The sequence below is a fragment of the Colossoma macropomum genome, unplaced genomic scaffold, assembly GCF_904425465.1.
Source record: "Colossoma macropomum unplaced genomic scaffold, Colossoma_macropomum, whole genome shotgun sequence".
NCBI classification, from domain to species: Eukaryota; Metazoa; Chordata; class Actinopteri; order Characiformes; family Serrasalmidae; genus Colossoma; species Colossoma macropomum.
In genome coordinates this window covers 8032075-8096201 of record NW_023494794.1, presented here as the reverse complement: position 1 = coordinate 8096201, position 64127 = coordinate 8032075, and the positions used below count along the sequence as shown (strand labels likewise).

The 64127-nt window shown below is 39.3% G+C and overlaps 3 protein-coding genes and 1 long non-coding RNA gene across 8 annotated transcripts; 2 read left to right on the top strand and 2 right to left on the bottom strand.

Moving 5' to 3' along the window:
• Nucleotides 1–5940: 5940 nt before the first annotated feature.
• On the bottom strand, nt 5941–43723 carry tpcn1 (two pore segment channel 1). 2 transcript variants are annotated; one of them, XM_036580039.1, is made up of 26 exons: nt 43085–43723; nt 31245–31369; nt 29638–29814; nt 28525–28638; nt 26652–26782; nt 22629–22752; nt 22443–22501; nt 22149–22248; nt 16371–16487; nt 16149–16273; nt 15043–15091; nt 13856–13919; nt 13631–13675; nt 12828–12884; nt 12688–12741; nt 11547–11619; nt 11347–11454; nt 9847–9918; nt 9658–9747; nt 9449–9564; nt 9320–9366; nt 8678–8746; nt 8481–8577; nt 7213–7349; nt 6973–7053; nt 5941–6039 (listed from the first exon to the last, which is right to left on the bottom strand). In XM_036580039.1, exons 1-26 carry the CDS (start codon nt 43170–43172, stop codon nt 5941–5943), a joined length of 2418 nt encoding a protein of 805 aa, XP_036435932.1. In that variant the 5' UTR covers nt 43173–43723. The 2 variants fall into 2 exon arrangements, with proteins under 2 accessions (XP_036435932.1, XP_036435931.1); XM_036580038.1 differs by lacking the exon at nt 43085–43723 and adding an exon at nt 35180–36259.
• LOC118814435 lies at nt 17461–20081 on the top strand. Its single transcript, XR_005007721.1, has 3 exons — nt 17461–17871; nt 18031–18111; nt 19033–20081. It is a non-coding gene; the product is annotated as an uncharacterized LOC118814435 (long non-coding RNA).
• Nucleotides 43025–49757, top strand: iqcd (IQ motif containing D). The gene is made up of 5 exons (XM_036580040.1): nt 43025–43052; nt 45094–45743; nt 47130–47363; nt 47748–47819; nt 49211–49757. The coding sequence occupies exons 2-5, from the start codon at nt 45108–45110 to the stop codon at nt 49496–49498; spliced, it is 1230 nt and encodes a 409-aa protein (XP_036435933.1). The 5' UTR covers nt 43025–43052; nt 45094–45107; the 3' UTR covers nt 49499–49757.
• Nucleotides 49758–51940: 2183 nt separating this feature from the next.
• cfap73 (cilia and flagella associated protein 73) lies at nt 51941–57860 on the bottom strand. 4 transcript variants are annotated; one of them, XM_036580934.1, is made up of 7 exons: nt 57737–57860; nt 56900–57005; nt 56030–56134; nt 54924–55124; nt 54075–54296; nt 52525–52683; nt 51941–52146 (listed from the first exon to the last, which is right to left on the bottom strand). In XM_036580934.1, the coding sequence occupies exons 1-7, from the start codon at nt 57790–57792 to the stop codon at nt 52060–52062; spliced, it is 936 nt and encodes a 311-aa protein (XP_036436827.1). In that variant the 5' UTR covers nt 57793–57860; the 3' UTR covers nt 51941–52059. The 4 variants fall into 4 exon arrangements, with proteins under 4 accessions (XP_036436827.1, XP_036436828.1, XP_036436824.1 ...); XM_036580935.1 differs by having other exon boundaries at nt 56900–57002; XM_036580931.1 differs by lacking the exon at nt 51941–52146 and having other exon boundaries at nt 52271–52683.
• Nucleotides 57861–64127: the final 6267 nt, after the last annotated feature.

Sequence of the window (64127 nt, the reverse complement as noted above, 5' to 3'; positions counted from 1 at the left end):
ACTTCAACCCCGCTGAACACCTCAACCACTGAATTATGCAGAAAATCTAAAAATCTGTGGACTTTCCCTTTAATGTAATAAAATATTCTTTTAGTAACTTCTGTGCTTTTTTAATGAAATTGTTGCAAATACCTGCATTGTTCTGTTCCAGATGTTTCATCTCAGCTTATAGCTCTGCTAACGTCCACTATATGGACAAAAGTATTGGGACACACCTCTTAATCATTGAATTCAGGTGTTTCATTGAGTCTCATTGCCACAGGTGTATAAAATCAAGCAGCCAGCCATGCAGCCTGCCTTTACACACATCAGTGAAAGAATGGGTCTAAAGAGCTCACTGAATTCGAGTGCGGTGCTGTAATAGGATTCCACTGTTGCAACAAGTCAGTTCATGAAATTTTCTCCCTCCTAGATTTTCAATGATCAACTGTGAGTGGTGTTATTAAAAAGTGGAAGCGTTTAGGAACCACAGCAACTCAGACATGAAGAGTCAGACCACGTAAAGTTACAGAGCAGGTCGCCGAGCGCTGAGGAGCATAGAGCATAAAAGTGTCCAACACTCTGCTGATCATTAACTACAGAGTTCAAACCTCCTCTGGAAGCAACATCAGCACAAAAACTGCGCCGGGAAATTCATGGCAGGGTTTCCATGGCCGAACAGCTGCATGTAACGTCACCAAGCACAGTGACAAGCATCAGATGGAGTGGAGTAAAGTGCCGCCACTGGACTCTGGAGCAGTGAAATGTATTCTGTGGAGTGATGAATCAGCTTCACTATCTGTCAGTCTGATGGACGAGTCTGGGTTTGGCAAATGCCAGGAGAACGTTACCTGCCTGACTGCACTGTGCCAGCTGTGAAGTTTGGTGGAGGAGGGATGATGCTATGGGGTCGTTTTTCAGGGGTTGGCTACTGAAATCTAAGCTTAAGAGCCAAATACTCCTCTTAACATGCCCTTAGAAGCAGGTCAGAGTTCAAGGTCCTGGTTTATATAGCTGTCTGAGTTACAGTGAAGGACACTGTATTTAAATTTTACCATATCGTCACTGTCCAAAGAAAAACAAGCATCTCCAAAATAGTAACTTTACAGGAGAGAGCAAAAACATTCTTATCTTTCAATATAAGTTAATGTAAAGAGATTTTACTCCAAGTGGTTTTAGAGCATTTCTATTCTCTCTTCACACAATGTAAAGAACAGCTGATGTGCTGAAATGATATAGAAAAATAAAAAAAAATCGACAAAAATGGAGATACATGGTTTTCTTTTTTTGGACAGCGACGATATGTTTGATGTGACGAGGCTATTTAAACAAACCAGACAATGTTGGTTCAGTTACAGAAGCCCAGAGTGATGTAAGGATAAACACTGAAAAATGTACATATGATCCAAGTAGGGCTGAATTATTCACCTTTTTTAAATTGAACTTGATCAAAAATTTGAGTGCAATTTTCACAAATCACAAGAGCTGCTACCTCGTAACGTGAAACTTGTGAACAGTCTGGAACTGCACATTCGGAAAGAAATGAACACATTGGTCCTTTCAGCCAAAAATAAGGCCTGGAGCTTAATTTCTAGAAGAGAATCACTATTAAATCACAACTGCAATGTTATCAGACTACAATATTCCCCAAATCGTTCAGCTCTCACACTTAAAGGTGGTACTTCAAGGGTTCTTTAGTAAATTATGTAGATCCTTCAACACTCAAAGAACACTTGGCATGATTAAATTGTTCTTTGCATTGTGAAAGTTCTGTAGATTGATTGAGAATGTGCTGTAGATGGTGCTTTATAGAAGCTCTCTGAAAAGGGTTCCATATAGCACCAAAAAAAGGTTCTTCTATTGTTACAAGCTTGACATCATAACAATAGAAGAACCCTTTTTTGGTGCTATACAGAACTATATACAGCACATTCTCCCTCAATCTGAAGACCCCTTTCATGATGCAAATAAAATTTAACCATGCCAAGCGTTCTTTGAATGTTCACGGTTCTACGTAGAACCATTTTCTTTACTAAAGAACCCATGAAGAACTGTCATCTTTTGTAACAATAACCCCAAGAACATTCACATAACTTTAGATGTTGCTTATCTGGATTGTGAGAAGCAGAAAATGAGACTGAGACTGAACTTCACAGAGAAAGTGGGGCTCCTAACAACCACCTGGAAGAGCTGCTAGACACCAAAACTGTCCCCATCAGATAAACAGCACTTAAAGCTTTCATCTCTGAAAGAGAGGAGAAAATCAAGCTGCTTCAGATCTGAAAACATCCACAGGTGTTTCTGTCCATCCTTCCACTGTGAGAAGACGACTCAGCGCTGTGGGTCTGAAAGGATGTGTAGCTGTCAAGAAGAACCTCACTGAGAAAAGGAGACGGACACATCAAACAAAGAAGCTGAACGATGGACTGACCACCCCAGAGTCCAGACCTCAACATCGCTGAATGTGTTTGAGATCATTTGGATGGTGCAGTAAATGAGACCAACTGAAACTAAAACTGAACTTCAGAAAGTGTGGAAAAATGTCTATATAAACTAAATGAAGGGTGGTCTCCTGTGGTTCTTTTGCACGGTAACGTAATTACTCTGCTGGTAATTTGCCCCGTTATGACCAACAAACCAAACTTCAAACTCACTTTCAATAAATTGATTTTAAATCTAGGCAATTTTAACAACTGTTACTATTCGCAAGGAATAACAGGAGCCTGAACTTCATTAAAATGAATCATTTAATAGATTCAATATATTATTATACATGTACAAAAGAACAAGTATAGAAAAGTGTAATGGTTTCGTTTTGACAGACGTGTGGAAACCCTTATTCTGCTTTAATTAAACAGCGGGGTGGTTTAGTGCTGCCATTTACAAAAGCTTAGTGTTGCATGTTCAAGAGCATCAGCACTGCACGTCTCGCACCTCAGCTTAAATCCGCAGTTCAGATGCCGGAAGTGCAGCAGGGATAATAATGAACATAGCCCGGGTTAAACCTAGCGCAGGAGGCTGGACACGCCTCCCGAAGTAGCTTTTATTCTCTTAACTATTGACGCCGCGCAGGTTATACAACGCTAGTAAGCAACTCTTATTAGCAAATATGAGAATATTCATATAGGATGTACCTGTAATACTGAATAAACATCGACAATCTATAAAAAAGGAAAAGGGCGTTAAAATACTGCAGGTCAGCACTGCCAGGCTCCACATGCCCAACCGGGAGGCGATTCCGAATGCTGACGATGGACGAGTCTCTTACTTCAATCGGAAGCGAAAATCCTTAAGCTACTTAGCTTCAAAGACGTTCATCCAGCCGCCACGAACGAGGATCACCGCACACATTCTACGGCATGTTTGTGTACAGTTTGACGTATTGCTTCATCCGTTAAAATGTCCGGTCAGCAGACAGATGGACATACAGCACTGTAGCGGAAAACTCTCAGAGTAAAAGCTGCTAGAATTAAAGTTAGCGGAGCACAGTTAGCATGACATGCTAACGACGCCCACTCTCAAGGCCCTTACACACCGAGCACGATTCGTCTTGGAACACGTGCGTTGTGTGCAAAAGTTTGTGCACCCCTGGTGACGTGAAATAAAATGTAGCCACATAAAACGCGGCCTGTGCAAAAATATGGCACATTTTACATTTTATTTCTCATTTATTTCCAATATGTTGCATTAAGAAAAAAAAAAAAGAGACAGTAACTGTGCATTAACTTATGTTCGCTTAGAAAATCGACACAACATTGTAATTTGACTGGGGGTGCTCAAACTTTTGCATAGAACTGTAACTGATATCATCACACTGTGACATTATTGTTCGATTCTTGCTAACTTCTGCAGGCAACATGAACTCACTCCGCCAGTCACTGTTGTCTCTGGTGTTGACATGGCAACAACCAAGCTGACCGATCAGCTGCGTCCCAGCAAAGAGAACTTTTTGACCAACATCAAAATGATTGGTTTGTCTTCAGGTTCGTCCTGTTTGGAGGTCCATCTCCAAAATCTGTTCCATCTGGGCCACGGACGTCTGAGCGACTTGTAAAAGTGCTCAAAGTTTCAGCTCCCGAAAATTTCAGTTCCGTTTACGTGTCCAAAAGGGAAAGTAGCCTTCTCTACGTCGCTGTTTACCCGTTTGGAGAAGAAAACTAAACCTTTGTTATTTGCTGGTTTGCTTGTATTTTCTGGAAAATATTTGCGTCACATTCTGAGTTTTGGTGTGAAAAAAACTGTTTCAGAATATTTTCTATTTTCCACATTGTGGTGGCCGTGCAACGGTCTTCAGTCATTCTTAAAGGGACACTTCAGCCAGACTACGTAAAACCCTTCTAATGATGTATCCTGAAGATGGTAAGGTTTGCTGGAGGGCCATGTCAGCATGCACACGAGTGCCGCCTTTTGTGTTTATGAATTTACTTTTTTGCTATGTAAAACAAAGCCGGATAGGTAACGTTACTGCTAGGAAGCTAGAAAACACATTTCAAGCAGCCCCCCACAAGTTTTCAAAAGCTGCTCCCACCTTCAAGTTGCATCATCAGAAGAGTTTTCCTAATCTGGCTGGGGTGTCCCTTTAACACTATTATCGCGCAGGTTAATGCTAACTTTAGGTTCGTGATTAGGTGTACTTGGTATAAAAAAAAATTGGTAACATTTTATCCTGAGAGTCCACTGTAGATGCTTTGTTTTCTCTAAAGACTACATATTTTACATATTCTTTGTATTTGTATAATTATTTTTTTCCTGAAGTCTGCATCGTTTTTTTGATGCATAAAATCATTTTTCTGACCATTTTCCAACCTCGTTTTATCCCTTAGAATTAAACAGGCTGTTTTTGTTACTGTCCATTTAAGATGGATGTATGCAAATGAGCTCCATTGTGATTGCCTGCCCTGTATTGTGCCTCATTCAAAAGGAAGTCCAGGATGAAACACTCCTTATAACTTCAGGGTGAGTGGGCGGGGCTGAACTGCTGTAGGTTGAATAGGTGTATGTATGTATGTAAGTAAATGTGTTGGTTTTTGTGACATCACAAAAACAATGAAATCAAAGCAGGCTTAGTTTCCATATATGGACTTTCTGGACTACTGAGTGAAAATATTTTTGGAATTTAATCCCAAAACTGACCAGATAGTAAGTTAACAATTAAAGTGTTAGTGGATGAACTATAGAGGACTCTCAAAATAAACTGTGACCAAACAAATAAAAATAAATGAATAAAATAAAATAAAATGGACCTTAAATGTGCCACGTTGCTGGATTCTTACAATGAGAACTTCGGCATCGTCAGAGAGCTGATCTGAAAGACGCCTGAACACAATGAGAACAGTCTCTGTATCTCGCCACCATCATTAGATCTGTGTTTATATACAGTATATTAAAAAATAATAATAATTATTATCAGGTCCCAATCTTGCAACAAAAGCAGCAGTAAAAGGGGCGTCAAATTCAGTCATTTAACACAAAAAATAATCATTCAAGCTCGGTGGTCGTGTTTGATCCGAGTGCATCAGGGGTCAGCCCTCGCTTTGTCCAGTAATCTCTCAGGTCAATCCTTCATGGGTCATGGGATGTGCTTCAAAAGGTGGGGTGAAAAGGACAGTGGTTCCTGGACCCTAGTGCAATCACATGATTGGTCTTCAAGCTTCCCTGATTGGTTGCGGAACCGTAAGGTTGTGAGGGAGGGAAATAAGGCTTCCTATTGGCTAATGCTCTCAATGTTAGGTGTGACCAGGAAACAGTTGGAGAATACAGTATGGAGTTGTTGCTATAGCGACCGGCAACACACTGCATTCCCTTACAAGTCGGAGGAAGACGGCCACAAAGTCCTTCATCTGTGTGTCTGAATGTGACGGTAAGGTTTCTCTATAAATAACGGCTCATGAAGAACTATTAGAAGTGCGTGTGAAGGAGGACCATCTGATGTCAGATGAGCTAAGTCGGCGTCCGAGCATGTTAGTTGATGCTCTGCGAGGGGTCAGGGCTGTCCAGGTCTCTGTGGAGCGGACTGTCAAGTTGAGGTAGATTTGTTCTGGAATATTCTTCATACCATTCCTGTAAACAAACATGCAAAGAGGTAAAAACCTCAATTTGAAGAAGTTGATACAGTGTGTGAAATGCAAATAAAACCAGAGAGCAGTAATTAGTAAATCCTCTTTGACCTGGATAATAATGAAAAAGTATAAAACCACAATATTTGACTACCCCTTGTTTCCGAGTGTCTCCTTGCCCTTAGAATTGAGTTAGAAGAGGTAGTGGTTGAAATCTTCCTTATGTAATGAGACCCTCAAATAAAAGAGCATCACTTCATTAACAGCTACTAGCGCTGCTCTGTAGGCGACCCTGCCAGTCTGCAGTGACAGCAGAGGAGGGTAAAGTTCAGCTCCTCACTGCTGGGCTTTAGTTACATTTAGGGCATCATATGCCTTCAAAGAGGGGGGCAATTATTTATTATCACCCACCGTTAATTCTTCAGTGATATGAAGCTGAAATCAGATATTCACCAGATTCTTGTTAGAATTTTCCTGTTCCACCTTAAATGGAGCAGCAGTTCTGACGCCTGAGGTGCCAGAATGTATCTTCTGCTCAATTTAAGGTGGAACGTGAAATTTAGCGAGCTAGCTACCGAGACATCAGCAAACTACTAGTGATTTTTATTGTCGTAATTTTTTAAATGGAGAAAATACTCATATTTGTAGGTTTCTTTGGTTGCTTGCACAGCCATCTTGTTGGTTTTTCTGTTTTTTCTCAAGTGTCCCTCTAAAAAAAAAAAAATGGAGGGCCATGTAGCCCTAACACTTCATCCTATCCCTCTATCTCAACAAAAATTGGGACACCCTACCCCTAAGCGTGAACCCACAAAACAGAGGAGGAGTAGGGCTAGGTGGTAGTGATAGTTGCAATCAACTATTTTAGTCAATTGACACTATGAGTTAAAAGACAGAGATCCTTTTACACACATTACTCGCAATAACATTAAGCACTAACCTGAATCTCTTCTTCGTACATCTTCATGCTCAGATCACTTTTAGTCCGTGACCTCCGGCCCTGGAACACTAAACTAGAGTGCTGAGATCAAGAGAAAAGCAGTGTTACCCAGCATGCACCACAAACTGAACATTCCACAGAAAACTACTGATGTATTCCTTACAAAATGACGGAAAACAGCAAAGTTCATTTGTGTGTGTAATTCCCTATACATGAATGCGTGTGAAGGTGCGGTCTCACCCCGCTCCTCTCCATGGCAACACACATTTCCTGTAGAGAGCTGATGTTGGTTCCAGCGAGCGAGTGCTTGTAAAGTTCCAACGTCTGCAAAGCTTCAGCGCGAGTGACCTCCGCTTCAAACACGATACCCTTCTCATCTAAAACAGAGACAGTTTAATTGACCAATATGACCAAAAATGACCATATTTGTTTCAAATCCAGTACTGTGTAAAAGTCAGAGACAACCCATCGTTTATTTAATCTGCAGTCAAAAGCTATTAAGCACAAGTAGTTCATTCAGAGAGATTTCCAAGGAGATCAGATGTACACTACGATCATCCACTGGCAAAATGAAGCAAGTTGATTAAAAGATAAAAATTAAAAGACAAAAAGCTTAAATTAAAACCTTCAGAGAAAATGTGTCTCCTAACAACCACCTGGAAGAGCTGCTAGACACCAAAACTGCCCCCATCAGATAAACAGCACTTAAAGCTTTCATCTTTGAGACAGAGGAGAAAATCAAGCTGCTACAGATCTGAAAACATCCACAGGTGTTTCTGTCCATCCTTCCACTGTGAGAAGACGACTCAGCGCTATGGGTCTGAAAGGACGTGTAGCTGTCAAGAAGAACCTCACTGAGAAAAGGAGACGGACACATCAAACAAAGAAGCTGAACAATGGACTGACCACCCCAGAGTCCAGACCTCAACACCACTGAATGTGTTTGATTACTTCAGAAAATGATCAACCAGCTTCTAAGACTGAACTTTGGAGGTGTGTCTGCAGATTCTTTGAAAGTGAGTCTCCTGAAAAGAATGGAAGCTGGAATAAAGGGAAAGAGTGACTCCCTGAAAAAAAACTGACAGCATATTTAGTTTTTGAGGCTTCTGTGTTAATTTTTGGTTTCCTACTTTTTCTCTTGGGTACTGAAAATTAAATAACTTGTGTTTAAAGGCCATTTTGATAGAGACAGGGAGTCTCTGACTTTTGCACAGTACTGTAGCACCATTTGTATAAGCAGTGTGACATCATAACCATGAAGTGTCCCTAATCTAAACATGGAACTATTAAGGTATCGGTTTCTGTATCCGTTTTCTGCACTACCATATTGTTTGGATGGTCCTTGTTCACCCTGCTGTGGGCAGTTCCTTCAGTTGCATTTGTGTTTTTGACATAATTCTCAATTGTAGCAGAAGAAACTTGAGATTTTTTCCAAAATGAAACGACTGTTGTGAAGCGAAAATTTGACACCCCTGATAAATAAGATATATTTAAATTGTGTGCAGAACCTTCCGGGTCGTCCAGCGGTTCTCTGTTCTTCCGACTGTAGTTCATCCGGAACACAAAGGCGTCAAGGATAAAGGCCACGATAATCGTCATGACAACCTGCAACAGAACCAAATGGAAATGTGTAAATCAAACACACAAACACACACACACACACACACACACACACACACACACACAGAATTACCAGCACACTCACCATGGTGACAATGTAGAAGGTCATGAAGTACAGCCGGCTCCAATGTGTCGTCTGTGATGTCACACCTTCCTATATGAAAAAGCAAATTCTGATCAAGTTTTAGCAAAAATCATATTATTTATTAGATTCCATAGTTATCTAATTATTGATTAGGTTCAGTGTTTTATAAGCGATTACAGTTTCTAAAGGAAGGTCACACTCCACCAATTAGCATGGTGCTAACTGCTGTAGCCTGGTAGCTCCAGTGCTAAAACTAAACAAGCAAACTTCTAAAGGCAAAATGTATTGGCTGTAACATTGTAACTACAACTTTTTCTCCAGGTTTTCACTTAGTACATTCATATACACAGTTATTTTGTGAAATATTGATTAATATGTCATAATAATAATCTCAAGATTTAAGTTATTAATACAAAATCCTAAAATGTTAAAACTAATAATAAATTTTAAGAAACTCATTCTGTGAAAATAAGTAATTTCATAGTTAAAACTTAAAAAAAAAATCCATTATTTCAAGACACAGTCATTTTTTTTAGCAAAGTAGGTCAAGATTGAGAAAATAATCCATTATTTTGAGATACTAAAAGATACAAAAGTTTGACATACTGCTCTTAAAAACAATTAATGTCCAGACACACTTACCATAGTAATGTACCAGTTATTGACGACGGTCAACTCGAACAGGGTCACTGCAGAAACAAACAACAACTCAACTAATGCAAAGTTCAGAGTGTGAAAGCACTCATAACAGGTCTGCGTGTGAAAACGAACCAAAGCTACTGAGAATGTTGTTGAAGTTGTTGAGATAGTAGTACCCCTCCTCCAGGACCGTGCGGTTGCCGATGGTTATGTTGATTTGCCGATATGCATCAGCAACTGTACTTGTACTGAAAGCAGAAAAGACAATTACAGCATCAACAGCCGCCAGCATTTTAAAATTATGTACAAAAAAAAAAGAAAAACAGAGATAAGGATCTTACTTGCAGCAGTTTGGATAGATGACGTCAGCAAAAAACTCCATTCCAACGATGGCGAAAGAGTAGTAAAAGATAATGAGAGTCAAACCCAGACTGGAGAGAGGAAGAACGAAAAGAATATAAGACTAAGATCTAAAACAGAGAACAAAAAGTGAACGTAACTGAACTGTTAGTAACTGAGGTCAGACCCACCTGGCCATGCGTGGGAACAGCTCAAACATGGTGTCCAGCACATTCCGGTAACGCTGCTTGATTTTAAACAAGCTGCAAAACAAGAGAAATTATGGAAATTACAGTATGTTGACATTTTGTACTGTTAAACATGTCAGTATTCACAGGGATGGGAATCTCTAGGCAACTCACAGTTCATTAAAATTCTAAAAGGATTATTCATCCTTATTTTTGATTTCTAAAGCCTATCTTATGATTTCTTTTCATTTTTTTATATTTACAATTTTCGCAATCAGTATCAGCTCGTTTGAATCTGAATGTACTCCTACGTCTTAATGTTTCACTAACAGATTTAAACTAACAGCTACAAAAATAAACTAGATGGCGAAAGTTCAGAAACAAAGTTGCCTGCTATGACCCCCGTGGTTACTAAGGTGTTCCTATGTTATCCCAGGTGGTTGCTAAGGTCATTGCAATGAAATCCCAGATGGTTGCTAAGCTGTTGCTAGGTCATTGCTATGGTATCCAAGATGGTTGCTAAGGTGTTGCTAGGGCATTGCTATGTAATCCCAGGTGGTTGCTAAGGTGTTGCTAGGTCATTTCTACGGTATCCCAGGTGGTTGCTAAGCTGTTGCAAGGTCATTGCTATAGTATCCAAGACGGTTGCTAAAGTGTTGCTAGGCCATTGCTAAGGAATGCCAGGTAGTTGCTAAGGTGTTACTAGGCCATTGCAATGTTATCCCAGGTGGTTGCTAAGGTGTTGCTAGGCCATTGGTATGAAATCCCATGTGGTTGCTAAGGTGTTGCTAGGCCATTGCAATGTTATCCTAGATGGTTGCTAAGGTGTTGTTAAGCCATTGATATATTATCCCAGATGATTGCTAAGATGTTGCTAGGCCACTGCTATGGAATCCCAGGTGGTTGCTAAGGTGCTGCTAGGCCACTGCTATGGAATCCCAGGCGGTTGCTAAGGTGTTGCTGGGCCATTGCTATGGAATCTCAAATGGTTGCTAAGATGTTGTTAGGCCATTCCTATGTTATCTCAGGTGGTTGTTAAGGTGTTGCTAGGCCATTGCTGTGGAATCCCAGGTGGTTGCTAGGGTGTTGCTAGGCCATTGCTATGGAATCTCAAGTGGTTGCTAAGGTGTTGCTTATCCATTGCTGTTTCCTCAAGTGGTTAATATTAAGACAGTTAAGATGTTGCTTAATAAAATTAAATATTTTTTTTTAATATTTAATATTTTTTAATATTTAATATTTTTGTTCTTTACATCACACTGTATACAACAAAGTCAACAGTGCTAATTGATCATCAGAGATTTCTGACACTGTTGATCATATTTGACTGTAAACAGAAACTTTTATTCCATAGCCGATGTAAAAATCTGAATATGATGTATGACGTTTATCGATATAGACTCTGTCAAGAGAGAATCGTGAGGCATCTTAGAATCAATTGTTTTTCCCATCCTTAGTGTGAAGAGAGCTGTTTTAATAAAGAAAACGTTCACAGACACAGACCGAAGAAGCTGCAGAGGCCTCAGCACCACGATGAAGTAGAAAGGCTCCATCTGGAAGGCCAGAGCAATCAATCCCAGAAAGGCAAAGACGGTCACAGAGAAATCAAACCTTGGAGAGAAAACATGAGGACAGCACATGAATGAAAGCCCGGTTGTCCGAGAGGGACGGGTCATGGTCTGTCAGTGCGTTTGTGCTCTTACAGGTTCCAGCCGGAGCTGAAGTAAGCGACTGGGCCGAGACCAGTGATCTTTAACAGAACCTCCACGCCATAAACTACAAAACAAGACAAGAACAGAACAGAATGATTGTAGGAAATTAGAAAACAATCGCTTACATATGAAATCTGACTGAAATCATCTCATCATCATTATAGTCAACTCATATTATATTTGCCCCGTTTTTAAGATCAATGGGCCTCATTCACCAATATCTTCCTTTTTTTCTTAAATGTGTTCCTGAGAAAGATTCTAAGAAAAAGTCTACGTCAGATTCATGACGTGTTCTTAAAGCGCAGAATTTGTTCTCTTGAGTGTGTGCATATTCCATTCTTATGTAAGAACAAATATAAAAACACTGGTCAATGTTAGAACCTTCATAAAAACTGCATGAATGGATTTTAAGAAGAAATTTCTTCTTATGAACAGTTGATGAATGAGGTCCAATGATTGTTAACATCTTTTTAAGATCCCAACAAATAAAACAATAAAGTTTCCATTGCACAACAACAAACAAATTCAACCCGAATAGCTGAAAATCAATTTGAGGTTTGAGAACACAATCTTTTCAGTGTGTTTGATGCTGTAATCAATTCTGCTGTCCTGTAGCCCTTCATCATTGGTCAGTTTAATATAGTTAAACATACATAGTGGCCCTTTCCAACCCAGGCTTTAGGCACGTTCTGAGAATTTAGGAACCCCATTAGTAAAGAATAACATATTTAATAAAATGTTAAACATCTGTTTAAGACTTGCGTCTTTTTACTGGTCATTGTTTACCTGTAATCTTTTGAAATACATTAAAAATGAATAATTGCCTAGTTATTAAAATATATTATACTGTAATACAGTATTAACAATAATTGAATTGAGTAATAATGACCAAAAAATTCAAATATAGAATTACACTGTAATACAGTAATATAGAATTATACTGATACTTTACCTAAGCAATAATAATAAAATAATAATTCAAAAAGTATTATACTTTATTTTAATGCAATGAGGATAACAGATTAAATAAAAAAAGACAATTACCAGCAAATTAAAATATAGAATTATAGAACTATACTGAGTATAAGAGTAATTAAACTTTAAAGTTATAATTACAGAGAGTCAGGCTTACTTGTAAGGAAGACGATGTAGTTCCACGGTACTTGTTGAGACCAGGAAAAGTCACCTGAGCAAAAAACACAGTATTGTACACACAGTGACACACACTGTTCCTGGTGAGAAACGGAAGCTGGAAAATTCTTGAATCCTTACTGTTTAACATGTTGGTCTCCACCAGAATCCAGACTCCATTGACCGCTACAACAATATCTGCACAAGGAAGAAACATCATTTCCTTAAAGAGACTAAAGAGCTGTGCAGGAATCAATCTACAGCCAGAGAAGAGCTGTAGTTCACTGCACAGGATGTTACAGTGAAAATGACCAGCTAAATGGATGGTGAGTCCAGCAGACTACTGGAAATGCTAGAGTTAGCTTAGGTTAACTTTAGATTAGAGCATATTTAGATATGGCATTTTAATATATCGTCACTTTCCAAAGAAAAACATGCATCTTTTTTTTTTATCATTACTTTTCTACATCATTTGAGCCCGACAGCTGCTCCTTACACTGTGTGACAATTTCATGATGAGTGGATCAACAGAAGTGCTTTAAAATTGCTTGGAATAAAATCACTTTACAATAACTTACATTGAAAGTAAAGAACATTTTTGGCCTCTCCTGCAAACTTTAAACTGCAGGTTTTTTTTTGGACAGCGAAGATATACAAAGTAGTAACTTGGGAGTTTTGCTAACATACAACATTTATCAGTGCTCCTATTGGTCCATGCATTCACTCAATATGAAGGACGGCTGGTGTTTAGAAATGGTGTAAAATCAAAATGAAAAACTGAAATGTTTCGAGGTTTTGATCTGACAACCATGATAAATAAACCAATTCTTGTGACCATGAACTTCAGATAAGACGGCACTAGCAAACTGCAAATACTGATGCTTGGCATGCAGGATTGCACACAGAATTTAAGTACAAAAACCCAAAAAACCCAAAATACTTACAAATCGCGTACTGAAAAGCTTTGGACTTGACCACAAGATTGATCCCTGTGGAGAAAAAGGTAAAGCTGTCAATTCATACATACTCCTGTATTCTATTCCTTACAAACAATAAATGAAATCTGGCCAAGTGTAGCTCAAAACAGTGAAAATCCAAATACAGTTCATGTGAAAATGATAAACCATGTATAGAAAAGTCTGGTCAAATGTAATAGAATCGAATGACACCTTTGAAGATGAGGAAGGCAGTGTGAGGAAGATCATCAAACCAGTGTTCCCCACTACGCCGCGCCTAGCATACATATAAAAACAAATGCATGATTTAATCAAATCATTTAAACTGAAGGAAACTGAATTTAAATCCAAGTAATCTACAGTACTGTGTAAAAGTCAGAGAACCTTTACAGCTTTCAGTTAAAACAGCCATTAAGCAAGTATTATTAATTTTTCAGGAGATGTTTCTTGAGGTGGTTGGATTTAAGATAATGCATTTGTATAAGGAAGGAGAACGTTATGGAGTTTCCAAAACTGGAGTTCAAAAAATTGATTAAAAGCTCCAGAGAAAATGTGTCTCCTAACAACCACCTGGAAGACCTGGTAGACCCCAAAACTGCCCCAATCAGATAAACAGCGCTTAAAGCTTTCATCTCTGAGAGAGAGGAGAAAATCAAGCTGCTTCAGATCTGAAAACATCCACAGGTGTTTCTGTCCATCCTCTGAGAAGAAAAGGAAATAGACAAAAAACATTTGCACTACAGCATCAAAACCGCACACCTGAGGTTTTATAGACTTGCAAGCAGCAGAAGGCAGGATGTACGTCGCCGAAACAAACAAAACAACCATCAGTCAAGCATGAAGGAGGATTAGTGCAACTTTGAGGATGTGTAGAAGCATCTAGAACTGGTGATTTGTTTTTGATTGAAATTTTAAGTACCCACTGGAAAACGCTGGACTACAAAGAAATTAATTTTAGAGCAAAATAATGACCCCAAGCACACTGCTGAGATGACCAACACATATTTATCAAACAAAGAAGCTGATGGTGCTTTCAGAACAATGGACTGACCACCCCAGAGTCCAGACCTCAACACCACTGAATGTGTTTGATTACTTCAGAAAATGATCAACCAGCTTCTAAGACTGAACTTCGGAGGTGTGTCTGCAGATTCTTTGAGGAACTGAAAGTGAGTCTCCTGAAAAGAATGGAGGCTGGAATGAAGGTGAAGAGTGGACTGAAAAATGAATAACTTCAGTTACTTAATAGCTGTTTGGATTGTAAATTAATTAATTAAATAAATAAATAAATAAATAATGGTTGGTCTCTGACTATTGCACAGGACAGTATAGAACAAATCTGCATCTTCGGTACAGAAGTGTCTCTGAAATATTTGTGATGTGTGCCACATAAGATTTACCTTCCATTTCAGGCCCATCACTTCATAGATCTTATAAAAGTCCTGGAGGCTGAAATCCAAAAAGAGTAAATGATGCAAAATACATGACTTTCAGTTTCAGTAAATAAAGTCAAATTAAACAAATGAGAAAATATTAGACTTTGTCACTTATTTATTGAGGAAAATGATCCGATATTATAGACCTATGGTGGCAAAAGTATGTGAACCTTAGAATCAGCAGATAATTTGAAGGTGAAATTAGAGTGAGGTGTTTTCAATCAATGGGGTGGCAATCAGGGGCAAGTGACCACCCTGCTTTATTTAAAGAGCAGGGATCTATCACAGTCTGACCTTCACAACAGGTGTACAAACGGATCAAATGCAAGACTATCGTTACGCCCCACTGCATTCCAACATTAAAAACCTTATCCCATCTGTGAAACATGGTGGTGGTAGTATCATGGTTTGGGCCTGGTTTGCTGCATCTGGGCCAGGAAGGCTTGCCATCATTGATGGAACAATGAACTCTGAATTATGCCAGCAAATTCTACAGGAAAATGTCAGACATGTGTCCATGAGCTGAAACTCAGAGAATGTGGGTCATGCAGCAAGACAACGACCCTAAGCACACAAGTCATTCTACAAAAGATGGCTAAAGAAGAATAAAGTTAATGTTGGAATGGCCAAGTCAAAGTCCTGACCTTAATCCTATAGAGATGCTGTGGAAGGACCTGAAGCAGCAGTTCATGGGAGGAAATCCACCAACATAACAGAGGTGAAGCTGTTTTGCATGGAGGGGCTAAAACCCCCCCCCCGAGCCGATGTTCAGGACTAATCAACAGTTACCAGAAACGTTTAGTTGCAGTTAATGCTGCACAAGAGGGTCACACCAGATACTGAAAGCAAAGGTTCACATACTTTTGCCACTCACAGATATGAAATAATGGATAATTCTCCTCAATAAATAAATGACCAAGTCTAATATTTTTGTCTCATTTGTTTAATTTGGTTCTCTTTATCTAATATTAGGAAATCTGATGACGTTTTAGGTCGAATTTATGCAGACATTTAGAAAATTCTAAAGGGTTTACAAACTTTCAAGCACCACTGTATATGTCTGTGCACACCTGAGCATGGTGGTTCCTGACTGGTTCAGGGCTTTAAAGGTGAGGAAACGATCACGTGCGCTCATTCGCGGTCGATAAAAACGTAGCAAACCATCAAACTGTTTTAGCGAGACTCCATCAGGCCTCTAAAACACAAACACAGAACATAAAGTCAAACATATTTATGTAACTGAGGAACTTAAGACTCTGAACAGAGCAGCAGCCAGTGCTTTCTGAGCTTACCTGACGGCTAACCAGCAGCTGGAAGGCGTGTTCAATGGCAGAACGTTTGTGCAAAAGAAGGGATTTGAACTTCACCTTCTCCACTCCGTTAAAGGTGTCAAAGACCACAGCCAGAAGCTGCACAGAGGAAAAGAAACAGACCAAAAAAAAAAAAATTCAGATATCTACAAAACTGGACAAAAACCCAAAACAGACATCATTTTTAGCTAAATAACCTAAACTACAGGTAATACCTAATATAAAAATGTATTTCATTAATTCCTTTTTTATTTATTCTATATTTTATTACGCAATTTATATTTTTTTTAACTTAAATAAACATTATAAACTAGCTAATTTCCAGTCAAAACAGACATTAAGTACAAGTAACTTTTAAGTATCAAGGGGAAAAAAGAACACATTTATTTAACATAAAACTACACAGAAGCCTTAACAACTAAATATAATTAGATGTTTCAGTGTTTACTGCACGTGTGTCAGGCTCCAGTCCTCATGGACCAAAACACTGCAGACTTCAGCAGACAGCCTCATTAAACACACCTGATTCAGCTCATCAGCTAATTTGCAAGACCTTCATGAACTGAATTCAGAGCGACAGATGAGGGTAAACACTGATCTTCACAGCACTTTGGCCCGAAAGGTCCCCAGCTTGACATGCCTGGTTTAGTGTGTCACTCTTTGCCTTCATTCCAGCTTCCATTCTTTTCAGGAGACTCACTTTCAGTTCCTCAAAGAATCTGCAGACACACCTCCAAAGTTCAGTCTTAGAAGTTGGTTTAGTATTTTCTGAAGTAATCAAACACATTCAGTGATGTTGAGGACTGGACACTGGATGGTCAATCCATCGTTCAGCTTCTTTGTTTGATGTGTCCGTCTCCTTTTCTCAGTGAGGTTCTTCTTGACAGCTACACATCCTTTCAGACCCACAGCGCTGAGTCGTCTTCTCACAGTGGAAGGATGGACAGAAACACCTGTGGATGTTTTCAGATCTGAAGCAGCTTGATTTTCTCCTCTGTCTCAAAGATGAAAGCTTTAAGTGCTGTTTATCTGATGGGGGCAGTTTTGGTGTCTAGCAGCTCTTCCAGGTGGTTGTTAGGAGACACATTTTCTCTGAAGGTTTTAATTTAAGCTTTTTGTCTTTTAATTTTTATCTTTTAATCAACTTGCTTCATTTTGCCAGTGGATGATCATAGTGTACATCTGATCTCCTTGGAAATCTCTCTGAATGAACTACTTGTGCTTAATAGCTTTTGACTGCAGATTAAATAAACGATGGGTTGTCTCTGACTTTTACACAGTACTGGATTTGAAACAAATATGGTCATTTTTGGTCATATTGGTCAATTAAACTGTCTCTGTTTTAGATGAGAAGGGTATCGTGTTTGAAGCGGAGGTCACTCGCGCTGAAGCTTTGCAGACGTTGGAACTTTACAAGCACTCGCTCGCTGGAACCAACATCAGCTCTCTACAGGAAATGTGTGTTGCCATGGAGAGGAGCGGGGTGAGACCGCACCTTCACACGCATTCATGTATAGGGAATTACACACACAAATGAACTTTTCTGTTTTCCGTCATTTTGTAAGGAATACATCAGTAGTTTTCTGTGGAATGTTCAGTTTGTGGTGCATGCTGGGTAACACTGCTTTTCTCTTGATCTCAGCACTCTAGTTTAGTGTTCCAGGGCCGGAGGTCACGGACTAAAAGTGATCTGAGCATGAAGATGTACGAAGAAGAGATTCAGGTTAGTGCTTAATGTTATTGCGAGTAATGTGTGTAAAAGGATCTATGTCTTTTAACTCATAGTGTCAATTGACTAAAATAGTTGATTGCAACTATCACTACCACCTAGCCCTACTCCTCCTCTGTTTTGTGGGTTCACGCTTAGGGGTAGGGTGTCCCAATTTTTGTTGAGATAGAGGGATAGGATGAAGTGTTAGGGCTACATGGCCCTCCATAGAGGGACACTTGAGAAAAAACAGAAAAACCAACAAGATGGCTGTGCAAGCAACCAAAGAAACCTACAAATATGAGTATTTTCTCCATTTAAAAAATTACGACAATAAAAATCACTAGTAGTTTGCTGATGTCTCGGTAGCTAGCTCGCTAAATTTCACGTTCCACCTTAAATTGAGCAGAAGATACATTCTGGCACCTCAGGCGTCAGAACTGCTGCTCCATTTAAGGTGGAACAGGAAAATTCTAACAAGAATCTGGTGAATATCTGATTTCAGCTTCATATCACTGAAGAATTAACGGTGGGTGATAATAAATAATTGCCCCCCTCTTTGAAGGCATATGATGCCCTAAATGTAACTAAAGCCCAGCAGTGAGGAGCTGAACTTTACCCTCCTCTGCTGTCACTGCAGACTGGCAGGGTCGCCTACAGAGCAGCGCTAGTAGCTGTTAATGAAGTGATGCTCTTTTATTTGAGGGTCTCATTACATAAGGAAGATTTCAACCACTACCTCTTCTAACTCAATTCTAAGGGCAAGGAGACACTCGGAAACAAGGGGTAGTCAAATATTGTGGTTTTATACTTTTTCATTATTATCCAGGTCAAAGAGGATTTACTAATTACTGCTCTCTGGTTTTATTTGCATTTCACACACTGTATCAACTTCTTCAAATTGAGGTTTTTACCTCTTTGCATGTTTGTTTACAGGAATGGTATGAAGAATATTCCAGAACAAATCTACCTCAACTTGACAGTCCGCTCCACAGAGACCTGGACAGCCCTGACCCCTCGCAGAGCATCAACTAACATGCTCGGACGCCGACTTAACTCATCTGACATCAGATGGTCCTCCTTCACACGCACTTCTAATAGTTCTTCATGAGCCGTTATTTATAGAGAAACCTTACCGTCACGTTCAGACACACAGATGAAGGACTTTGTGGCCGTCTTCCTCCGACTTGTAAGGGAATGCAGTGTGTTGCCGGTTGCTATAGCAACAACTCCATACTGTATTCTCCAACTGTTTCCTGGTCACACCTAACATTGAGAGCATTAGCCAATAGGAAGCCTTATTTCCCTCCCTCACAACCTTACGGTTCCGCAACCAATCAGGGAAGCTTGAAGACCAATCATGTGATTGCACTAGGGTCCAGGAACCACTGTCCTTTTCACCCCACCTTTTGAAGCACATCCCATGACCCATGAAGGATTGACCTGAGAGATTACTGGACAAAGCGAGGGCTGACCCCTGATGCACTCGGATCAAACACGACCACCGAGCTTGAATGATTATTTTTTGTGTTAAATGACTGAATTTGACGCCCCTTTTACTGCTGCTTTTGTTGCAAGATTGGGACCTGATAATAATTATTATTATTTTTTAATATACTGTATATAAACACAGATCTAATGATGGTGGCGAGATACAGAGACTGTTCTCATTGTGTTCAGGCGTCTTTCAGATCAGCTCTCTGACGATGCCGAAGTTCTCATTGTAAGAATCCAGCAACGTGGCACATTTAAGGTCCATTTTATTTTATTTTATTCATTTATTTTTATTTGTTTGGTCACAGTTTATTTTGAGAGTCCTCTATAGTTCATCCACTAACACTTTAATTGTTAACTTACTATCTGGTCAGTTTTGGGATTAAATTCCAAAAATATTTTCACTCAGTAGTCCAGAAAGTCCATATATGGAAACTAAGCCCGCTTTGATTTCATTGTTTTTGTGATGTCACAAAAACCAACACATTTACTTACATACATACATACACCTATTCAACCTACAGCAGTTCAGCCCCGCCCACTCACCCTGAAGTTATAAGGAGTGTTTCATCCTGGACTTCCTTTTGAATGAGGCACAATACAGGGCAGGCAATCACAATGGAGCTCATTTGCATACATCCATCTTAAATGGACAGTAACAAAAACAGCCTGTTTAATTCTAAGGGATAAAACGAGGTTGGAAAATGGTCATAAAAATGATTTTATGCATCAAAAAAAACGATGCAGACTTCAGGAAAAAAATAATTATACAAATACAAAGAATATGTAAAATATGTAGTCTTTAGAGAAAACAAAGCATCTACAGTGGACTCTCAGGATAAAATGTTACCAATTTTTTTTTTATACCAAGTACACCTAATCACGAACCTAAAGTTAGCATTAACCTGCGCGATAATAGTGTTAAAGGGACACCCCAGCCAGATTAGGAAAACTCTTCTGATGATGCAACTTGAAGGTGGGAGCAGCTTTTGAAAACTTGTGGGGGGCTGCTTGAAATGTGTTTTCTAGCTTCCTAGCAGTAACGTTACCTATCCGGCTTTGTTTTACATAGCAAAAAAGTAAATTCATAAACACAAAAGGCGGCACTCGTGTGCATGCTGACATGGCCCTCCAGCAAACCTTACCATCTTCAGGATACATCATTAGAAGGGTTTTTCGTAGTCTGGCTGAAGTGTCCCTTTAAGAATGACTGAAGACCGTTGCACGGCCACCACAATGCGGAAAATAGAAAATATTCTGAAACAGTTTTTTTCACACCAAAACTCAGAATGTGACGCAAATATTTTCCAGAAAAAACAAGCAAACCAGCAAATAACAAAGGTTTAGTTTTCTTCTCCAAACGGGTAACCAGCGATGTTGAGAAGGCTACTTTCCCTTTTGGACACGTAAACGGAACTGAAATTTTCGGGAGCTGAAACTTTGAGCACTTTTACAAGTCGCTCAGACGTCCGTGGCCCAGATGGAACAGATTTTGGAGATGGACCTCCAAACAGGACGAACCTGAAGACAAACCAATCATTTTGATGTTGGTCAAAAAGTTCTCTTTGCTGGGACGCAGCTGATCGGTCAGCTTGGTTGTTGCCATGTCAACACCAGAGACAACAGTGACTGGCGGAGTGAGTTCATGTTGCCTGCAGAAGTTAGTAAGAATCGAACAATAATGTCACAAAAAAAAAAAACGTGTGATGATATCAGTTACAGTTCTATGCAAAAGTTTGAGCACCCCCAGTCAAATTACAATGTTGTGTCGATTTTCTAAGCGAACATAAGTTAATGCACAGTTACTGTCTCTTTTTTTTTTTTCTTAATGCAACATATTGGAAATAAATGAGAAATAAAATGTAAAATGTGCCATATTTTTGCACAGGCCGCGTTTTATGTGGCTACATTTTATTTCACGTCACCAGGGGTGCACAAACTTTTGCACACAACGCACGTGTTCCAAGACGAATCGTGCTCGGTGTGTAAGGGCCTTGAGAGTGGGCGTCGTTAGCATGTCATGCTAACTGTGCTCCGCTAACTTTAATTCTAGCAGCTTTTACTCTGAGAGTTTTCCGCTACAGTGCTGTATGTCCATCTGTCTGCTGACCGGACATTTTAACGGATGAAGCAATACGTCAAACTGTACACAAACATGCCGTAGAATGTGTGCGGTGATCCTCGTTCGTGGCGGCTGGATGAACGTCTTTGAAGCTAAGTAGCTTAAGGATTTTCGCTTCCGATTGAAGTAAGAGACTCGTCCATCGTCAGCATTCGGAATCGCCTCCCGGTTGGGCATGTGGAGCCTGGCAGTGCTGACCTGCAGTATTTTAACGCCCTTTTCCTTTTCTTTTACTTTGACTTTCTCCTTCCTTACGGATTCTCTTATATCTAATCTGATTAGAAATATCTATCTTGTACTTAATGGCCGTTTCTAAAGAAATTAAATACATAATAATAAAATACAGTATAACATACTCTGTAATATATTAGTAAATAAAAGGTATAAATAAAAGACAGCAATAAATAAATAAATAAATAAACAGATGAAAACAGACCAGGTTCATGATGAAGTAGAGTTCGATGGAGAGATAAACGATGAAGAACACACATGACCAGCGATTCCGCGAGTACGCCGGCATCATGACGTCAGGAAAACTGCCAGAAACACAAACAGGAAGTGATTCACAACCGGCAAATGTTAAACTCTTAAAACGTACATTTTTATTATGACGGGATGATATTTCTATATGCTGTATTTTATGGTCCTTTTAATTTCTTAAAATGCCAGAAAGTTACAAAACAAAGTTAAACAGAAACGTCTACATTTACAGATATGAATGTGCACTTACTTTGCCGTAGTCAGCAGCACAAACAAACTTACAATGCTGTTTTCAAGCGTGTTAAAATACTGTAGAGAGAAAAAGAGACAACATGACACTCAGTATGCATTTGTTTTTTTGAGAGAAAACAAAAACAAAACTCACAAGATTTTCAGAGAGAGAATATGTTTGAATGTTTGTGTGCGTCAGACTCACATGGTCAGCTGGATTGGTTGAAAACAGGCAGAAGCCGAGAATGGCGAAGATGACCATGAAGAACAGCAGAAGAAGAAGAATATCTATGAAAGGAGGGAGTGACTGGAAGATCTGGCGCAGGTTTCTGAAAACACAACTGTGTTTAACCTCTTAAACTCCTTGAGACCACTGGTGGTTCCAAAACACACTTTGTCATATTCTTCGTAACTTTCATATTTCATAAGCTACATTCTAAAGCTGGGGGTCGTATGAGAGCTGTAACTGTCTTCTGTCCAGTCAAATAGATGGGTGATGTAATTTTAAACCCTTATAATAAAAGAAGCTGAACTGTTTTTTTTTTCTACTGAAAGTCGACCAATTTTCCACAAATCTGGGCTATAAACTATAAACAGATGGTGTCTCTTCAGTGATCTGCTCTGTAAAAATTATTTTTATAAAATAATACAAAGAGCGTCTAAGATTTTTGGCTTTCAGCAGTAAATTGTAAGCAAATAGCAATATGTTTATGATCATAAAACACGTTCTGTTCATTTGAGGGGAGCTTTTACAAAAAATTAATAAATATAATAATTTACATTTATTTCATGCAGTTACTGAATAATTTGCCTTATGATTTGGTCATGTAAATTCAGATGAAAAAACCAAAATACACCCTGGAAAATAAGAGGTTAACTGTTTTTCATGTCATACAGTATCTACATTTTGTACAGTGAGACAAAGATTTTTATACGCATACAGCGCTGCACAGTGCTTGTCTCTCCAAAGCAATAACTTCTGTTTACGTTGAAATTTTCAAGCAACGTAAAGGGCAACGTTCAAATCCTATTAAAATTAAATAAATAAATAAAAATGACAGGATAAACATCTAACACTTTTGGTGAATATTCACCTTCACTGCTAGAAAATGAATAAATAAATAAATAAAAATTAATTAATTCAAAATGTATTCCTTTATGTTATACACTATGTATCCCGCAAGGCTGGCATCCTTAAAAACAATTACATTTCATAATTCACCGTAATTTAAAACGTTTTTTCATTTTTGATTTGTTTTTAATTAAAAATGTTCTGGTATAAACACATTTATACTTTCCTTTCTACAAACGGTGTCCCAAAGATGTCACGAGATGCTCTAATGTTGTGTCCAGTAAGCAGACGGACCAGTTTGACTGGATTTCTGCTTACCCAGACAGCAGCAATCATACAGTATCTTTTTAAATCTTTGGTGATGTGTTTACACAGTCAGTTTAGCTGAGTGGAGCCAAGTTCATATTCCACTGCTAACTTAGTGTCTACCCAAGGTCATGTCTTCTAGTAATCAGCCCGCTATGTCGCTCAGCATCTTCACCAAAATGTCCTGCACAGTCAAAACTACAACCATTTCTCTAGGTTTAAATGTTGCTTTCCGTTTTAATATTAATAATAATAATAAAAACTTGTCTTTCTTCAGCCTTTCAAAGAAAAAGGAGGACACAGTGGAATCGTAAGGAGAGCACGGCTGTGTTCAGCCTTCAGCCAAGACTACCTGGGGACGACAACTTATTATGGCCTAATACAGGGGTCGGCAACATGCAGCTCTTTTACAGTCCTGTTGCGGCTCCACAGCAGAATTAGATTTTTAGCTAAATATAAAATAATCTTCCTTTGCGGTAAAATAAAACTCTGCTGATCGTTCTAACACTATTTTAACGAACGCAGGAGTTAATGTAGAACTGCTAATTTACTAAAATTTAACCCTGAAGGTTGGTGCACAGACTGCTGTTCACCATAGCACGTAGACAACAATCTCGCCTAGCTAGTAGCTAACGAAAAGACAAAGAAAAAGATTTAAGATGAACATCGATAATTTGGAGACTAACGGACTTATTTACATTTATAATCACTCCAGCTGGTTTCCTGATATGTTTAATCTGCAACGAGAAACTGTCAAACACTAAAAAATCATGAAGCTGAAGTCGCTTCTCATTCACCAGCTTCTTGTTTGAATTTTCCTGTTCCACCTTAAATGATGCAGCAGTTATATTCTGGCACCTCAGGCACCATTTAAGGTGGAACGGGACAATTTAAACAAGAAGCTGGTGAATGAGAAGCGACTTCAGCCTCGTAACAAAACGTTGAAAGACCTTTTACAAGAAACTGTTCTACTTTTGTGGAAAAGTTTCCTGCTGGAGATGTGAGAAAAGTGGCTACAGCTGAGCTAAAGCTTGAAGCAGAGCAAAGTAAGTCTGTGTTTTTTGTTTCTTTATATTATTGTAATCTATACTTAAGCAATAGAACACGAGAGGAAGTGTGTTATCACGAAATAACATGACGAGTGCGGTAGGTCATCGCAGGCGTGATGTTATTCGCGATAACACACTCCCTCTTGTGTTCTACTGCTTTTATACAACAGTTAAATAAATAAAGTAAGAAATTAATAAACTGGGCCGTGAACGCAGCGTTTAATATGTTTTAATGTTTGCAATTCCTTCACCAAATTATAGTTCCTTAACAAGCAGCTTGTTGCTACATCAGAGTAACGAGCTCCGCCCACTCGCTGCACAGTCTGCTGTAAGCCTCGCATTATGAAGTGCGGACTGAGCCATAAAACTGCCGCAATATCAAGTTCAGCTCAGATTTGTCAGTTTTTTCCAGATCAGTATTAATGTTGTTTTGTTCCAGCCAGTCTGTAAAGCATCTTATAGCCCATTTAGTTTGGCGAATGGTGTTGGGTTCATTTCTGGCTGATTCCAGGTTGTTTAGCTGTTCTTCTGTCACAGCTGCCGACTGAAAAGCTGCTCAGTGGTGATGACAGTTTGGGAATTTAGTGTCGTCTCATCTTCAGAGTCTGACCAAATCGGCTGTCGGTCAAATGTGATCTTAAAAGTGTCCGTTTTCTGTTTGTGGCAAAGTAAGAAGTAAAACCTTCAAATGTCTTGAGCATCTCCTACAGCTGTCAAAGTCGTTGCTGAGCAACGGCGTCTCAGTGGAGTGACACAGTGTTTGTGAAAAAACGTGATGTTATGGCAAAATATCCACACGGTTAGAACGCTTCTCAACCAATCAGCTTGCATGGCCGGAACCAATTGTTGTAATAGGACATTACCACACACTGAGACATATTGACAGCCAAGATGGTGAAATGTTACTTCAGTAAAATGGACAAAGACGTTGTGGCTTTCAAGGTGGTTTGATTTGTGTTGAAAGGGTCTTCTTAACATCTGGGTTGCTGACCTCTGGGCCTAACACCATGTTCATCGTTAGGTTATTGCGATCTAATGTGATTGCCGTTTTATGAAAAATGCTTTGTTTAAATCTGAAAAAATGTCAGGAATCCACTAGAGGTAAGTGAACACCCGTATTCGAGCGTGCGCTAAGCAAACTAACCACAGTCTGGCAAAAAACATGGGTCTCAGTTCGCAGCTGGTCGGAAGGCATTCTTGTGATGGTCTACAGTAAACGAGGGAAGTCAGCATCAGAGCATGTTTTCCTGCTTCTTCTAGCACCATGTCAGCACTGGCCTGTCTACATAATCTGCCTGATTTAACATTTGATCCTTGATAGATGCGCATATAGTTAATAATGACAGAGCAATAAAATCTCAGTGCAGCAATGCATTAAACTGGTTACATTTAACTCAAAGATGCAGATTCAAGTTATGTTTAATATTATTGATTGGACTGTGATAGACATTAAGCATCTCTATTTCATGCAAAGTTAGTTTTTTGGTTCAAATTTGAACAACAGAGTGCTTGTATCCCTGCAAACTTTCTAAACAATAAACAAGCACTTTATATCTGTGGTGTGAAACCAACCAAAACAAATGAAAAAGATCCAATATCACAAAACACCAGACTCTGACGCGGAGTTCAGCCAGTGAACTAGGCATGAAAACAGCCCTAGATTACTGTTTGGGTCTACAGCATTAACAACAGACCAAGCTTCTGAACACCAAATAAGGAAGTGTATTCTAACATAATTAACAAAGTACTGAAATTACTATGCCCAGCCCAGGAATCTACGGCTTTAACACAACAAGGGTACCTGCGTACAGCTCCACAGTAGCGACAGTCTACGAGGAAAATTGGTCTTAAAGCCCGAGTCACACGCAGGTGAGACGTCTGCCGCACCAGGACCACGATCGCTTCGATGAACTGGATGAACAACACACACGTCTGACACACACACACACACACACAATGTCAGTATGGATGGGATTTGCCTGTATGTACACTATTTGACTCAGCATTATAATTAAGAAAACACAGTGAGCTGTTAAGATTCATGATTCAATTCTCTAATAAACCAAATATAGAAATCAGAACATGTTAACGTGAGGAATTAACATAAGAGATTTTCAACCACTCCTTATTTTAGCTGTATAAAAATGCATTCACCATTGTATCTGAAACTAAAGTTGTGCTTAGTCCCAATTTAACCCTTTATCCACAAGCTAATATGTTAACCACAAGCTAACAGGCTAAACACAAGCTAACATACCGGTCACAATAGAAAAACGCACTGTGATACAATTCAATTGAATATGACAGAATGCAATATGTTGAATTGTTAAATCCCAGTTTCAGGCAGTAGTGGGTGGTATGGCCAATTATTTATATCAATTATCAGCTGAACAGCTGCCCATCCTGTGGGTCTGATGCTGTTGCACATCTCCTGGACCAGTTTGACCACCATGGAGCTTCCTGCTGTATGGGAAGACCCTCCTGATGATGCTGCTGCACAGACTCGAACTATTTAATCAGAGTCTCTACTTCACCTGCTTCTCCCTTTTCTGTATTTTAATAATTTATATTTATATTAAAACCTTATTCTCTGCTCATTTTGCTCTTTTGTAATTATTTTGCTGTCTAGTGTCCACCAGAGGAGGATGGGTTCCCCTTTTAGGTCTTGGTTCCTCTCAGTGTTTCATCCACTTGCTCTTAGGGAGTTTTTCTTGCAACTGTCGCCATTGGCGACGCTATCAGGGACTCAAACCTGTATTTTTCTGTAAAGCTGCTTTGTGACAACACCTGTTGTAAAAAGTGCTGTATAAATAAACTTTGACTTGACTTAATAGCACAGTATAATTCATAATATATACATATATTTTTTAAAATATAACCATTGAAAATCATTAAGTAAACCCATTTCTAAAGCTATGATTCTGGGATTTTTTCTAAAACACATTTGAAATATATTTATCGGGCAAAATAATTTAATATTTTAATAATTTAATAAATTAGAACTGAATAATAAATAGATAAAACTATGAACTATGGCCCTGTGGGCTCGACAAAAACAGCGTTTCCCTTCAAGGCCAAAGTTGGATTATTATTTGGCAGTTCTGGTTAGAATTTTCAATTCCACCTTAAATAGAGAAGTGTTTACATTCCGTCACCTGTACAAACATCTGAATGAAACTACTTCACCATTAAAGGTGGAATAGGGAATTCGAGTAAGAGGCCAATTTCAGCTTCCTTAAATCAACGGTCTGATATGTGAAGACATCTCTGATTTAGACACTCAGCTAAACGGGCTAACGGAAGCGTGGTTTGCACTATTTATTTGTCACATTATCTGCGCTTGTATAGGCGATACTGTTATGATGGTTGTGCCAAAACTCACACTCACAATTTGTACAAAACGTCTTTTTCTAAAACATACATCTTAGTTAAGCCAGGGGTGCCCAATCCTGGTCCTGGAGATCTACCACCCTGCAGAGTTTAGCTCCAACCTTAATCTAACTCACCTGATTCAGGTAACCAAGGCCTTCGGAGGCACCTGACTATGTGAGCCTGGTGTTGGATCTGAACTCTCCAGGGTGGTAGATCTGCAGGACCAGGATTGACCCCCCTGAGTTAAGCAATACTAACCAACAATACCACATTAATCAGAAGCTCAGGATACATATACACACCTTGACCATGGTTCTCTTGTGTCGTATGAACGTGTGAAAGCCGAGCCATCGGAGTTTCATACACAGCTCAAAGGCCACCATCACCAGCGCCAGCAACTCCAGAGTGGCGTGAACCTGGAACAATCAGGATCCGACGCATTAAAACCCAGAGAGGCATAACTGTGTGATAATTACAACAGTGTATTTCCAAAATAAGGAAAAAATAGAAATCCAGATCTTTTCAGTGCCAGTTTTTTCTGCTTATGGTTTATGTTATGTATGGCTTTCTATCATCCACGTCCACTTTGGTCTACAAAACATTGCATAATGAATCATAACATAAAGCATGTTTGTTCATTTTAGATTTGTTTTTAATTAAAATATTCCAGTTTTTGATTGATGCAACTTTTATTTTACCTAGAAAGTGGCTGCATGTTTACATATTACAAAATATTTTGTCAGAGTATTAAAAGTATTTCAGCCCTCTGTGGTATACATACTGTATAAGCACCCTGCAGAAGTACTTCAGTATTCTGTAGATCTGAAGCACATTAAAAAGCATATCCTATATGTTTCTTAATCACCCCCCACACCACCACCACCACCAAGGGCCACTTATGAAGTTTGTGGTTATACTCTGTATAACTGGCTGCCCTGTATTGTAGTAAAAACACAGTCCAGACTGAAACACTCCTTATAATTGCTGCACAAATGGGCACTTTTTCCCCTTTTGTAAAGCTGGTTGTCATAACATCAGAAAAAAACAGTGAACTGAAAACAGACACAGCTTAGTTTCCATAAATGGACTGCATGAACTAAGAAGTGAATGTTATGCTTTAAAATCCTTCACTAATGTTTGCATACTACATCAATCCTTACTGTCTCAAAAAGTGACAATGTTTGTTTTCTATGATATGTACCCTTTAATATACTGTATCATAATAAAGAAAAAGTACCAAAAGTACTTTGGTACCCTGTAGGAGTGTTCTGTAGAAGTAATGAGCAGAAATATCAGAAGTACTTTACTGTGCAGTACTTTTTTTACCCTGTAAAAATACTAGAAGTACTTTAGTATACTGCATAAGTACTGAAATTAACCCTACGCCACACACTCGTTCAGACACAGGTACATACGTAGACGTCCAGTCTGAGGGAGGGCACTGCAGGGGCTTCAGAAAGAGAGAGAAGCATGAGCAGAACAGCGGTCAGCAGCTCCATCAGGTAGAACAGGTGATTATGGGCAAACAGGTAAGCGCTCAGCGCCCGCGGGCTCCGAGGGTGAGTATAAAACTTATCGTTATTCTCCCCTTCCTGAGAGGAAAACACACACACAAAACAACACACACACACACACACACAGTTTAAAATGTTTATTTCAGACCTATTATTTAGTTATTCATGTTCAAGGGCTTCCATACGTTTCAAAGTCTTTCCATTTTTTACATTTTCATAACCCTTTTTCACGACATCAATAAAGCAGATATAAACACCTCAAAAGGCATTTTTCCCATCATCTTCACTAAAAAATGTAGCTAACACTCTGCATACACGACAGAAAAAAGAAAATACTTTCAAGAATTATTAAGAAAATTAATATGCTTTAAAGCAACATATTTAAAAGCACTTATAATGCCACCAATGTGTATAAGAACTCCGACGTCTGTACAATGTTGCCTCAACACTACAAAACAATCTTACATAATCAATCAATCCATCAATCAATCAAACTAAATCTCCCACCACTGACAAAAAATATCACATTTCATAACTTATTCCAAAGATTTTACCCACTATAGTCCATGACATTTCACAGCCTGAAAAATAAGACTTAGAATCTCACTGTTATTTCAGAACTATGGAAACGTTACTGTTCACTGACTACTATGAATTACCTACTAACTACTACAAATGATTCAGTATCTACTTTAAATAATTCAGTAATTTTCATGACTTATTCATTCGTAACTATGAATTGAGTTACTACTATGAATTAGTAGTAAGTTCAGTAGATACAACAAATTATTCAGTAACTACTACGGCAATAATAAATAATAAATAGCTATAAAAATAAAAAAGAACTGAAGTTTTGGTTCCATATGAGACCTCAGAGTTTAAAATTGCACAGAAAACACAGAAAATATGGCTATATTAAAACTGTGTTATACATAAGTTTCTTTGTTATTTCAAGTAGTTACATACTAGGGCTGAATGATTTGGGGAAAAATTGTGATTTTTCTGACCAAAAATGTGACTGCAAGTTAAACTGCAGTTACTTTCTGCAGGTTCCAGATTGTCCAGAATGTCCACTTTTCTGGTTTGAGATTTGAACACTGGACATTGTGCACCAGACTGCCAGATAGTTCTGGTTATGATGTTATGTCTACAGCACATATGTGGTCGCTTGCATCTGACAGCTTGTCGGTTCACAAGCTCTGTGTTATCAGGTTAAATTTCCCCATTTGAGATTTACGACAGTGGCTTAAAATTAAAGCTGCAGTTCTTGTGATTAGAAAATTGCACTTCTTCAATGATCAAATATGAAAATTATTAATCTTTCAGCTCTGCTTAACACACACTCGTTAATATTCACCTGAAATTAACACCTGCATCCAGAACACGTTCCCAAAGTAAACCCTGAGAACTCATCAGCTGATTATGAAGCCTTTCATGAGATCAATCCGTTGTGTTGGAGCAGGAACAGGACAATATTCCCAAAAGCTTGTATATGTTCAAAAATTTACCTGCAGATATATCGCTGCTTCCTGGTAGTTCATTTCCCAGCTCTGCCGCAAGGAATTCTGGGATCTAGAGTCTGGGGGTCCAGGAATGCTAACGTTGTTCGCAATATCGTAGTTCCCCACTCCATCTGGGTAAAACACGAACAAACACACATTAAACAACAGAAGTCTTTCACAAAAACATTTTTTCTTCACTGTGTAACTGTAGGATGAACTGTGGATCACAGCACAGCATTTAGAAAACAGACCCGGTGCAGATTTTTTCTGTGTGCGTCACGCAGCAAAATACACTGAAATAAGCCATGAAAATCAATGACAATTGAACAGAAAACATACAAACTTAAAAACGCTATTTTTTTAATTCATGACGAAATACTAGTTAAACATTCCGGGCTGCAGACAGATTTCCATGTTGGTCTACCAGGCTTGAAATTTGTGCCTAATCACAAGCCAGAATGCTGTCGAGGATAAACAAACATGCCGTGTACTTTTATGAATAAATGTTTTACTGAGCAGAGTGTCGGACATCTGTATAACTTTCTCGCTGCTCCGCTCCACGGCACATACGAGGCCAGCATGTTTTAGCTGTTGCACTCACGTGGCCGTATGACTCATGTCATGCAGAGGTCGTGTGTGTGAATTAGGCCTAAGAACTGTTTTTGACTAATGTAGGATAGATACTACAGGGAGATTCACTCGAAAGAGGCCCCGAATATTCTGTAATAACTCTTGCTAGGACGAAGCAATCTGACCGAAACCAGTATATGGAGCTACAAACAAGCTGGGACGCCCCTGCTTCGGAGCGACGAGGTAGACGCCGGACAGCCGTCGAGACATTAACCTCTCTAATGCTTGCTGATACGTTCAGGAACATGGAACACCGCGTCGAAATGTGTCTGGCAGAAAATGGAGATCACTTCCAGCATCGCATGTAACGCAATCGCTTACACATACATCAAGGTATGTAGCAGATTTTTTTCAGATTGCTTCATCCTAACAGGAGTTACAACAGAATATTCAGGGCCTCTTTCGAGTGAATCTCCCTGTATTATTGAAAGCCATAAACACACTTGTTTATGCAGCTCTAGCTCATGAAATTCAGTCACGGAAGAACAGAGATATTCTTTGTACTTTATACAGGCTGAAAGAAACACACGAGACCACTTCCTACTTCACATTCACACTTTGTAGTCCAGTGGTTGCAAGGACAGGACATCTTATCATAAAACCAGACGTTTAAAAATAGATTTATGACAGAAATGCAAACTCACACCCAAAAAAACATTTGCATTTGACAACCACAGTTACTACAGCATAAGCTATAGGGATGCACAGAAATTTCAGCCACCAAAAACTTTCAGCCGAAAACCAAAAGCACTATTTTGAAAAAATGAGTAGGAAGTACAGAGAGAAAAAATTTAGCCATAAAATAAGATTAAACTCAACTACTTCCCATTCACCAGTTTCTTATTCACACTTTACATTCCAGCTTAAACAGTGCAGCAGTTCCATTGTGGCACTTCAGCTTCATTACAAATATAATGACCATTCTCTGTTGTCAAGGATGGTTGATTTCATGACACATACTGAAGCCCACAAAGCATAATAATTTTACTGAGTGGCATTCTTTCTTCCTCATTTTTGCTGCTTTTAAAAGATTATGCAATACCTTTTATGCATTTTTTTTTATGAAACATGAAGCTTTTGTAAAAGGCACTTTAGAGGAGCACTGGCTCAAGACATCAGCTTTATATTTGGTACATTTTTTAATGAAATGGTAGAAATTACAGGGTGATTTAAAAAAGATTCATCTGATTTCAAAATGATTTATTTGACTTGTAAATCATTTCAGAACAATGCAGTAAATTGTAAATGGTAAATGAGCATAAAGTCACATTTCCTAACTTTTCCCCAAATTTGAACCACTATTCGATAGTCAGATACTTCACAGCCTGAAAATGAAGATTTTTTACTTTTAAGATTTTATTCCAGAACTGTGAAAATCTTACTGTTCACTGACTACTACAAATAATTCAGCATCTACAATAAATTATTCAGTAATGACTGTGGTAAATAAATAATTCTAAGTTTTAGTTCTATATGGGATCTTTCAGTTTATAGTTTAAAGAAAAAAGAAGAAAAAATATGCCTATATTACTTGCTATACAGTAATATACAATTTTGTTATACATAGTTTTCTTTGTTAATTAAAGCAGGTGCACACAACAAATAATTTAAAGAAAACATCTAACTGTGATTTTTCTGACCAGTAAATTGTAAATAAAGCATAAAGTTTATTATGTAATCATACAAGTGCTCAGTATGAACCTCAGTATGAAGCTGTACGGACAACATCAACGCCACAGTCAAATTCACCCCATACTCGATAGAGCATGTCGGGTGTCGCTGCACTCACGGCTCTTTCAGTGCGATTTCGGAGATCATCCAGTGTTGTGGAACCAACGACGAACGCTCTGAGCTGTTGGAGCTTCACTGCCCACGAAAATCACACTGCACAGTTATGACGGATTCACTCTTATTTAAGTGGAGAATGCAGAACGCTTTCTGACTGAAGGGAGCCATCTTCCACTGACAGTCAGAAACTCTATGACCCCTCTTTCAATTGGATTGTGATTGGTTCCTAGGCACCTCACAGTTGTAAAAATATGGTGCTTTAAAAGCGGATTAATCTTTTTGAATAACCCTGTATTATGAGCTAGTCTTTGTCCGGCATTAAACGCCTCTTATGTTTATTTGCCACTCAAAACGGCCAAGTATTTTTCAGTGTCAGGAAACAGAGCAGGAATCATACATTCAACAGAAAATTACACAAAAGCTTCCAAAGTCATGCGTAATATTAACTTTATCAGTATTTCATTTGTCCACTCTTTACTTTTGTGTACCTACTGGCACTTTAACTTCACCTTATCTCTATCTTAAAACCAACCAGTTACAGCTGCATCCTCCCAACAACAGCTGTTCCCAAAGAAGCCACTCACATTCTGTTCCCCGTCAAAGAGACACTGTCCTTCACATAAAGAGCTACCCAAACTGCCTTTAAATGTCTCTCGTGTGCATCTAAAAATGGCTAAAACAGACAATTCTGAGAAGATTAGATCTAAGAAATTACTTACACAAGGAAGGAGAAGGTCAAAGGAAAATAAACGAAAAAACAGGAGTTTCTAAACCGGGAGTTAAAAAAATGATTAGAACGAAAATGTGCCTCCTAACAACCACCCAGAAGACCCCAAAACTGCCCCCATCAGATAAACAGCACTTAAAGCTTTCATCTCTGAGAGAGAGGAGAAAATCAAGCTGCTTCAGATCTGAAAACATCCACAGGTGTTTCTGTCCATCCTTCCACTGTGAGAAGACGACTCAGCGCTGTGGGTCTGAAAGGACGTGTAGCTGTCAAGAAGAACCTCACTGAGAAAAGGAGACGGACACATCAAACAAAGAAGCTGAACAATGGACTGACCACCCCAGAGTCCAGACCTCAACATCGCTGTATGTGTTTGATTACTTCAGAAAATGATCGACCAGCTTCTAAGACTGAACTTTGGAGGTGTGTCTGCAGATTCTTTGAGGAACTCAAAGTGAGTCTCTTGAAAAGAATGGAAGCTGGAATAAAGAGTGGTGAAGAGTGAACAAATTAAAAGTTTATGTTCAGTTGCTAAGGCTTCTGTGTAATCATATTTTTAGATTACTATTTTTTTAGAAGCTGAAAAATGAATAATTTGTACTTACTGACTAGAATTTCTATAAATGAAGGGTGGGATCTGACTTCTGCACAGTATTGTAGCTTCTACGGCTCATTACTTACAAAACTGTGCCCCTTTTTTATTACGTGTTGTATGTTACTAATGAAGATACAAGCCTAATGTTCTGCATGCTATCAATTGGGGATAACAGTATTTGATTTACACAACTCCACATACCAGCACATCCACAGGGTTGGTAGAAAGAGGACGACTGGAAGGGCCATTCGGGTGTCCATTCAGCCCCACTGACATGGTTACCGCCGGCTTCCATGACAACCACTGCAGCTGATCGTACCGGTCGCCAACAGTCAGTCAAAGAGAGTAGGGTCCAAAAAGAGTGAATGACCAAGTGTCAACTGCGTGGCATCATCTCCATGTTTGAACGCTGCAAGTCCACCTTTGTTAAAAATAAAAAATCCAAAAAACTCAAATCCACCAGCAATTTAACCCCAAAGGTCCAACAGCACTGCACCTCAATTCCCACATTCCTGCACATCAGTCCACATCTTCCACCTCAAGAAAATAAACTAACACTCTATTTACAAAGAGTGGAAGAGGAAATAATCCAGTGAAAACCTTGAAGAAGGTTTCTTTCCATCCACTGGTCCTTCTGAAAGATCTAAGGAACCTGGAATGTTCCTGGCTGGTAGAGGAGAATGTTCAGTTCTGATACTCCAGTTACTCCACCTTCTACAACTGCCTTGGTCAGATGTGCCTTCTTCACTCCTAGTTGACGTACTTTTGATCCGGCTCACCAGGAAAAGCTTCTCCTTCCCTGTGTCATTTCCCCTTTTCCTGTGCCACTTCCATTTTTTCCTGAAAATCAGCCATCTTTCCTGCCATCAAAAGTTTGGCAAACATGCTAAAAAAAGGCAACAGAAGCTGGTTCAGTTGTAGAAGTGCTTCAGGCTGAGCCTTATTCCAAGAGAAAATCCAGCTAAACAAAACCAGGAATCTCTCTGAGGGTGGGTTTTTGGGTAAAGCCCTAATGCAAATTTAACATGATGCCTTTAGGCGTTGATTTGCCCCCCCGGTCAGTTTTGAAAGCAGAACACTGCCCAGATGGGCATCCATTTCATTGAGGAATTGACAAGTTTCTGAGGAACAGAAAGTAGGAGACACCTCAAATCAAACCAAAGCCCTACTCGTCATGCCACAAACAAGACAAGGCTTAGAAAGATTACTGTAATTTTGGTAGCAGGACATAAAGATGGCAGTCCAAAGGCAGATGATGGGGGAACAATGCAGTGCTCCGCTTTCCCGTTACACAAAAACATGAAATAAACCAAAAAAAAAAAAAAAAAAACACTTTTCACCAAATCAGTCGTGTCCTTCCACTGTAATCCTCAGCCGTCATGGTCCAAACAAACAGACGTAAGCATTAGCAGAAGGACCCACGTGGTGCAAGTCCTCCTGACATGGGCTCTCTTCTTTTATTCCATAAATAGCCCTCAGCTCCGTCGAATAAAGCCCCACTGTCGCAAGGCCAGAAGCAGACAACGAGGGAACATGAGAGCAAGAGAAAGAGAGAGAGTCTGTATTCCTAGAATTCCTGTAATTTCCAGAAAACGTCCATTTGATGAGTTACAGAACAACCACGTCCAGGCGAACAGAATAAGAAGTGTCCAGTTTTCCGGTCCTCAAACTCAGCAGCAGGACAAAAACATCATGGGGCGTCCCTTAACCAGCAAGCTCTGCTCACCTTTCAGCCGCGGCAGCATTGTGCACGTGTTTGCGTGTTGGTGGGGGGTGGGGAGTGCGGAGCGGGGAGTGGACAGGGGCCACAAACAAGTGCGGCGTCAACCACTACGCTGACACAGCATGTTTGGTCGTGTGCCGCTGCTTTGCAACAGACTGCTGTGGTGGACACTCAAACACATGACTGCCACTGTCAGGAAACTTTTCTCTTAAAACGATGGTGCTTATTTACTTATTACCCCTCACCTCTCGTCTTAAAGTGACAGTGCCGTATTTCACTACAGTGTCTGTGTTTACAGGCAGAGATTTTGGCCAATTCGATTGAACATATTCCGATTACAGATTAATATCTGATCTCTGTTTACATGCACACAAGTAATCCGATCCAAAATGACGTGCATATGTAGAGAACCGCTTACTGTAGACGTTACCATGACAACGAGCATCACGTGAGTCCAGTCAGAGTGAGACGAGCAGCAGTGAGCAGCGCTTGTGTTTTTAATGACTTTAAAATGATGTCAGACTCAGGAAAACGTCCTTCACATGTCCTTATTAAAGAAGGCCGAGAGGAAGACGTCGTGTTCTGAGACACATAAGCTGGACGTCCGTCCCACCGCCGTCTTTTAAAGCTCAGAGCATAAACTTCGTCTCCTCTGCTCCACCATGTTGAACGGTATAAACTTTCACTATGACGTGATGAACATGATCAGAACGGACTTAAACTTTCTGATAGGGAACGTAATCAGATACAGGCGTTTACACGGATATTATTCTTCTATTTAACAGATTATTTACAGGATTACCCACCTCGTTCAGTCAGATAGAAACTGTATTCCGAGTGGCCTCAACTGGACTAGTCTATTCTGACTGAGGTGTTTACATGGACGTTTTCTATTCTGATTGAGCTATTAGTCGGATTACCAACAGATTATCAGGCTGCATGTAAACGTGGCTAATGACAGCTAAAATAAACATTCATTCAATTTTAAAGGGCCCAAATCTGAGAAAATGAACTAAACTTTCAGTTTGTAAATAAAAGTTTGAGTTTGCATGTAAAAAATAAGTTTCAAAAATATGCATATGCAGTCCACATACAGACACCAAGCTGCAAAAACAGCCTGTTTTGAATTAAATTTTTTTATGATGTCACGAAAACCTGCATCTATATACATCCATTATACTGAAGTCATTGGCCCTGGACTACTTTTTGAATGAGGTGAAATATAGCCAATCGGAATAGGGGTCATTTAAATACATCAATCTTAAAGGCATATTTACATATGGTATATCAGTGTTAAAGGCACATGGATCACCTTTTCCTTAAGCAACACCTAATAATTATTTGAGGACTGAAAACACCATTTTATCCCATTTTGAAAGTAGAATTTTTAGCCTTCTCTGATTTTCAACCCACTAATACCCCCATGATAAACGCTGGCTTTGGAACTGTATGCTGGTAACAGTCTTTATTTCTTTGGCTCATAGAACACAATACTCATTACTTCCATAAACAATCTGAAAGTTGGACTTATTAGACCACAATACACACTTCCACTGAGCATCAGCCCATTTCAGAGGCGCTAGAGCCCAGAGAAGCCGGCAGTGTTTCTAGACATTGCTGACATATGACTACTTCTGTGCAGAATAGTCTCAACTCTCCCATTATATCTGAGGTCAATTTGATCCCATTCAATGTTTAATGTCTGTAAATAAATGATCCATATATTTGGTTGCTTCATATTTAATTACTTTTTCTAATTTAATGGGGACAAAAGGGTAATCATAAAATTAACATGATGATATGTCTTCAATATCCTGTACACAGGACCCCAAGCTGTTTTGGCTGAGTAAAATCAACATTTAGATGATATTGAGGTCACTATAACTCGGATTTTTATAATCTTTAAAACGTCCCTCTGATTTAGGGCCCTAACCTAACCACTCCTGTAGGGAGGGGAAACGTGGGGAGGGGAAAACAGAATTCCCACCAAAAGATTGATATTTCCCAGAGGTTTAAATTGCTGGGGTCAAACTGACCCCAAGTATAAAACGTGTCAGTAAATTTGAGGTTATCTTGCATTTCCATATGCAGCAACCAACAGCATTTACTGACAACAGTTTGTCAAAGTGGTTATTTCCATCACATCAGTGTGCTGGTTTTTAATGCAGTGCTGTAGAAGGTCTCATTCAGTTGTGTTTTTCCATATTGCACTACTAGCACAATAGAGGGCGAAATACCTAAAGTCTTTGCATTTGGTCATTGAGAAACACTGTTCTTAAACAGCTGGAATATTCCAACACTGCAAACAGTCACCTGCAAAGGTTTGTGCACCCTGGTCACATTACATGCTTTCTTTATTTTCTAGGTAAAATAAGTGAACACATCCTCTAACACATTTCTGCATACTATACACATTTTAATGTACAATTACTGTTTATCTGCTGAATTTAACACACTGGGGAAAAAAATAAAATATAAAATGTGCCCTTATGCATTTCATAGTTGGTTTTACTTTTTCCGCTACATTAAACTCAGCAACTAAAAGAATCAACAAATAACTGTAACTTTGTTCCCCGTAGAGGACGTGTTTAATCTATTTTTACTATGAAAATCTTAGTACATGGAAATTTTTTAATCAAATAAAACTGTTTAGTTCAAGTAAGCTTCTTGTTATGTATTTAGGCCTACAAAATTAGAGTTTGAAATTTTCTGAACTTTCCCTCCGACACCCCTCCTCCCCCACATACGCACATTTTACACACTTCTAGAACCAAAACGTCACCAAAACTCATCTTTCTGTCTCTCACACACTGTTCATTAATGACGTAGTAAAGGCCTTTGGTTTCTCAGTGCTATTTCATGTCCATCTCCACAAGGAGGTGCCAAAAACAGTAAACATAACCTGGAAAATGTTTCAAATGTTTTGCTCAGCAACTGTAAAGTAAAAGGTCACATGAGGGTCTTATTATGTTAGTAAACATAGTTTTAAGCAAATAAACAGACTTAGTGACACTAACTGTCTCTGTAATTACTGGATTCACTAGGAAAACATTCAATAACAGTGCTGGTCTAGTCTAGGAGACACTTAATCCCCCGTCTTCTGTTAACACTCATTCAAAAATGGGACAATAATCCTCTCCCAGAGATGGAGAGGTTATGAATAACAATCACTCTTTAACCACAGACTGTACTCTGCCAATCTAAGAGAAAAGCCTAAAATGGACACTTTTAGCATTCACAGTAAAGCTGTTTGCAGTTATTACTGAAACCACAGCACCACAGAAATTAGACTGAACTGTAACTCAGAAATAACGGTGATACCTACAGCTCATAATGACTACACTCTCCACAAGCTAACTGCAGCGGATGCAGACGTCTCTGAGAGAGCTGGCTTGGTGGTAAATGAGACTGTATTTGGCTTGTCAGGTGAACTGAATCAGCTAGAAAACAGATAAAATTTAACCAACATCATGGCTCATGCAGTGACCTTCAATTCTGCTGACTGTGAAGACTCTTTTCATTACAGTGAGCTAAACTGTAGGCCATTTTGATGGTGAGTGTGATGGTAGAGCAGCTCTGAGCCCCAAAGTAGCCTCATATTATACTAAGTAGTTGAAAAAAAGAAAAACTGACGTAATGACGTTTTATGAACCATTATATTTCTGCTCAGTGTTAAAGGGAAACTCCACCAATTTTTCAACATTTCTGAATAAATAAGACCTTGAGATTTCATTGTAGAGAAACTTACTAACTCAGATCTCTTTACAGTGGTGGCGATAGGAACCAGGGGTCGCCATGACTACATCACAAATATAGACATTTTATTTACTATCAAAACCAGCAGTGAACCTACACGAGTCCTAGCTTTTTATATTCTGGTGAAGATAAAAGTGATAAATCTCTAATAGTAAGGTTTTTTTGCCTTACACATGCTGTATGTAGCCCTCCAGCATAAACAGTTTAAAAAAAACAAAAGCATTTAAGCCAAAATCTTCTCAAAACTATCAGGCAGTGAATTCATGACCATTTAATGTAGTAATTTTCTGTGAGGGAGCTTTTAAAGGTGGACGTCTGGTTCCCATCACCACCACTGTGAACAGTTCTGACTCGCAAGTTTCTCTAAAACAGAGCGTTTCACACCAAACCACTCTGAACGACTCTGTACATCTCAACCACTTAATTATGTGGAACTTTTGAAAAGTGGGTGGAGTTCCTCTTTAATACAGAATATTGGTTGAGCTCCACTACAGAACAGTGACAAACTGCATGTTTCATTTTAAAGACAGTATAAATGGTCCTGTTTAGCTGGAATCAGTGCAGTGTAGCTTGTGGAATGTTTAATAAAACCACTGTACTCATAGTTTTTATGGTATTTTTTTATAGTGTGGATTTTCATCTGTTCCAACTTGTACGCCTTCTACGACAGTGTGTAGACTTACGTACTCTGCTGTACGTAAGAGCACTCCTGCTGTACATCGTCCACTCCTACCTACACGGAATTTAAAGAGCTAAAAATTGCAAATCACCAATAATATCAGCCTATTTCATCTTATACAGTCAAAAACAAAGTTTTAGTTAAACAGTGCTTTCCTGACTGGCATGTATGTGAATTGCCAAACTGTCAGTTCTCAGTTCCTTACTGTCACATGACTTCATCTTAAATAAACAGCAGAAACTATATAATAATATAAATGTAAAATACGTCAATAAACCCACATGACATTCAGTGTTTGCATTTGGCTCAGAAGTGGTTCAGCTGTAGACAGTTTTATGGTTTTCCTGCTCTGACACACCTGATTCACTTAAAGGGGCCAATGATATGGGACTTGTGCTGATGTCTGATATTTTTCATGCACACATCTGCTGATGCCAATGTTGCGTAAACGTTTCTCACATGTAGAAACCGCGACTAGCTTTGGGATTTGCACTACAGAGAAATGTAATAGATCATTTCTGTGGGGGTTAAACTGCAGCGCAGTGATGCAGATATTTCAGTGCAGTAATCCAGCACCACCTAGACATTCTGCTCTTCAGTGGTCAGTTGCACCAGTTCAAACGTAGGCTAGTTGTAACGTGTTTACCAAGTTCGGGTGTATGCATTACTAAATCAGAACGAGCTGCACCACAAACTAGTTTTAATGCTGAGTTTAGTAGTTACTAAATATTTACACCTCCCTGAGCAGGTGAGGAGTTGAGTCGGTCAGCCAGAGACCGGCATTTAAAAAGCAGCATATTTGGTTTCTCAGGCAAATATGAGATATATATAAGAATATAAAGCACATAAAAGAACAAAAAATGTAAATATAAGAATAGGCGAGTATATATAAACAGGTTTATTCAGTTCAACCTGTGCACATCGTTCCATGGCAGCAGGTTTATAGGTCGTTCTGAACATGTTAAAGCGACGTACGCATCAGTTAGTTGTTACTAAAGACACGACTTACAGATTATGGTGCAACCAAATTCAGTAAAAGGACACTTTAAACCAACTTGTGTAACTGAGGACTCAGTAAAGACAGACTTAAGTACAAACCTGGTGCAACTCAGTCCAGGAGTTCAAACAATACATCGTTAAATATCAGCCTTAAATATCAGTCAAACCTAAACATCTGTCTGACGCTGTTACCCTTTTTTAAAAGAACATCTGCAGAGACCGATATTCCGCCAATATCATTGTTTATCCTGACACGTTTCATCAGGAAGAGAGTAAAATTAGTCCTGTTTGATTAGATTTAACACAGTGTAGTGAGTGAAACCTCACCGTCTGATCTAAAATAAAATGGTTTTATACAGAACCATGAACATTTAAAGGGTTTTTTGCATCATAAAAGGGTTCTTCAAAAAGTGTTGTGGATGGTTCTATATAGAACACTTTTAAAAAGGGTTCTTCTATTGTTACACATTTAAAATTATGGTTCTTCAAGGGTTCTTTAGTAAAGAAAACATTGCTATAAAGAACCATGAACACTCAAATAATCCTTTGCATGATTAAGGGGTTCTTCGGGGTGTGCTGTAGATGGTTCTATATAGAACCTTATTGAAAAGAGTTCTATATAGCACCCAAAAGGGTTTATCTATTGTTACACACTTGAAATAACGGTTCTTTAAGGGTTCCTTAGTAAAGAAAATGGATCTGTTCATCAATCTGAAAACAACTTTCATGATGCAAAGAACCATTTAATCATGCGAAGGGTTCTTTAAGTGTTCATGATTCGTCACAGAACCATTTTCCCTACTAAAGAACCCTTGAAGAACCATCTTTTTAGGAAGAAAGGTCTGGGATGTGTCTATTGGACAGTGTTCACTTCTGGCTTCCTGCTCAAGCCCAGCTCAGCCGCCAGGTCAGCGCAGGTCAGTATGGTGCGTAGCGGGCAGATACTCACTCTCCTCCGGGCGCTCCGAGGCCTCCTCCCCCAGCAGACCGCTGTTGGCCTCGTCCCAGGTTAGAATGAGCGGCACGTCGTCGTCCATTCCGCACTGGGCCGATGGAAAGAGCTGAGAAACGCCGAGAAACGCTGCGTTTACCGAGTAACCCGGGCTAACGTCTAACCCTGCGAGCTGCGGGGCAGGTCAGACATCAAACAGGCCAGCTGCTGGTCTCCCAGTGGTCAAGCCAACTTAGGTGAAGTTCATACATTGGGAGGTTTAGCACAGCGACCTCTTTCACCTCCTCCGGCTCCTTCAGCTGGACACAAAGCTTAAACACTCAAATAAGAACCGGCACCGCCACAAAGTCCCGCCGAGAAGCTGCTCAGCTGTTTAAACCGGATCAACACGAGCTGAACCGGCATAAACCGGGATAAGAACGAAGAAAAGCTCCGGTTAATCCTCTGACTCTTCACCGGGACGCCGTCAAAGCGCTTTCAGAGCACTTATTCTGCCTACAGACCTAAAACACCGCAACATATTTCAGCTTTTCGGGGTTTTTATTCGCGAATCCGGGTTAAATTTAACTCTCCGACAACAAACATCAGACTTTCGCACAACGTAAACAACAGCAACGCAGATACGCCTGGCCTCTTTACGACAGTCTGCTGCCGATCAACGACGTGTTTTCACAATAAAAGCCCCTTGGGCAGAACGAAGACGCTCTCTATAGATCAAACTGCAAGGTTTATTAAATGAAATGGTGCAATATGAATGTAATATTGAAAATAATTGCAAATTAAACAATAGTTCGTCATTACAGGGTTGTAAACAGATTCAAACGTGGTGGCGCTTTCATTTTTTCAAACCAACCGTCATGCCAACCAGCGCCATAGCAACACATAGTACACAATTACACGGAGAGTCCTGGCAGCAAAGTTTTCCTCTTTAGTTTAAACGAAACTGCAGGGATTCTTCTACAATTTTAGTCGTTTTTTATAGCATGTAAACTTTATCTGTAATGTGAAATCAATGTAATTGTAAGCAATAGCTGTTTTGGTTTTTAAGAGAGCTTCAGCAGTGACTACAGACTGTAAGCGCTGTTTTTATACCATTTGCTGCAGGGCTTCTAAGTCATATCTTTAAAAATATCTTGTTATATGTTTGACAAAAATGCCTAAGTGTAAAGCCTTTCAATGTCATGTTTGTTTGCTTTTTTCTATTTTTATTTCATTAAATGCAGTAGCTTATGCGCATTAGGTTAATCCATTAACATACACCTAAAGGGGAACTTCGCCAATTTTTCAAAATTTCTGCATAATTAAATTGTTAAGATGTAAACAAAGTCATTCAGGGCGGTTTGGTGTGAAATGCTTTGTTCTAGAAAAACATACATTTTAGTCGATTCATGGAGAAGGGATACGTGAAGGGTGTTCTGAGGCAAATTAGTCCCCAAAGTCAATTCATTTTTTTCAGTGGACCACTATTTTATCATTATCGACATTACATATAAAGACTCAGAAGACTCGTGTAGGTTCACTGGTGGTTTTGAATAGACAATAAAATGGCTATTTTGCATTGTAGACACTGGGACTCCTGGTTCCTATCACCACCACTGTAAACATCAAACCAATCTGACTGACTTTGTTTGCATCTCAACCACTGAATTCTACAGAAATTTTGATAAATGAGTGTAATTCCCCTTTAACATTTACTTTTTTCACATAAAATAAACAAACAAAAAATAAACGTGGCTTTCTGTGTAAGGTTTGTGGACTATTAATCTCACGCACCACAACATAAATGTATTTGAGAATTTCAAATGACAAAATACTGAATTTTATGACAGGTAGAACCTTTTTTGTTGTTTTTTTTTTAAGGATCTGTTTGTGGTTCCACACTTCAGTGCCTTCATAACTGCATAACTTACAGATTACTTTCACAGTAGTTACTGAATGATATGTTTTAAGAGGTTAAAATCTATTTATTTATTTATTTCATAATTTGACATGCCTCTTCTTCTCAGAACCATACACATCCATGGCATCAGAGTCAACCGAAGCACCCCTTGGTGACGAAGTCCCACCTGTGGCCCTCACGCCCGTATCCCCAAACAAGCTCTCACTGAAGATCATTGACCCATCCAGGAAGAAGCTGGTGTCTCCAGAACCGCAGCGGATTATAGGGGTTCTGGACGAGTGCATCCATAAAATGAAGCTGGTGGCCCTCCTGCCCTCTGAGCTGACCCATCCTGAGAGCCTCTCTGTGAGCCTGGGAGAAAAGACTGTCAGGTCCCTCACTGAGCACTTGCGTGTGGTGAAGAAACACGGGGCCCTGAATGTGGACACGGAGGAGACAGAACAGGAAGCGACCACCAAAGTGGTGCAGAATTCACTGCTGAACCTTTTGCGGCTGCTGAGGGCTTGTCCTACTGCGGAGGCGGGGCTTAAAAGGGCGGGGCCAATTACAGAAGACCGGAAAGGGGTGCACGAGCTGGTGGCAGGGTTACAGGAACTCAGGGCTGTCGTCTTGGAGAGGCTCCTGACCACAGCTTCAGAGGAGAGGGAACGCAGCCGGCACATTCAGGAAGTCAGCATGCGTCACCGTAGCAACCTAGAGGTGGTCGGCACACTTGAAAAGGAAGTTGCGGCAGCAATAAAAGACAGGGATGAGGAGGTGAGGGACAGTCGGGCCCCATGTCCAAAATGATTTTCACTACATAGTGCACTAGTCTGGATTATGTCTAATACTAGACCCTATTCACTAGTGCACTCATTTGGAATATGTCTGAAACTACACCCTATTCATTAGTGCACTCATTTGGAATATGTCTGAAACTACACCCTATTCACTAGTGCACTAGTCTTGACTATGTCTAACACTACACCCTATTCACTAGTGCACTAATTTGGAATATGTCTGAAACTACACCCAATATATTTTAAAGTGCACTATTTTTGGTCTACATCCAAAACTCACTAGTGCACTACTTATCCCAAACTAATCCCTAACTATTCACTATACAGTGCACTATATTAGACTGTCTGATACAATGTCCTGTTCACTATATAGTGCATTTTGGACTATGTCTGAAACTGTGCTCTGTGCAATAGAGTGCAATATTTTGGATTATATCCATTTATTATATCTATTTATTATATAGCACACTATTTTGGGCAGTGCCCTATTCACTATATATTGCACGATTTTGGACTATGTCTGAAAGTATGCCCTATTCGTTATATAGTGCATTATTTTGGGCAGTGCCCTATTCACTATATAGTGCCCTATTCACTAGTGCACTAATTTGGAATATGTCTGAAACTACACCCTATATGTTATATAGTGCACTATTTTGGACTATAGCCAAAACTCACTAGTGCACTATTTGTTCAAAACGTGTTTCTACTCCCTATATAGTGCACTATTTTTGACTATGTCTGAAACTGCTCTGTTCACTATATGGCGCCCTATTTTGGATTATGTCCAAAATTTTGCCCTATTCCTTATGTAGTGCACTATTTTGGGCAATGCCCTATTTACTAGCGCACTAATTTGAAATATGACTAAAACAACACCCCATATATTATATAGTGCACTATTTTGGACTATGTCCAAAACTCACTAGTGCACTATTTATCCAAAACTAGTTTCTATTCACTTTACAGTGAAACTATTGCCCTACTCACTATATAGTTCACTATTTAGGACTATGTCTGAAACTGTGCTCTATTCACTATATAGCACACTATTTTGGATTATGTCCCAAATTATGCCCGATTCATTATATAGCGCACTATTTTGGCCAATGCACTACTCACTATATAGTGCAAAAAGAGAGTAGCACAAAAAGAGAATCAGCCAGGAGTCCAGTTCAAATTAAAGAGGTTTAACCTGTAGCCCAGTGCTTATATTCTGGTGTTGTATTTTTAATAAACAGTGGCCAGTTCGGGTCATAGCAACATGTTAAATATGAAATAAAAGCAGGTTTCTTGAGTTTTCTTAATATGGCCCTTTTAGTGGTTGAGGTTGATGCCGCTGCCCTGTTCACTACACTCTCAGATCAGCAAGCAGAACGAGGCGATTCGTCGGCTGAAGGGTTCTGTGTACCAGATGGAGAAGACTTCAGAGGATTTTGTGGCACGGACACAGCAGGAAGCTCAGAGGCAGAACGAGTCGGATCAGAAAACCTCAGAGGGGAAACAGACACACCTCCAGCAGGAGGCCAATCAACTGCGAGTGCAACTAAACAACCTGATCACGGAGCACAAAGAAGCAGAGCTGGCACTGCGCAAGGTGTGTGTGTTTACACTGCCGTTCAAAAGCAATATAAAAGAATATTATATAATACAATATAACAAGTAATTTTATATGTTTAATTCAACATTCCAAGCATTTTAGGAACAGAAAGTTATTAAATAATAATATAGTGTAATTTATTTATCTATTTATAGTCATTTGTGGTCAATTTATTCAGTCTGTACATTAAAATACGAGGGATTTGTTTTATTGGGACTCTGTCGTGAATATTATTTTTATTATAACTTCATTCTGGATGTTAATGTAATTATAACTTCATTGTGGATATTCGTTTTGTTATAATTAGATTGATAATTAGGCTTTATTGGCCACATGTTTCTGATATGTTCTCATGTTACTGTTGGTATTTTTCCTCTGCAGAAAAAATACAAACTGGAGACCGAGATCGAAAACTGGATTCAGAAATATGACACAGATATGGGAGAAAAGCAGGTGATGAAAAAAAAGATGAAATCATTTCTTAAAGGAAAAAATAAAATCAAATTTCCACAGTTTTCCAGTCATGACTGAGGCATACAGTTCGCAAAATGCTAATTGGTGGGCTATACGCTTCCACTGTGTAGCAACATTAGCCTCAAAGCTCCAGTACAAAACTGAATAGGCAAATCTGACTTTACATGAAACTATTCCTTTATAAGTGACACTACTAAGATCAAACGGTCAAAACATCTGCATAATTATCCCTTAAAATGGCCAGTTTTAATACACAATTCTACAGGGAGATTCAGTTGAAAGAGGCCCCGAATATTCTGTAATAACTCTCTCTAGGACGAAGCAATCTGAACGAAACAATGCGCAATGTGCTCCTCAATATATGGAGCTTCGAACAAGCAGGGATGCCCCTGCGTCGGAGTGATGAGGTAGGCACCGGACAGCCGTCGCGACGTTTAACCTCCGTTTGCACATTCTGGGTGCATACCCCCCGTACCCCTTGATATGTCTGGCAGAAAACGGAGATCACTTCCAGCATTGCATGTAATGCAATCGATTCCACGTACGTCAAGGTATGTAGCATTTTTTTTTGTTCAGATTGCTTCACCCTAATGGGAGTTACAACAGAATATTCGGGGCCTCTTTCGAGTGAATCTCCCTGTATAACCTAATAACCAAATAGCTCAACCAGATTGTACTGAAGTCCCTGTAGTTACTGAATAATAGCCTTAGTATGTAATAATAGTGTGTAAATGGTTGAGATGTAAACAGTCATTCAGAGTGGTTTGGTGTGAAACGCTCTGTTCTAGAGAAACTTACCGAGCCAGAACTGTTCACAGTGGTGGTGATAGGAACCAGACACCCACCTCTAAAAGCTCCCTCACAGAAAGGTATTACATGAAATGGTTATGAATATGCTGGCTGATGTCTAAGACTGTCTCAGGAGAAGGTTTTCAGCTAAACTATGTTTTTTAAAATCCATTCATGGTGGGCGCAGGGTGCAAAATCCATCCATCCATCCATCCATCATCTAAACTGCTTATCCTTCTGGGTGGGGTGCTGGAGCCTATCCCAGCTGAGGGTGCAAAATAGTCCCCCCCAAAAAAACTTTCAACAATCCATATAAACCCTCAGAAGACTCGTGTAGGTTCACTGGTGGTTCTGATAGTAAATAAAATGTCTATATTTGTGTTGTAGTTATGGCGACCCCTGGTTCCTGTCACCACCACTGTAAAGACATCTGAACCATTTCACACCAAACCACTCTGAATCACTCTGATTACATCTCACAAACTGAATTATGCAGTAAATGGTTGAAAAATTGGTGGAATTGCCCTTTACTGTACATCTGAGTGACTGTATGTTTTGTATGTGTGGTTATATGTGAGCAGACGGAGCTGGAGGAGATGACAGTGATCTATGAAGAGGAGAAGGCCGAGCTGAGGGACCTGCAGGAGCACTATGCTGTTCTAGAGCTGGAATATTCGCAGATCATGGAGGAACGCAGGATAGCGCAGGAGCAGAGAGAGGAGGAGGAGAAGGAGAGAGAAGTGAAGAGTCAAGCAGCCGTCATCATCCAGGCCTTCTGGAGAGGATACTGTGTTCGCAAGGTCATGAAGGCCAAGACGAAGAGCAAGAGCAAGAAGGCAAAGAAGGGGAAAGGGAAGAAAGGAAAATGAGTCAGAGTGTATAAACAACTGTGAAAAACATACTAAATAACTACTGTGTGCACTTACAGAGTTCTGACCTACACGTAAATAAATAAAACTGAACTTGTGGTGCATTAAAATGTTAAGCTAATTATTTAGCAGGGGTACTGCAGTACTGACCGAGTCTTTGTTTTGTCAGCCTACAGGCCACAGTTTAAATCTACACTATGGCCCAATCCTATTTCTTATTTGTACCCCTAGCCCTTGTTTTCGAGGGTCTCCTTGCCCCTTGGAACTGAGTTATGAGGGGTAGTGGTTGAAATCTTTCAATCTCTGTGAAATGGGACCCTCAAATAAAAAGAGCATTACTTCATTAACAGCTACTAGCACTGCTCTGTCTGCGACCCTGCCAGTCTGCAGTGACAGCAGAGGAGGGTAAAGTTCAGCTCCTCACTAACTCCTAACTGCTGCACCATTTAAAGTGGAACCGAGACGTCAGCACTACTAGCGATTTCTTATGGAAACGGAGGGGTAAGGGCTAAGTGGTAGGAGCGAGGGGTGAAATGGGATTGGGCCTATGTAAGTTTTGGGGATCTGGAGACCTCTCTGGTTGAAATGTGTAACTGCATGCAACATGTGGAAGAACATTTTGAGGGTCATGGATTGTGTTTCGGCCTCCTTTCCCAAGCGGATGAATCTGATTATTGAAAGAGAATTCAAAGAGAACTCAGTCTAAACTTGGTGAAGGACACGTCTGCTAAGGAGGGGAGTGAATTATCTACTATTGTCATCACATCTTCATCAGTATAACGGTGATTCTGAGATAATCTGAGGCCTAAACATCGAGCCAGACCTTTTTTTTGAGCCTGTGTGTGAAGTTAATACATAAAGACGTATAAAAAACTCCACCGGACACCTCTGACTTGGCTATTTCAGGTTTTACAGGCCAACTCTCAGCAGCGCACGCTCACCATATTCATTTCCTAATGCTATTTCTTTCAATTTTGAAAACAGTCTTACATAGTGCAGCTTTAATTGTTAGCGTTGGGTTGTCTTATAATTGTATAAGAGGTAAAACACTGGATAAACTCCACAGCTTTTAATTCTTATTCCTTAATACTGAATAAAAAACAACAAAAAGCAAGACTGCTTCAGATCAACGGTAGCATTTCACAAATACTTTGCAATTGTGAGGCTGATTTCACATCAATAGCATATCATATTCTGTTTGTGCTGTTTATTCTTGTGAGAAAGCTCGCTAGCCGTGGCTTTCTGTGCCCACAGGTAACATAAGCCCAGCCACAGTAGAAGGCCTAGCAGTGTCTAATGGCATTTCACCCTCATCCTCCTCTTACCAGCATCAGCTGTTTCATGCTGTCTTCCAGTATTTTGACTTTTGAATGTAATAAAACTGCAGATGGCTGCATTGCAATTTCAGCCACCCAAACATTCTGGCCAAAAATGGCACTTTTAGAGAAAAAATGGTTTCTATGAGCAACATTAAACACAAGAGTTATGATTTCTGTTCATGTGGAGCATCAAGAGAAGATACAACACCCACAAACCTCTCCACTACAGGTTTGATAGCACCTGAAAACACGACTCGATACGCAGAACACAGCAAAACGAGCAGAAAGAAAGTCCCTGCCGGCTCACCAGCTCCGTCTGTTTTTAAAATAATGAAAAAGTTCACAAATGACAGACAACGTGCAAAATATCATTAAAAATAATGGAATTTTTTGCCTAAAAGTAATTTTTTTATTATCTTGTTTTATCTTGTTTTTATAATTTTATAAAAGTATAAAATTACTCATTTTATCATATTGAGTTGAATTATGGTGAAATTTGAGATTTTATTACTTACACCCAAATAAACATGAGCTGACAGGGCAGAACACAAACATACAGTCATGTGCAAAACTGTGCGCTCCCCTGCTCAAAAGTGTAAATAAGTGAAACACGTCAGCTACAGAGAACACGCCTCTGCACATTTTAATACACGGTTACTGTTTATTCGCTGAATTTGCCATATTGGAAAAAAAATGTGACATAAAATATGGCTTGTGCAAAAGTTATGGCACCTTTTATGTTACATTTTCTTTTTTTCCAATATAATAAACACATGCAGTTAACAGTAATTGTGCATTAAAATGTGCAGACTTGTGTTCTCAGTTTCAGTTTCAGCTGGGAATTTTCATTTCAGTGTATGACTATTTTCCAGATTTTACTTTTTGTCAATGTCACTTCAGACTTCGGTCAATTCAGGTTTAACCGTCTGAAAGCGATGCTGTAAAGCTCCACTGAGCTGATTGAGTCTGAATGAGTGATGAATGTTCAGAGGCCCATGAGGATCAGACATTTGTCTTAATATGGACTCATCTACACAAAGATGCCTGTAAAAATCCCTGACTGTAACTTTATGATGCAGCAACTACAGACTGCAGGAGTTTAATAAATAAAGATCTCTTTTTTTATACTTTTATGACCACATTTTCGATGTTTTTTCCTTGATTATATCTAAGTTATATATAAGATAAACTTTTTAGCTCTAATAATAATGTTCTCTGTAAAAGTCTCCATATGATGGGTCTTCACTCATGGTCACTGATGGATCTGTTATCAGTGTCTGACTTGAGATCACGAACGATATCAGCCCGATCCTGGATATACAGCTGGATCTGGAAACAAAAGCAGATTTATTTTAGCCATTAATGCTTAGGTGGGTTATTTCTGTCATCGGATAGTACCTACATGTTATTATGTGACTGCAAGATAATTAAATAGTCACATAGTTCTTTACATTAGTATTTGATTTTAAGTCTGTGTCGGGCGCTTCTGACATTTTTATGTCCAAAAAGTACGAAAAACAAAATGTCAAAAATGTAAAGGATGCAAAAAACAAGACTTTTCAGCAAATTCAAATCATAATAAAATATCTTCTACTCACAAACGCTAACGCAGTCTGGACTGAATGTTTGCAATCCGCACTTTCCAAACAATTTCACCACTTGAGGTACAACAGAGAATAATAAATAAAAAATAATGAAATCCCTCACCTTGTCCAGCTGCTCCAGAGTGTCGTCAACACCGACCCCTTCAGCTCCACCCGCGACGACGCCAGTCAAGTGATAAAGGTTCAGGGTCACGACCTTTATCTGGCCCAACAGGAGCGTCTCTTTGGCAGCCGTCGCCTGGATGTGATTCCATGTGGATTCCTGTAACAAACACAAATCTCTTTTATTAACTAATATTATATCAGACGAAGATGCATTATTAAAGCTATTTTAATGGCAACTACAGCACCAGCGACACTTTAAAAACAGGCAGTTTTAAAATATAACTGGCTGGGTCACGTATGAAGCTGTTTATATCAACTGAATTCTATATTAATTAATAGTATTAAGCTTAAATGAACAGTTTTTATATGATTATGCTGTTCATGGGAACATCTACATACATACTGCTAATGAATCACATTGCTTGGCAGAATTGTTTATTGCAGTTATTCATGATTATAAATGTATTCATAGTATTTTAGCATTATTTTTATAAAAGCGTTCAGCCATTCAAAGCTGGAAATTTTGTTTCAACAATTCAGTTTGTTGGACAAAAGAGTCAAATTTTAATCACATATTGGCCATTTCACCAACCTGACATAATAGTCTAGCAGTCCAAACATTACCTATCACAGATTCTCCAACAACTTAAAATTAAGAACTGGTGAAAACATACTGTTAGTTCATTTCATGACTTCTCTTTGTGCAAAAGCCAGAGACTATACTTCATTCCTTTCATTTCCAGTCAAAACAGCCACAAAGTGCAAGTTATGTTTTTTTTAAGTGTCAGAAAAAAAGCAGACAACATTATATTTAACAGAAAATTGCATAGAAGCCTCAAAAACTAAATGTACTGTAATTTGTCACTCTTTCCCTTTATTCCAGCTTCCATTCTTTTCAGGAGACTCACTTTGAGTTCCTCAAAGAATCTGCAGACACACCTCTAAAGTTCAGTCTTAGAAGCTGGTTGAACATTTTCTGAAGTAATCAAACACATTCAGTGGTGTTGAGGTCTGGACTCTGGGGTGGTCAGTCCATCGTTCAGCTTCTTTGTTTGATGTGTCCGTCTCCTTTTCTCAGTGAGGTTCTTTTTGACAGCTACACATCTTTTCAGACCCACAGCGCTGAGTCGTCTTCTCACAGTGGAAGGATGGACAGAAACACCTGTGGATGTTTTCAGATCTGAAGCAGCTTGATTTTCTCCTCTCTCTCAGAGATGAAAGCTTTAAGTGCTGTTTATCTGATGGGGGCAGTTTTGGGGTCTACCAGCTCTTCCAGGGCTGTTAGACGTCCTGTTGATTGCTCTATATCTAACCTTCTCAGAAATCTCTCCTGAAAATGAATATCTTGTACTTAATGAGCGTTTTGACTGGATTTTTTAAATACCGGTATTTACCAGCTGAGGGAAACTCTGGTATTTACACTTACATAGTACAGCAAACTCACAGCAACAGCTCTGGGCTTCTAAAGATTACGAAATGAAGCCTCAGAGCAGGTGAAGGATCTTCAGGAGCTTTGTGTCAGAAGATTAGAGCAGAAACAGATCATACCCATCTGAGGGCCTGAGAGAGGATGGTGTCCAGGTCAGTCTGTAGCTGTGAGAGTCGGTTGTTGTAGTGCAGTAACGCTGATCCCCTCTCACTGACGTATCTCCTCAGCTCCACACCCTCCCTCTCTCTCTCACTCTCCACCTCGCTCTGCCGCTTCAGCAGCTGCTCCCGCGTACAAACCAGCGTGTCGAAACGGCCAATCAGCTGCCCAACATCCTCGAACTGGAACACAAATCATATAATGTGCGTATGCATGTACTGCTCATCAGTTTAAAGCAGACAGATAAAAACTTTTCTTGTATTTATTGTGAAGTTTGTCTTGTTTTTCTCCCTGGACGTCCTCTTACTAAATGTACAAAAAAAGCTATAATTTATTTTTTACATGACCATTTTCCAGCCTCTCTTGTTGATCCTTATTCTCTGTATGACTGATATATGTAAATGAGCTCTGTTCTGATTGGCTGCGCTGTATTGTGATCTATTCAAGAAGCCCTTTCAGACTGAAATCCTCAGTAACATGAGATGAAATAAACCAACTGCTCCTTTCGAGGAATAACACTCCACATCACTTTATAAGAAAAAGGTAGGCCTAAATTGCTGAGGGCTGAGTGGGTGGGGCTAAACTGCTTTAAGATGAACAGGTGGGGCTAAACTCACTGTATATGAACTGATGAGTGGACAGTTCATTTTGAAACTTTATTAGTATTTACATAATGCATCAAACTCCTTTACATTAAAACGGCCAAAAGTGGTCCTTTAAGATTAGTAACCTTATTAAATAAACGTAGTACGCATTTATAATTTCTCCTTATCCTACGTAAGACAGGTACTGCGGGCAGAAGACTTTACCTTCCTCGAGGTCTTGAGGACGCCATCTAAGAAGCTCCAGTAGATTCTATTGCGGTTGACTCGCGCCTGCAGCTGCTCCTTCTTGGCCAGCAGGGCGGCGATGTTTCTCTGTAACTGCTGCGCTTCCCGCTCTCTCTCTCTCACTACAGCTCTCTCTGCCTCGGCCTTCTTCAGACCCCGTGTCTTCTTAGCATCGTTCTCCTAGAGAGAAAGACAGACAGCAATATCTGATCATTAATGTTATCTTTATTTAGTTACAAATGTTCATATATTTAGAATTATTATTATTATTACTAGTATTTTCATATGTATCACAGAGCGTGTTCACATGCACTCAATAAACCGATCATAATCGGATTTCTGCAGTTATCTGATTATTCAAATGGTCATGTAAACAGCACACTGATTTCTTAGATCAGAGTAAGGTCTAAAAATCTGATTAAGAGAGCTTGATTTTAGCTCAGTAATCAGATTTCTCAGTGCATGTAAACTCTTACTCTGATTTATTTCGGATTTCTCAGTCTGAGCATGTGTGAAAACAGACAGTGGTACCGGAAATAAGCGAGCAACGTCGCTGTGAGATACAGCAAAACACTTCTGGAGCGACGCTGAAACCAAATACACGCTTGAGGAAATGAAGAATTTAAATATTCTTATTTTTTAAATATTCTTATTTGTATTTTCAGGTAAAATGAATCAAAGTTTTTAAAAAAAAAAGCCACGGCATGAAGTTTGTGTCACGTCTTCTTCTGTGAGTTTATTGGCTGATTGCAAAGCAGAAATCTGATTACTGTCTGACTCATGTAGACCTGGAGTTGCCCCATTATCTGATTACTCAAGAGCATGTAAACACGTTGATCGGATTACTGACAAAGTCAGATTTTCTGCAGTTTTTGGATTTTTAAGTGCATTTAAACACACTGATTGTCGTAATGCTTTTACAACACAAATGTATACAAGTTCAATGCAGTATCGAAGCCCTAATTTTAGTAAAAAACACAAACCAAAACAAGTATTTCTAAGCAATATTCTGCTATGAGACCACATTAGTGGTTACTGTGCTACATTATTGTGGATGTAACACTTTTCGGGGCACTTTTACTCACTTTGAGATACTTGTCAAACTTCAGTAAAGAGTCTTTGAGTTTCTCTTCTTTCATCTTCAGTTCGTCTCTCCTCCGTCTCAGACTCTCTTTCTTCACCTCAAACTCCTGAAAAGGCACACATAGACGATAGACGTACTCACACTTCAGGCAATAATTTTGGCAAAAAAATCGAATTTACAAAATTTCCCCCCAATTTTTTAACACATATTAGAAGCCTTAAGTTTCACGCTGGACCTACAAAGCTAATGTAGCTAACAAATAGTGTAAAATTATGTCCCAATAAGTTAGCAGGTTAGCACTTTTGTCACTAGGCAAACATAAATCATTGCACGCTGCCCGATGATGTTTTGTTGCTTGAAAATATGTTAATGCATCTTTTACAGAGAACACATTTAAATATGATATTTTCTGTAAATTTTAATGCACAATTTCTGTTGAAAAAAAAACCTAAAACATAAAATTTAAAATGCGCCATAGCTTTTGCTCAGGCCACATTTTATGTTTTATATTATATGAATATATCAAATTCAGCAAATAAACAGTATTTGCATATTAATTGTGCAGAAGTGTGTTCTCTGTAGAGGATGTGTTCACTTATTTACACCCAGACAAGCAAAAAACATGCAATTTGACCAGGAGCGCACAAACATTTGCACTTATATATATGACTATATATATAAATCGGGACGAAAATACATTAGCACAGCTAAAAACACCTCCAAAAGACACCTGAATAACTACTACATTGGGAACTGGGGGGAAAATGGTGTAAATATGATATTTTGCCAAACTACTGCTTTAAAACAAAATGATTATGGTTTAGTTTCCACACTTGTGAACGGTTTAAAGTGAATATCAGTGAGTTTCTACCTCTTGCTGTGTCCTCAGAGCAGCGTCCATGTGCTTTATCTCTCTGCGTTTGTCCAGCAGGCGCGTGGCTCCAGTGCGCAGGTCCTCCTCTGGTGCGGGCAGACTGCTGGACACAGTCAAAGACCAGCTCAGTTGAATTAACAGGTTAAAATGGAAAAGACTCACTCAGAGTGGTTTGGTGTGAAACGCTCTGTTCTAGAGAAACTCACCGAGTCAGAACTGTTCACAGTGGTGGTGATAGGAACCAGACGTCCACCTCTAAAAGCTCCCTCACAGAAAGTTACTACATGAAATGGTTATGAATTCACTGCCTGATGACTGAGACACTGTTTAATGATAGTTTTGTGACCAGGTTTTGGACTGAGATGTGTTTGAATCCATTAATTTTTATCCATTTATAGTGGAGGGATACATGCAGGGTGCTTCAAGGCAAAATAGTCCCCAAAGTACCGTTCATTTTTTTATATTTTCCACTATTTAATCATCATTAATAATCCATATAAACTCAGAAGACTCGTGTAGGTTCACTGGTGGTTTTGTATAGTAAATAAAATGTCTATATTTGTGTTGTAAACACGGTGACCCCTGGTTCCTATCACCACCACTGTAAAGAAATCTGAGCTTGTAAGTTTCTCTACAATGAACCATTTTACACCAGATCTCTCTGAGTGACTGTGTTTACATATCAAGGAATGAATTATTTAGAAATTTTGAAAAAATGGTGGAATTCCCCTTTAAGCCTGTCTCCACCATTGAAGCTTTGGTTTGAGCGATCAAACTGAACTAAACTGAGCAAAATAATCAAATGAAATCTCGTTACTTTATAAATGTTCTTACGTTGAGAGCTGCTCTTCGAAAACGGTGCGAAAGTAGTCCTCCAAACTCACAGCCATCTTTCATTCCTGCAGGGAAAAGATTGAGCTTCAACTTCACAAACTTCTGTTTTTGCTCTTTCCGCGCCGTTTCCACGGCAACACACACATTAAACACAGCGCGTCTGTCGCCCTCCTGTGGTTAAAACGGGTTATTACAACTCAGATTCCTTCAGATCGTTCACTTTTCTCCTCTTCACACTGTGGAAAGTTCTAGATTTCTTTTGCATACTGTCCTCAGCTTTCTTCTTTTATCAATCAATGAGGTTCCATAATATGTTTTAGCCTTTACAGGTGTTTTTTAAGCTCTTCATGCATTTCATGTTCCAAACTGAGTTTCAGGATCAAGTGCTGCTTTTCTGAATGTGGCGCTGATGAAGCTGCCTTCTGTTATAATTCACCAAAGACCTGGAGCTTATAAGTATTAAATATTACTATAAATATTTACTAGACATGCACCAATCAGCCATAACAATAAAACCACCTCCTTATTTTTACACACTGTCCATTTTATGATCTACAGACTGTAGTCCATCTGTTTCTCTGTGTACTTTGTTACCCTGTTCTTCAGTGGTCAGGACTCCCATGGACCCTCACAGAGCAGGTACTATTTGGGTGGTGGATCATTCTCAGCACTGCAGTAACACTGACATGGTGGTGGTGTGTTAGTGTGTGTTGTGTTGGTACGAGTGGATCAGACACAGCAGTGCTGCTGGAGTTTTTAAACACTGTGTTCACTCACTGTCCACTCTATTAGACACTCCTACATTGTCAGTCCACCTTGTAGATGTAAACTCAGAGGCGATAGCTCATCTGCTGCTGCACAGTTTGTGTTGGTCATCCTCTAGTCCTTCATCAGTGGTCACAGGACGCTGTTGGCTGGATATTTTTGGTTGGTGGACTATTCTCAGTCCAGCAGCAACACTGAGGTGTTTAAAAGCTCCAACAGCACTGCTGTGTCTGATCCACTCAGACCAGAGCAACACACACTAACACACCACCACCACGTCAGTGTTACTGCAGTGCTGAGAATGATCCACCATCCAAATAGTACCTGCTCTGTGAGGGTCCATGGGGGTCCTGACCACTGAAGAACAAGGTGCAGAGAAACAGATGGACTACAGTCTGTAATTGTAGAACTACAAAGAGCTGATAAAATAAACAATGATTATATATATACACTTGCATTAATGGTCTCTATCAGCGTCCACTGTAATTAAACGAGTGGACAGTGACCTAAAACCAATCTTCTCACTCTTGTCATGACTGATTTCGCCCTTTCAGGGGCAGCATTGTAAAGCTTTAGTTCAAATGGGCCTCTAAAAGCGCCCATTGTCGTTTATGTCAATAAGCCGAACCTATAAATGTTTCACCTCTTTATAATCAAATAAATAATTCCTTTGTGTGAAAATGTGTGAACACAAAAAGCATCTCTTTATGATCAGCCAGGCCAAATGGACTCGAACAAACTGTGTTAATATAAAGTAGGTCTGAGTGTTTTTATGTGTTTTCTTGTTTTGCTGTGTGTGTGTGTGTGTGTGTGTGTGTGTGTGTGTGTGTGTGTGTGTGTGTGAATCTTTAATGAACACTCTCTTCTCCCTCATCTTCTCCCACTCACAGCGCAACCACAGCAGAAAAATACACCATGTTAGCTTCTTGGGTGAAACGTAATGAAGGGAAGTTTCCGGCACCCTTGTAAACGTCAAAGGTCGCTTTTAAGTGTGAATTAATATTTGAAAGTGGTCCTTTTTATTTGCTCATGCTCCATAGTCAAACTCAGCTGCTGTAGAATTCACACACTGAAAGGGTTTATTCCGATTTTGGACTTTGAGGTGAGAAAGTTTTTACTTGATCCTCAGACATGTTTTACATATAGCTGGACTGAATCTGATCTGACAGTTTCTGTAAAAGAGAAATTCTATGGAAATGTCCATTTTTGTGTCCCTAACGTTTGGAGATATATTACACTCGAAAAACATGTCAGGGTTACAATTTATTTATATTTTAAACTGAAACATTAAGTTATTTTAACAATTACACCTTCTTAAGCCTCAATTTAGCAATATTGGTTTTTAAATCAATCATATAGAATTCCAAGCACCACAGAAGAGCTCGCCCTCACAGTCATGTGTGAAGGCTGAGGCCATATTTTGAGGTAAAAAACAGGTTTTACTGTCATTTTAACTGCAATAATCTATACATGACTATGAAATATATGATTTAAATGACATAAAGAAAAAAATACATATAATAAAATATATAATGAGAGTTGTGGTCCCCAGGAGTCGTGTCACTGGTGTTACTGCGTAACAAAAAATCTCTTATTTTGAAATAAAAGACACTGATGACATCACGACTTCCTTTTACCTGTTTTCTGAGGATCTATGAAGAAAAGCACATGGTGAGTCCACTGTGTCTTTCAGTTATCAGAGATTTTCTCATTTAGCTCATGATTTCATATGAAGCTTTTAGCTGAAGTCACTGGTGTGACCGACTTTATTCTGAGGTAATTGTAAAAAAAATAGAATACAAATGGATTAAATTATATATTTTAGTGGATATTCCATGACTGACAACATGAGGTTTCATGCTCTGTAGCAGCCATTTAGTAAAATGCATTGTTCATTAAAATGTCTCTGGTGTTTCCTTTATTATGTAACACCAATGAGGATCGGTAACACCAGTGACTCCTATGGAGAGATAGAAAAGTGGACGTTTCTGTAGAATGACCCAAAAGTTAATCTGGAGAAGAACATAAAAATGGAGCATAGAACCCTGAGAACATAGGGCCCTGACAAGATAGGACTATAGAAACATAGAACCCTGAGAACAGAGGGCCCTCGGAACACAGAACCATTGGAACATAGAGCCCTGAGAATATAGGGCCCTGGGAACATAGGACAATTGGAACATAGAGCCCTGGGAACATAGGATCATGGGAACATAGGGCCCTGAGAACATAGAGCCCTGAGAACATAGGACCCTGGGAACATAGGACCATGGGAACATAGAGCCTTGAGAACATAGGGCCCCGGGAACATAGGACCATGGGAACATAGAGCCCTGAGAACATAGAGCCCTGGGAACATAGGACAATTGGAACATAGAGCCCTGAGAACATAGGGCCCCGGGAAGATAGGACCATGGGAACATAGAGCCCTGAGAACATAGAGCCCTAGCAACGTAGGATCATGGGAACATAGAGCCCTAAGAACATAGAGCCATGGGAACATAGAACGCTGAGAACATAGGACCATGGAAAGATAGGACCCTGGGAACATAGAGCCCTGAGAACATATGACCCTGGGAAGAAAGGACCATAGAAACATAGAACCCTGAGAACATAGGACCCTGGGAACATGGAGCCTTGAGAACATACGGCCCTGGAAACAGTGATGACCCATCCTAACTGTATTAGTCTAAAAATGTGAGCTCATCCCTGCATTCAGAGGCCCATGTTCTCAGGGTTCTATGTTTCTGGAGGTAATTAGCTCACTGAGGCAAGTCTAGCCAGGACAGATGAATTTACTGTGAATAAAGAGATAAATGTATATATTTTTCACATAAATAGAAATATAAAATACTGGAAACATAGATTTGATCCCAAATAGAAGTTTGTTTCTTTAGTTTTGGCACTGGAGCTACGAGGCTAATCTGGCTAACAGGTAATGTAAACTCCCATTTGCTGATTAGCATGGTGCTAACTGCATGTCTAAATCATCACAGACTCGCCTCAGACTGTGTGGAGCTGTTCATTAATCTGTAATAGACTTGATTCTAACACTGTGTGGCGCTGTTCATTAATCTGTAATAGACTTGATTATAACACTGTGTGGCACATATTACCTATAAACATGGACTAAAGCACTTTAGCCTAGCTAAAAACATTAGCAGCCATCCTGAATTTTTGACTGCGCTTTCTGTGCTGGACTATAAGCTTTCATTACTTGCTACCTTTATTAGCCTCATAGCTGAGACTCCGAACGCCAAACATGTCTCAGCTGTTTGCCTTCTTTTGAGTTCAATTAGATTTTTGGCTGAACTGTCCCTTTAAAGGGTCTCTGGGTTTGCCTGTGTGCTGAGGGTGTTTTGGTTTTGGTCTCATCCTCTGTTGTATTCACACATGAGTGCTCATCACGCACACACACACACACATATACACACACACACATACACACACACACACACACACACGTTTATTATTAAAGACCCAACACGGAGGACGCAGCACATTTCACTGAGAGCAACTCGATGTTTATGGTAATAACTGCACTCTGACTTAATGCTTTAATGATGAGATGCCATAGACAGACATTACAAGGAGGCAAAAGGGGCGAGAGAGAGAGAGAGGGAGGAAGAGAGAGAGAGAGAGAGTTGTGTACATCTGTTTGTTTGTTTTGTTTTTGTTGTGAATCGTTTAGTCTTCTCAGCAGTGATCCTGTTTACACTGAATAAACAATACATGACAGTCCTTCCCCAGAGAGAGAGAGAGAGGGAGAGACAGAGAGAGAGAGAGAGAGAGAGAGAAGGAGAGAGAGAGAGATACAGACAGAGAGATGGGAACTAGTGGCAATGGGGACATACAAATACTAGAAACTAAATATTTCTGTGCATAAGAAATATATATATATGTATATGTATTTCCATTTTATGCTTATAATATAATGCAGTACTATTTTTATTGATTCATTCTAAAGAAAATAAATAAATACAACTGATGTGGATGTTATTGTATATGTCTATGTGTGTGTGTGTGTGTGTGTGTGTGTGTGTGTGTGTGTGTGTGTGTATGTGTCCGCGTATATATATATATATATATATACATCGCTGTATACCATTTTGACATTTTTCAGTTTTTGACATAATTTGTTGACCTTCACATTGTGTGCAATTTCATCATGAAAGGACCAAAAGAAACGGCCCAAAATGACTTGGAATATATATATATATATATATATATATAGATAGATAGATAGATAGATAGATATACACACTATTTTGATGGGAGCCAATATGTGGTGCATGTGGTTTTGCTAAAAGTATATTTTTTGAGTTTTGAGGGTTTTTTGGTTTACTAAATTCACTTAAATTAAAGGTTAGACTTCTTTTATTTTGTTAGTTTTTTTCTTTTCTTTTCCATGGGTGCTGATCATTATTAATCTTTGTGTATATCATGTGTGTCATAGATTCAGTATGGCAAGGACATATACAAATAATACTCCATGAAACCTTAAAAACCAACAGGAAAAGAAGAAAGAAAACGCAAAAGCGATGTAAAAGCTAATTTATAAAACCACGTATGTAATGATAATATGACCCATTTGTATTATATGCAAGTACATATATGTATTTTAGTACCTATATATAATAATTATGTCTTATATAAAAATTAAGCCTAACTCTAAACATAACCTCAGGAATCAAGAAATGTTTTGGAGATTTTGTGAAAAAGCACACACACGCACACACACCAACACACACAGACAGACAGACAGACACACACACACACACACACACACACACACACACACACACACACACCAACACACACAGACAGACAGACACACACACACACACACACACACACACACACACATCAACAGCGAGGCTGGCGGCTGCACCACCCGTTGTTAGTGATATCATTACTCCAGCGTAAAGAAAGGATTAGTCCTCTGTCTCTAATGAAAAGCGACATTGGCTCCTTGTTGCCGCGGGAAACTGCCCCAGAGCACGGGGGCAGTTGGTGGCAGCGTGTGTATGACGGGGAGGCGGGGGGTGGGGGGTGGTTTAGACACTGCACTGTCTCTATCTGGTGGCTGTCTAAAGCTCTGTGAAGGTTCATTACTGCTCTGAGTCAGTGAGGCGTTAGCGCGCTAACATATTAGCTCCCATTCATCAGCTGGTTAGCGTGTTAGAAGACCAGCTCGCTCTTATTCAGTCAGGATTGTAGTGATCGGGATCGTCAGGGTCTTTTTACTGGTTTTTAACTGACAGCGAGACTTTCATTTTGTTACTGAAATATCACTTACAGTTACTTTTAACCAGCATTTTGCTTACAATGAGCAGATTAACAACGATGTTTTACTGATCTGACTACAAATTAGCAAGGCTGACTTTTCATTGTAAATCTTGCTTATCAGACTAACAGTTATGTTTACTGAAAGCTGACTAAAGTTAGCAAGACTAACGCAGCGTTAGGATCAGGCTTATTCAACCCTTAATAGCAAGAGATGAGTGGGCCACTGTCGGCCCGCTGATGGCAAAGCTAGCGGTCCACTGGCGTTTTGCTCTCACCAGTGTTTAAGCAGAATATTAGACAAAATTCCACTTATCATCACTTATTGTCCACTCACAGT

Bases quoted from the DNA above. Each gene is read 5' to 3' on its own strand.
- tpcn1 (XM_036580038.1), bottom strand. From the start codon at position 35,273: ATGGAAGCCGGCGGTAACCATGTCAGTGGGGCTGAATGGACACCCGAA. The intron at 22,753-26,651 runs GTACCCTTGTTG...TTGTGTTTTCAG, and splicing joins TACTGTGGAGCTGTACGCAG to AAACCTGCGCCAGATCTTCC. The intron at 12,885-13,630 runs GTAAGTATTTTG...TTCCTTGTGCAG, and splicing joins AGCTTTTCAGTACGCGATTT to ATATTGTTGTAGCGGTCAAT.
- iqcd (XM_036580040.1), top strand. From the start codon at position 45,108: ATGGCATCAGAGTCAACCGAAGCACCCCTTGGTGACGAAGTCCCACCT. The intron at 45,744-47,129 runs GTGAGGGACAGT...CTACACTCTCAG, and splicing joins TAAAAGACAGGGATGAGGAG to ATCAGCAAGCAGAACGAGGC. The intron at 47,364-47,747 runs GTGTGTGTGTTT...TTTCCTCTGCAG, and splicing joins CAGAGCTGGCACTGCGCAAG to AAAAAATACAAACTGGAGAC.
- cfap73 (XM_036580931.1), bottom strand. From the start codon at position 57,792: ATGGCTGTGAGTTTGGAGGACTACTTTCGCACCGTTTTCGAAGAGCAG. The intron at 56,135-56,899 runs GTAGAAACTCAC...GTGCCTTTTCAG, and splicing joins CTCTGAGGACACAGCAAGAG to GAGTTTGAGGTGAAGAAAGA. The intron at 55,125-56,029 runs GTGAGTAAAAGT...CTTTCTCTCTAG, and splicing joins AGTTTGACAAGTATCTCAAA to GAGAACGATGCTAAGAAGAC.